At 41.1% G+C, this 72,089-nt stretch overlaps 2 protein-coding genes and 1 long non-coding RNA gene across 9 annotated transcripts in view; 2 read left to right on the forward strand and 1 right to left on the reverse strand.

The window, feature by feature from the left end:
- The first annotated feature begins 5,710 nt into the window (after nucleotides 1–5,710).
- Nucleotides 5,711–6,698, forward strand: LOC125708038 (uncharacterized). The gene is made up of 3 exons (XR_007382406.1): nucleotides 5,711–5,891; nucleotides 5,984–6,096; nucleotides 6,480–6,698. It is a non-coding gene; the product is annotated as an uncharacterized LOC125708038 (long non-coding RNA).
- Nucleotides 6,699–14,615: 7,917 nt separating this feature from the next.
- Nucleotides 14,616–26,066, forward strand: cdc5l (CDC5 cell division cycle 5-like (S. pombe)). Its single transcript, XM_048975503.1, has 16 exons — nucleotides 14,616–14,799; nucleotides 15,391–15,494; nucleotides 16,298–16,459; nucleotides 16,876–17,003; nucleotides 17,504–17,603; nucleotides 18,124–18,342; nucleotides 18,825–18,969; nucleotides 19,789–19,977; nucleotides 20,134–20,282; nucleotides 20,937–21,099; nucleotides 21,223–21,387; nucleotides 21,730–21,810; nucleotides 21,935–22,177; nucleotides 22,524–22,721; nucleotides 24,773–24,985; nucleotides 25,368–26,066. Exons 1-16 carry the CDS (start codon nucleotides 14,755–14,757, stop codon nucleotides 25,473–25,475), a joined length of 2,412 nt encoding a protein of 803 aa, XP_048831460.1. The 5' UTR covers nucleotides 14,616–14,754; the 3' UTR covers nucleotides 25,476–26,066.
- Nucleotides 26,067–50,347: 24,281 nt separating this feature from the next.
- Nucleotides 50,348–72,089, reverse strand: part of supt3h (SPT3 homolog, SAGA and STAGA complex component) — a 90,724-nt gene continuing 68,982 nt past the window's right edge. For all 7 annotated transcript variants that reach the window (XM_048975509.1, XM_048975508.1, XM_048975514.1 and 4 more), the window contains 7 exons: nucleotides 70,946–71,079; nucleotides 64,220–64,295; nucleotides 63,084–63,196; nucleotides 62,421–62,531; nucleotides 61,625–61,798; nucleotides 60,548–60,658; nucleotides 50,348–51,354 (listed from right to left, as the gene is read on the reverse strand). In XM_048975509.1, coding sequence (XP_048831466.1) covers nucleotides 51,313–51,354; nucleotides 60,548–60,658; nucleotides 61,625–61,798; nucleotides 62,421–62,531; nucleotides 63,084–63,196; nucleotides 64,220–64,295; nucleotides 70,946–71,079 — 761 coding nt within the window. In that variant the 3' untranslated portion in view covers nucleotides 50,348–51,312. The remainder of the gene's footprint in view (nucleotides 51,355–60,547; nucleotides 60,659–61,624; nucleotides 61,799–62,420; nucleotides 62,532–63,083; nucleotides 63,197–64,219; nucleotides 64,296–70,945; nucleotides 71,080–72,089) is intronic.

Raw genomic sequence — 72,089 nt, forward strand, 5'->3', positions numbered from 1 at the left:
ACGTAAAGCGTTACCGAATAAACTATACTGGATTGAAAGAAACAACAATGAAATTAACTTAACAACAATGAAATAAACACGAACATAACCAATTAAATCTTTGTTTATGTTCTCTGATCTACAGTATATATTATCTAAATATTAGTCAATCAGAATAGATTAACGAATATAGTAGATTAATAGAAAGTCTCACTTTATTTGTTTAAACAACTAAAACAAGAGTTAAAGCATGAGTTTGATGTTTCAGAATATGAACATTCTATTTAAATAATAGATCGATTTTATTAATTGTTAACTTTGACAGCACCCTTATTGATATCTCCAATCATGGATGCCAATTATCTCTGTTAGCCAATGACCTAATCATTTGTATTGTCACATTGTCTTTATCGCCATAGCTGCTTGTATGAGCTCCTGTCATTGGCACATTTCTGTTGTAAGGTCCAATATCCAATTACGGGCTAAAATTGATCCCAGGGAAAGTTGGATACTGAAGATACCAGACGCAGGTCTGTACCGCAGGGAAAGTTGGATACTGAAGATACCAGACACAGGTCTGTACCGCAGGGAGCCAGCGGGAAAACCGTCTCAGCATTTCTCAGCCACGATATGGAAAAATAGATTCATACGGGAATTGACGGCATGGCTGGGATGAAATTTCCACATTCAACTATGTGTTTAGAATTTAATACATGAGCAGACTGCCATTTAATGTACACTGTGATCTAAATAAGATCTGTCACATGGCGAAAACTGAGTTATTCCTATTTTTTTGTAGTGCTAATGGAGGCAAAACTTTGGATATAATTGATTTCATGTTTATTTTACCCGTTTGGTAAAAAATGTATCTTTATTGTCAGCCAACAGCTAATAAGGCATGTTTGTTTAGGAAATACATTCGAACCTTGATGCTGATTGGCTGTTGTGTGGCACAATAAATTCTTTGTCGGGCTTAGAAGGATTTCATTAGAAGCAGAACAAAAGAATACAATGTCCTGGCTGCTGAACTGAGAAGGATTTGTTTTTAATGGAAGCTTCTAGAAGACCCCTGCAAGGCTGCCAGTACAACCTACAACTTAGTGGCTGATTTATAGGGCTTCTGCACCAGAGAATATTTTCACGTTGCTTTTTTCCAGAGTAATTTAAATGTAAATATAACTTAAAACATCAATGTATAAAAATAACACTAGTTCTCTTTGCACTGTTTACTTTACCTAAAAAGGTGCAAAATAAACCTGAATATTAATGGAAATATAAAAATCAATAAACCAATTAATATACATTTATTAGGTCACTGCACTAATGGAAAAAAAGGTTGCAAACAATTGAGGGATTGTATAAAGCAAATTTAGGTTTAATACAATTGCTTAGAAGGAAATAAGTATTAGTTTGACTTATCTAATTAGTATCATCATTATTTTATTTCCCAGTTACTTTTCATTAAAGGAAACATAATAAATAAAACATTAGAAATGTTTCTTCCAAGGCTAATATTTTTGCTTCCTTTGCCTCACTACCTAAAATTTCCCAAATCAGCGACAGCTTTAATCTCTGCAGTTGTGCGATAACATATTGTTTCATTTATCTTTTTTTTGTTTTGATTGTGGCCGACAATCAAACACCACAAACACCAACATTCTCCCTGCCAGTGACACATACGCACACGCAAACACACAAATAGCACACAGAGGCCTAGTCCCTAGGCTCTCTTTTCACTGCAGGGAGGAAGAGACCTTGAAAATCAATCTAACTTTTTTGATATACCGAATATAGAAAGATAAAACATTTAAAAGCCATGAAAGAAAATAGTGCTGCTAAAAATAAAAAATGCCAGAAAGCGACCAGAATGACAATTTTCAGTAATAACTGAAAAAAAACACAACATAGAAACCGGCTGATAAAACAGACACTGACTATTTCTAATGTGCTACGATATTCAATGTAAATTAAATTCATACTAAGTGAAGAAAATGTTTACTTTAGTTATTTGTATCTTCATTTTAGCATGAAGTCACATTTATTGTTGCCAGTGATGAAATCAAATAAAAGATAAATACACATAGACCTATTTGAAATAATAAACCAGAGATGTTCATCTGCTATTCACACAATAACGTATTCACACAATAACGTATTCACACAATACCGTATTCACACAATAACCTATATACAACACACTATTATATATGTAAAAAAAAATAAATGTCAAAAAATAGACCAAAATGAAAACAACATTTAATCTATTTGATGCATTTCTGCCGTACATCTCGGCAAAGTATTGTTGTTCCACCTGATAAAATGTTTTGCATGAAAGATGAGACAATAAAAGTCTCAGGAGGGCAATACACCACCATGTGGCAGTGAAGAGTATTGCAGATGAAGCGGCGGATGAGGTGTCCCACGGCACAACATGGTGGAAAATGCAGACGCGGCCAAGAAAAAAAAAACATTTTAGTTTTAAAATATGCAGAAGAATTCACTTGCATATCTAATTACTCTAAGTTCAGGGCAAATTGAGAAACTAAGCCCACACAAAAATCAGGGAAAAAAACACATGGCATTTCAATGAGTAATCATGTTGTGATTATTAAAATGCATAAAATATGATGCATCTGAACTAATTTCATACCCCCAAAAACAGAAGGACTAAAGAAATACACAAAAACATGTAAGCATAAATTTGTTTACCCCTGGCAGATTAGCAGATTGGTTATTTACTGGTTATTGAGCAGAATCCCTTGATTTAAGAATGAAGCACTTTAATGTTCACTATCTTTTCCAAGAATCTTCTAGCAGTAAATGTGATATTAGAGCAGGGCGGACAGTAAGGCAATGCGTGCTCTTGGTTCTTGTATGAATGGCTATCAGAAATTACAAGATGGTTTATGTTTCGCACATCAGCAGTAGTTTGTGTCTGGAGGTGCGTAGCTCTGCAGCTTCCTGTGATCAGAAGGTCGTTGGTTCAAATCCCATGGCTGATCCTGCTGTCTGACCCTGAAACCTGTGTGTGTTTATTACATATACATATATATATATATATATATATATATATATATATATATATATATATATATATATATATATATATATATATATATATATATATATATATATATATATATATATATATACATATATATATATATACACACACACACACACACACACACACACACACACACACACACACACAGGGGGCGACATGGTGGTGCAGTGGTTAGCGCTGTCGCCTCACACCTCTGGGACCCGGGTTCGAGTCTCCGCCTGGGTTACATGTGTGTGGAGTTTGCATGTTCTCCCCATGTCGTCGCGGGGTTTCCTCCTGGTACTCCGGTACCAGATACTCCCCCCCCTACAGTCCAAAAACACACTGAGGCTAATTGGAGTTGCTAAATTGCCCGTAGGTGTGCATGTGTGAGTGCATGGTGTGTGAGTGTGCCCTGCGATGGGTTGGCCCCCCGTCCTGGGTTGTTCCCTGCTTTGTGCCCATTGCTTCTGGGATAGGCTCCGGACCCCCCGCGACCAAGTAGGATAAGCAGATGGATGGATGGATGGATGGACGGATATATGCATATATATGTGTGCAGATAGAACGTGTGTGTGTGTATATATATAAATATATGTGTGTGCATAAGGCCCCCTCAAAAAGTCACTTTGCTAACAAGTGGCCCTCCAGAATCTCCAAGTTGCCCCAATCACATTTGAGTGGTGGAAAACACCAACGTTACCTGTGCATCTCCTACAGAGCAAGATGCGATATATAAAATCTGCCCAATTGTCATACTGTGGCTCTGAAGGACTGCAGTTTCTAAGACCAGGCACTGAGGGGATCTACATCAGCTGGTAGCATGTTCACGGGGACGAGTAAAATATCACAGTTCTGTTAAATAATGACCAATCATGTATTCACCTTATCTGCCGTGTTTTCTGGGCTAAAGCATCTCGCTATTTTGCACTTGTGGTCCGTTGAATCCCTGCATGCATGTGTACATTACCGATGACACAATGCGTTTTACTACTGCGCCACAGCAGCATATCAAATGCAACATTTCAGCTTAAAATACATAGCATATGGGCTAAAATTCACCATCATTGTCCGTATTGAGTGCTCCCATCCCTTCCGTTGGTAAGTAACTGATATCCTGCTCGCCCCTCGGCCTCATTTATCATCCGCTGTCATAGCGCTTGTAGAGTTTTAATTATGCCGTGGCACTTTGTGAGCTGAGCTCCTTTATTAAACGCTGGGATCAACTCTGTTTGTTACAGCCCTTCATGGAGCCCGGAACAGGGCGCATTCGCTCCCTCAGCTGACGCAGAGCGACTTCCGCGGCCACTGAAGCGTTAATTCCAAGGATGAACTGAAGGCAACGCAGAAGAAAACAAGGATCCAACATAATATCAGCACATCAGAGTTCCAACAGGACCCTGGCAAAAGTATTAAATGAGGCACATTATTATGCAAAGTCCTAACAACTGCAGGAAGTAATACAATAAAGGCTATCATTATACTGTATGTGTAGGGAAAATTAAACGTGAAATGCAGGCTGATAATCTCTCAACAACTAGTAATTACTTGCACAAAGCTTTGTTCACAGAGATTGTCTTATCGCTTTTAAATGGGCTACAGTAACCCCTCCGGTTTCAAAAGAGCTTCTTTATTTATTTTTGGTCCAGATGGTCAACGGAGTAACAGGCAAAGGGGGTGAAGCCGTGTTTCTGGTCACGGGAGGGGGGGGGTTGTTCTTTGTATTTATGTTGAAAGTTCTCAGCCACCCCTGGGGTGCTGCCAGTAGCTTCTTGGCCCCCAGGCTCGCTTGGCGGACACGTCAGAGTCCGAAAAGGCTGCACACACCAGATAAGAAGCCCCGTTTGTGCCGAGGCACGAGAATCCGCACATGTGCTCAAGCGTGTGTTGAGGCTGCCTCTCCAGCAGCTGGTTGGGGTAGGCCTTGAGATCTACACGGTAAAGTCAGTGCAACTCAACACATCAGGTGATTGGGCTTTACTGGAAAACGCTGATGCACCAATGAGAGAAGATTAATGGCAGAATCAACACAAATTGGCTACGGTTGAAGTGAAAGGGGCAATTTTCAATAAAGTAAACCTTTTTACAGAAAGTCTTCATAAAACAATGAAATAATAATGGCAATGGGACTAACCTTGTTTGTATTTACCCAAAAGAAAGGTAAGAAATGCGGTGTATTTCAAAATATGTTTACATGGCAATGCTACACATTTTTGACATTCATGAAAAATTCATAGAGTTATGTATTAATAGAGAATCCCAGTGTCAAGAAGCCAAATTTCATCATACGATATTCATGCAGGAATCTACGACTTGAAATCGATTAGATGAAACCGAGGCAGAATAGCCAAGAAAGATCTCAAATGATGTTCTCTGACACCTCAGAAACCACACAAGCAGAAAAAAAAACACAAGGCAAAAACCATGGCTTTCCTTAAAATTAGGTCTTTATTATTGTTTGGTGATGGATGACTGCACTGGGAAACATTGCAGTGCTAGAGACTCAAATCCCCCTGAGCGCTAGAGGACATTCTTTTGTCAGGGATCTACTTAGAATAAAGAGTCCAAGAAAAACACAAAGAGCTGTAAGAAGATACAGCACACCCTGTTCTCAGATCCTATATATAGATAACAAACAGTCCACACTCAGTATAATTTTTGTTCATATAATAAATGGCCGAAGTGTTGACATGATATGTATTATCATTTTTTTTTGACAGGCAGTTTTATCCAAAGGATTTTTTATCGAGAAAGCAAGGTCAGCCAGCCCCTGCAGCGATTGGGGTTAAGGGCCTTGCTCGAGGGCCCAAAGGTGGGACCACGCTGCTGACCACGGGGATATGAGCCGGTGACCTTCCCATCTCAGGTATGGTGTAGTAAACCACTAAGCCACGCACAAAAAATTAGACGTGTAACTTTTACAAATGAAGCCATAGATGAGTCATTCTTGGCGATCAGGTGTGTGAAATCAGGACAAGGGATATGTGGTACGGGACCCTCGGGAGGAGGAGAAGAAGGGAACGATGCATCGAACATGTGCATCTCTTCCTCAAGAAAATGGAAGAGGAAAAGTAAGCAACTCTAAATTATGTTGTTGAAAAATAGGTATTCGTGTCTGGGTTATTGTCCAGCGAACACCCAATAGCATGGTCTTTCTCAGTAGGTCCACGCAGTCTTTGATAGGGTGGGTATTGATGGAAACGATTCAGCGATTCAGGAATGTAATTTCTCTGTGTTTAATTCTTGCTTTATTGCTGTTCGAAGAATTTCACCTCAGGAGAGTTGCAGTATGAAGAATTTAAGGCTTTTAATCTTACACATAAGAACTAACCAGCTGTGTAGTTCTATGTATAGACATACTGTATATGTGTATGTATGTGTCTGTGTGTGTATATAAAGGTATATTTAATGTATGGTCTAATTTACTAAATGATTCGATTCTCCTTGTTGCCAGGACTATAGAAGAATACATCTGGTTGTCCGCTTCTAGCTTTAAAAAAAAAAGAAAAGAAAAAAATACATCTTCAGCTTGGGGAAGAAAGGAGGAAAGTCTTGCCTCTGGCGGTAATTGAGTAATTCACCCAACTAATGGAAATCCTAGTTTCTTTAAAGGAACTGTCAGAAGATCCTGGCATTTTATCTGGAAAAATAACAGTAAAGGAATTGCCAAGAGAAAGGACCCTCATTATAATTGATAATGGTTGTGCTTGGCTCACAATCTCATTTATGATGTTTTGCTTCTTGATTAGAGAGTGTACTAAATGAATATGCAAGGCTTCCGAGCAAATCCAAGCACTAAGCAAGGTTTAGCCGCCTGTCGTCTTTAAATTCCCTCTCTCGCTAACGACCAACCCCCTTATGGGAAGCCCATTAAACTTACTCTCACTGCAAAGTTTGGGAAGTTTATCAGGAGCAGAGCCAACGGTGAAACAGAAATTAATTGGTCACTTTTAAGTTACAGACATGTATGCTAACCAGTCAGAAACAGGTTTGCAAATGTGGTTGAAGTGAGACTTTTCAGCGTTTAATATGTATTAGTTTGACTTATTTGGAAAAATTGTTTCATTACCTAATTACTTTATTTCATGTGTTTCATTTAAATGATTTTTAGAACAGTATAGCTTTATATGTGTATATTCCTGCTTAGAAACAAACACAAATAATCAGACACTTGGATGTGTTTACTTTCTACAAGATTTCATATTTCCAACATTTGCATAATATATGGAAACATTATGTAAATTGAATGCAGAGGTTAAGTACATTGCTTAAGGAAACACCAAAAGGCCATTTCATGGGATTTGAACCTTTTCATCGGAAGCCTATTTCCTTGCAGAACATGCTACCAGCTGATGTAGATCCCCTCAGTGCCTGGTCTTAGAAACTGCAGTCCTTCAGAGTCACAGTACGACAACTTTATGGCTATCTTCTGAATTAACATGTCATTTACATTTGATACACCAGGATGCGATGACTTACTACCAAATTAATTACTCTAATAATGATAAAGAAATTAGGAGCAAAGGAAGACTGTAAAACAACATTCCCTGTGCTTCAGGACAACTCAAATTTACAACCCCTACCTAAGTGCATATTTAACCTTTGCTCTAAAAACCGATAATAATCACAACTGAGAATAGACATCCTTATAATATAGCCCATCCAATTTTTCTTCACACGTTAATAATGCACTTAATTAAAACTAGCTTGGCAACAATTACTGTTTATGCATTACATGCTTAATGGCGCTTTTCAGCTGAGGAGATGGAGGTTTAAAGAATAAACTCTGTCAGGGAGAGGAAATGCTTGCGGGCTTGCTGACAGATGCGTCTATTGCCTAGATATGGCTCTATGAAATGCAAAACCAGCTATGCGTGCCTAGTGCTGGAGAAATTCCAAGCAAGCTATGGAATAAACAAAAGACAAACAAGTATCTTCAGCACATAAAAGTGCTTCTTTTGCCCCAAAGAACGTGTTCCTTGGCTCCCGAATAATAAAGGGCAACGTAGACAATCCGGGAGTGAGATTTGTGACCAAAGGCACAGTCTCGCCTCGCTGCCTGCCGGCAAGACAACACCTTCATTATTGTAGCTTAAGGGAAGCTTGGACACTCTCAAGGGACCGGTGAGCTCCTGATTTGCAAGGTTCTGCATGAAGCGCGATTAAAAAGCACTTTGGCAGGGAGCTGAGGGAAAAGTTATGGGCAAAGATATCTCAATGCACGGTATAGAATAAAACTGAAGTGGCTACTTGCCAAGCTAGGCATTCAGACACGCAGCACGCATGCAACACCTACTGCGATGACTAAGCTAAGTTCATCTTGAGGACAGCTATGAAAAAGAGGCAACAAATATTATAAGATCCTTCTATCAGTCCTATCCAGTACAGGGTCGGGTTGAACCTCAAATCTATCCCAGGATGCAAGAGGCACAAAGCAGTCCATTGTAGGGCGCAGTTAAGTATTATAACGGATATAATATTTATTGATGCTAATATCATATTTTTCCATTTCCTGAACAACAGCAAGTGCATATCATCTGTACCACACAAGCTTTATTACTGAGTTTTTCCTTTTATAGATGACATACAAAATGGCATATTTATCTACCCATTGTCTGAATCTGAACCTGAGGAATATAGATGTGTGATTTGACAGTCAAATGACATTTGAGTGTGTTGCTTTTTTCAGCTTTACTATACCAAACACTAATAAACAGCAGCCTTTGATCTATATAAATGGCAAACACCTAGAGTATAAAATGACATTCAATTTGAGTCAAATAGTTATATAAAAACAGAAAAAAAACAAAGTCACAATAAATAATGATTTGTGTGCTCAGACAAGTGGCTAACCTGTGTGCATTGTGGCAGGTGATAAAGTCAAGGACACAATGGAGGGTTGAGGGCGTTTTAAGAACCGAGTGGGAATACAGACACGATAACGACTTGGGTATTACATGCAATTTAATTAAAGCATTTATGAAAGAATCTTAAAGCTTGGTTGTTAACCTTGTACAGTCATGCGCCACATAACGATGTTTTGGTCAATGATGGAGTGAATATACAATGGTGGTCCCAAAACATTATAAAAGAAGTGAAAAATTCCTGTAACCTAGGGACGGCATACCTGATGTAACGTCATAGCGTATGCCTTACTCACGTGTTTGTGGAGATGCTGATGTAAACAAACCTGCTGTGTCATATAAAACTATAGCACATACGATTATGTACAGTACATAATAGCTAATAATGATAATAAAGAACTACATTACTGTTTATGTACACACCATACTGTGCTTATCGTATATTACAGTGTACTCTTTCTACTTATAAAAAAAGTTTGCCTAGGAATGTAGGCCACATCATCTAAGTTTATGTAAGTACGCTCACTTTGTGATGTCCATACACGACAAAATCTAACAAAGCCTAACGACTTATTTCTCATAACATATCCCATCATTAAACTATACTTGACTGTATCTGCACAGCACCATGGTTGGGATGCAAATCCTACCTCTGGCTCCGTGTGTAGTGGATGTACGTTCTGCCTGTCTTTAAGTGGGTTTACTCCAAGTACTCTGGTTTCTTCCTGCCTTATCAATAGTCAAATTAGTGACCCTAAATTGCTCATAGTTACTGGGTATCCTGATAGCACATCCAGGATGAAACCTGCCTCACTGTGAGCCTGAATTCAATAGGTAGCTACACAAAATGGATTAACCCTTTACTCTGAGACAGCAGAGATGGCATAATGTCTCAATTTATTGACAGGCACAGGAAAATGCAAGTCTTTATTTATATTAACCCCAATATCTAAATTAACTGAAAAAAATAAGATAGGGTACTGAAATTGTTTTAGTTCTTTTAATGGCTGCTCCGAGCTTCATTTCTGGAGAAACATCTACAGTACAGCAAGAGAGAGGTCCTGGCAAAGACCCTGCATATGCTAGACAGACTATATCATAATGGTAAAACAGCAAGACCAGGGCTATGCAACTCCTGGGCCCCGAGCCCTGCTGATTTCTCAGCCTTCCTTCACCTGAGAGCCAGGTGTGAAGCCTCTGACCAATCAGAATCAGTAATTATTAAACTAACTATCTGGGAGAACTGAAAACAAGGCCTGGAGATCCAGAGTCGAATAGCCCTGCAGAATTCTATGTTCACGACTGGGTCTATATGAAGTAGCAAACAGAACCATGTGACATGGTAAAGCATGGGCAGAATGATGACTTCCATTGGGCTAACAAATAATGTAAAGAACCAAAACAAAAGAACACAAACCATTTTAGCTTGAGCACAAGTTTCATACCATGAGAAACAATGTAGTCATAGAGTTTTGGAATTCCCTGCCAAAGAGCTAAGAACACAAAGTAAGGCACTGTCTGCGTCATGCTGTCCCTATGTATGCAATAGTATAAATAGAAAATTGTCACCTGAGTGAAGTGTGCCCCAGCCTGTGATTATTCTGTGCATTTAGTGTCAAACTCACAAACGCGTTTCAAAGTAAGAATTATAAAAATAGACTAATGTTAGGCCATCAGGTGAGTTTAACAGAACATTTTATTACATTTCCTAAAGTTAGCAAAACAGTGTTGTTTTGGTAACTTTAGATGTGTCATTTTGAGTATTGGTATTTTGGATGCAAATATGATGTGGAAAAGTACATTATATCAACACTTTATTACCAAGTGCAATTTTTTTCCAAGGCACTGCAGAGGGCATAACAATTATTATAATAGATACATTTTAATGCTCGACGCATAAGATGCCGAAAAGTCAGAAGATACTTTATCTGTACATACATTCGCCGAAGAAAAAGCCTATTCTGTCCAGAGTAATTACCTATTCCCAAGGGATTATTCTGCTTAACCTGATCAAGGCACCAGAATGTAAACCAGCTTATTGGCTCCACATCCAAATCTCACAGAGTTTAAACCTCTGCGGCAAAGACAGATAACCTCGCCCGTGAACAGGAAGACAAACAAATGCGGTCTCAACAGGGAGATAGTTATAAAGTTCTTTCTTAAACCTAATGAATTTTGTTCCACTTTCCCCTAAAAGACCAAACAGATGTCTGGCAGCGACCTCATTTGGGCCCTTTGTGTTTTGCCGGCCCTCCACCCTCCCCAGCCCCAATTTTGTTCTTTATTAAGCCCCAGATTGGAAGACGCTGGATGGTAAATAAATAATAAATTGGTCTTGTGCAGCTGCGGCCTGCGTAGGATCTGTCAGCGATCCGTGAGGCACAGCACATCTTTATTAAGTGGAATGAAGACCCCGCTAAGCTTAGCTGCCTGGGAGACGAGACTGTCAGAACTCGCGAAAGGCCTTGTCTTCTCATGTGGCATCTCTGATGTAATTATGCGATGAGTGCTACTGATCAAACAATATAAAGGCATTGACAGTAAGGGAAAGAGAGGGGCATCGTGTGTTTTACTTCATCAGGCCTGGCGTTTAAAATATTAAGCGCTGACACACCCTAAGGCACCTGTGGTGTACTGCTTAAGGGGTTGGACTGGCAACAAAGAAAGAAAATATATCCCTGAGGGAGAAATGCTGTTTCACTGTGTTACCTGCTACTGCAGATAAATACATATATATTTGCTGCAGCTCAACTGCATGCATATATCTGAATGCACGTTTCGATATGCGACTCATATATATATATATATATATATATATATATATATATATATATATATATATATATAATGCATAAAATTATAAGCTATGCAAGCTCATCTTCAATAATGTACTTGCATAATATGATTATATAGCAATATTTATAATCTTGAATAATTTCAAACTTGATATAATAAAATAAATTTTTTTCCACAGATAACAATTAGAAATTACACATTAGCAGAGATTAAGATGCACTTGTTTACAAATAATACTTCAGCAATATTTCTTTGGCAAGAATCAGGCTGCATTACAGTATTTGTCATGCGATGTGGCAAAATAGAAAACAATTGTGGCTATAAGTCTTTAAGGCTTTTAACAGAAATGCTGTATTTGAACTTTGACAGCACCGTGTTTCACTCGTGTTTTCTTACCGCTTTCAATTATGAGTAAAGGATTAAGCTCTTAAATGTGAATTTTTCAAATTCCTCACCAGCTGGTCTACAGCAGCAAAAGATCCACTGCATACAGTCAGAACTAAGAGGGTTTTAAAGGACTACCAAGGTCAAGCTTATTAATATACATTTGTCTGGGCAATTTCTTCCACTTTGTTTTCTGAACTAGCAGCTTGAGCTAAAGGAATCAGAATCACAGCAAAACCAGAACAATGTTTTGCATATCCATTTTTATTCTGCCTCTGAACGGTGCTGGATAATGGTGAATAACACTGAATTTTATAGTCAATGGCAGTGTATTGTTCAAGAACTTCCAAAATTAGTTAAAATATGAAGTACAAGGTACAGTTGAACCATGATTTATAACACAGAAAGTGTTAAAAGTAATATAAAATTTCTGTTTTATATAACAATCTTTAAAAAATTGTAATTTTATCCCTTTCTACAAAAAAAGGCTAAAAAAACTAAAATTAATATTCCTTAAAATGTTAACATAAAACATGTCAGCCTGCAAAATTTTCAGTGCTCTTTACCGTATTATTGCTTGATTGTATATTGTAACTAGTACTCTAATCCGGTCCACGTTAGCTGAACGATACTGTTAATGTGGCTGAGAATATACAACTAGGGCAGACTGGCAGCAATTGTTGAACGGGTTAGATGCAAAGGAGTTATAACACATTGTAAAACATGTCAGATCACAGATGTGAATTTCTAGATAATGCGCAATAACTCACTGTCACATTTAAAGCCCAAATGCGCTATTTTCTCAAGTTACTTGGCGTTGTGTCATTTATATAACAATGAAAAAAGAAAATCAACAATTTTCCCCTGTATCCCCTAAACTGAGAACAAAGCGCCTTTCACTTCATGGTTAATTTCCTCTGTAACTTGTTCATTAACGGCCAACATAGGCCACAGCGCACGGAGAGCCAGCTGGATATCGACATGAGCATTGTTAATGAGCAGATCTTCCTTTGCTGCAGCTCAACTGCATGCATATATCTGAATGCACGTTTCGATATGCGACTCAGCGCCATGCATATAAATATGCTATCAGCACGCCTCTCTAGCGCAGTGTCAGTGCAGTTTCACTGCATTTGTGCGTCACGCGTGTTCAAGCGTGTACACAAATGTGGCTACGTGCCATCGCTTGTCATTGACAGAACGGCTGCTGTGAGCGCCGGGGGTTTGTTAAGTGTGAGGTTTTGTTGGTTCTAGTTTACCTCCGGAGTCTTTAGGAGTTTTTTTGGCTGGGACGGACTAACATGCGGGTGGGCAGCTGCGGCCAGATGTGCACTCTGTCTGAAGCTGGCGGTCCTCCCGGGATCAGACATGGGCTAAAAGAAGGGGAAAAGAATACCTTAACTATTGCCCTTTTTTCTTTTCTTTTTAGAATACATATTCTGTTTCAGTATCTACTTTGAAACCAGGACATATGAGACCCGCACTCTTATTTTCTGTACGAGCTGAACGGAACGTACAGTCCTGACTCAGTGTCATATATTTGGCAGCGATCGCTATAAGCAGATGTACGGAACGCAAGTTGGAGAACATCCTATGGCTATACACAAAACCAGCTTTATTAATGAAATAAAAGCAGGTTAAACCATATTACATAATTACTGGGGGTGGGGTGTGGGGGGGGGGATATACACATGCCTTCTCAACAAGGCTGTTCAACGACCCGTGTCTTTCAGTGATCCTGCTTGTCAAAAGAATGATACCCGATTCTGGAGAAAAAAGAGACAGAACCTAAATTAGAAACATTCCATTGTACAGACTTAATATCAGAAATACACCCCGCCCCCACTTAAGAGCTTTCTTACAGTTGACGTGAAACCTCCCATAGACTGGGCTGCCCTGCTGTATTTAACTTTCCCCGATCAGTTTTCTGCCGCGAGTTATAAATATTCCACGAAGGACTTTCGCACCTCAACTGAATTATTCAATAAAAAAGTATGAATGACAAACTGTGTCTAAAAACAGTCGACTGATGAGTCACAGCATAATATAGTGGGTAAATCATTTAACGAAATAAACCGCACTAGATTGTTTTATCACCATCTAGTGGCATATTCTGTAGTAGCCTACACTAATGGGTTTTTAAAAACTTTATATAACGTCATGGTAAATGGTGGCAACGCCTATAAATTATTTTGGTGTCTTTTAATTATTCTTAAGGAATTTGAACATTAACCAGTTAACATAAAATTAGACGCATGCTGTTTAAATTAATTAATTAAATTAGAACAGTTTCCATAAAATACACAAAATACTCAATGAGCAGAATATTTAAGCACTGTCTTTATTTTCAAATAAATTTACTCGCTGTGTTTAATTTAGTTACAACATCGTGCTCATTTCTAAACTTATGAATATGAAAAAGGTCCTCTTCTCAGAGGTAACCTTTGTTTTCATGGCTTAGTTCCGTGAATTTGATCCATAAACTACAGGAAGCAGTGAATAGACTACAGTTATGGCGGGAAACAGGTTTAAGTTCCGTTTCAGCTGTTGATCTTCCGGTTCACATGTAGGCCCAAAATCCGCCCGGCAACGTTGTGCTGAAGCATCGGAGTGTTCATTTTTCTTATGCTAATGCACTTTATCTTTTTGCTATAGCATTGTGAAGTGTGAAATAAGCCTTTCAAGATGCCGCGGATTATGATCAAGGGGGGTGTTTGGAGGAACACTGAGGTATGTGCATCCTTTCGATCGTTTTTGTAGTACACCTGTTTTCATCACATTGGGCGAGTTTGCTAACTGCTTAGCTAGTTAGCTAGCTAGCTGAATGATGAGAAGCTATTGCCATTCTGTTGCTTGTGTATCTAACTTATCGCGTGTCTTTTAAAACAACCGATTGCTGCGTTTAATGTGTTCATTTACTCTATTTAATGTGCCGTTTGCTAAATCGCGTCCATTAGCTATCTGCCAATCTCACAGTAACGTTTTCACAGCTAGTCCTGTAGCTGCATTAGCACTCATCCGTTCTTTTGCTTTTCTTCAGCAAGATGTTAATTACTTCTGCCGAAGCGTGATTGCATTTGGGTTCTCAGTCGGAAACCTGATAATCGTATAATTTTTCCAGTTATGGCTAATATGCTCATTACCTTAACAGCTATTACTCGTCCCCGCACTTCATTAATTTGACGTCGTGCCGATAGACACGATTCGTCCGAATGGCCATGACACTAATGTTGTTTCTCAGGCTTTGCTATGGTCTATTGTTTATGCTATTAAACATATTACGTTAATCACTATTTGTCTCCATGCACAAATCTTTTCTAGGATGAAATCCTTAAGGCGGCTGTTATGAAATATGGCAAAAACCAGTGGTCACGAATTGCGTCGCTTCTACACAGAAAGTCAGCCAAACAGTGTAAAGCCAGATGGTAAGTGTGTTTTAATAGCGGACACGGGCTTTTTGTTGTCTGTCCTACAGATGTAATTCACATGAGGTTCTGTATCAATCAGGGATTACACATATCTGGGCATACAGGTAGCGTGTTGGCGAAGGAATTTATCAAGGGCTGTCTGTCAGCTTGAGTTCCGGGGGAGGAGGGCGTCCGCTGTTTGTTTTAATAAAACTCAAATATTACCCAACTAAATATTCGTACCCAAATACATTAAATATTTCTTGGACCATACTTACACTCTTTATTTGATATAGTAAAATGGATGATGGTATCTGTCTAATACTGCCTGAGTCGTCTCTTGGGGAAAGTAAAACCATTATAGAGTCAAAGTTAAAAAAAAATGAATAAAAAAAAAATTATGAAAAAAACTATGACTTATTTTGCTGGTGCTTAGTGGCTGATGAGACCACAACAGAGGTTCATTAGCCTGCACAGGCTTCCTCACATACTATGCCATGAAAATTTGATTTCCGAAATAGTCATTCAGTAGCTGAAATTTGCAATTTAAATCTTTTATTAGTCTTTATTTCCCATGGCCCCCAGTATCTCAGCTATTTTGTATCTCAAGTGTTTGCTATGTAATGAAGTCAAATAGCATTTTTAGTATTTATTCTAGATCTAATTCAGGATAAAATTGCAGTCCCAGTCTTTTGTAGATCCGTACCTGTTTGTGTAATCGATATAATACATGTACATATACTAATCTATATACTAATTATCTCTTGTTTGAGTTGTAAGGGTTGACCGTGATGTTAAATTTTTGCGTTGATATGTTTCAGGTACGAGTGGCTTGACCCGAGCATCAAGAAGACAGAATGGTCCCGCGAGGAAGAGGAGAAGCTGCTTCACTTGGCCAAGCTGATGCCCACGCAGTGGAGGACCATCGCCCCTATAATTGGGAGGACCGCTGCCCAGTGCTTGGAGCACTATGAGTTTCTTTTGTGAGTGTAGCTTAATCTGCTACTTAAAGACATAGTAGGTGCTTGCGCTTAATCTCTTCTGACACATTGCTCATCAGGCATCCTTGTTGATGTTTAACAACTGCAGGATTTTACAGTCCTGGGCCCTTTTTAAAATTATTGAATCTTCTACTCAAAGCCAGATGAAGGGAATGCATCATATTGAAATAGTTTTAAAAGTTCCTTTAAGAATTATAAGTTTTTTAACCATGTCTCTGTTCGTTTCATCGGGTATAGTTTACTGTTCAAGATTCTACTTGAAGCATAATCCAGCCATGGTTTCTTTTCAGTCTGCAGGCTCTCTAAACATTTATCTCCTTTTGGATGATTAATGGACATATTGAGAAGGTTAAGTGGTTATTTCGACGTGCGTCGATGAGACTTGTGGTCTTTTTCAGAGACAAAGCCGCCCAGAGGGACAATGAGGAAGATGGGGCGGATGACCCTCGCAAGCTTAAACCCGGCGAGATCGATCCCAACCCAGAGACCAAGCCGGCCAGGCCTGATCCTGTGGATATGGATGAAGGCAAATCCGCTGCAGTGTTACTCTGACTTGAATCTGGAAAATCACATATGATTTATGTATTATTAAAGAGGTGGAAAGTTCAGGTCTAGAAAGTACAAATCCCGACCGAGGTTTTGTTACAACCAACCAGTTGAGTAGCCTGTAGCTATGACACTTTATGCACAGCTGTTTGGTTGAAATGAAAGCTTGTTTTGTATTCGCACCTTCTGGACCTGAACTTTCCACCTCTGATTCTTCTCAAACCAGTTGGTCATTAATAGTTTGGACCTGTACTGATTCACGCGGTTGATTTAATATTATAGTCCATTTTATTTTTCCTTAGATATGGCAAATTATCCAAAATGTATTTTATTGAATGTTCCCGCATGTTCTCGTTTTGTTCGCGTTGCATGTGATGCACAAGATGGTCTGTTATGCTTGAATGGTACAGATTGTGTTGCTCGCCTGTGCTATTTTGAGTAGCTGTCCTCTGTCTGAATCAATCTGTTTTGGCTGTTCAGATGAGCTGGAGATGCTGTCAGAGGCCAGAGCTCGCTTGGCCAACACCCAGGGCAAGAAAGCCAAGCGGAAAGCCAGAGAGAAGCAGCTGGAAGAGGCTAGGTCTGTCTGTGGGTGTTAATGAGGGAGCCTTGTAATGAAAGTTATGTGACATTAGATTAATATCTGTTTTTAGTACAGTGGAAGCATTTTGCATAATAAAAAATTTGATGTTATTTTTCATAATTAATTAGTTGTATTCAATACCAGTTAAAACCCATATGGTTCTACAGACAATAGTCACTGTCGACATGCCCCCTCGAGAAAGTGAAATTGGCTTAAGTTGGCACAACCCCTCATACGCTGATAAATCCTGTATTTGCACTGGTATGTTGGAATTCTTCTCTTTGCCTACCCCAGCTTGCTCTCCATAGCTTGAGGGTCACAGCTCAGGGCCAGTCAACATGTTCTGGATAATTAATGTCTTTCCCTCGTTTTATGCAGTTCCCAGCCGTTCTGCTCAATAACTATTAAGTTCGTCGTTTGTGAGCCGCGCTGGGACCATCTATGATGATCATTCGGGTCTGCGCACCGTTAGGTTTTTGGGAGCATCTTGAGATGTTTGCCACGTTCTCCTCCACAGGCGCTTGGCCGCCCTCCAGAAGCGCCGCGAGCTGCGGGCCGCCGGGATCGACATCCAGAAGAAGAGGAAGAAGAAGAGGGGCGTGGACTACAACGCGGAGATCCCCTTTGAAAAGAAGCCGGCGCTCGGCTTTTACGACACCTCCATGGAGAATTACGACGCTCTGGAGCCCAACTTCAAGAGGCTCCGGCAGCAGCACTTGGACGGGGAGCTCAGGAGGTGAGTGAGCATGCGATGGGAAAATTAGACATCAAAGAATCAGGAAAGGCGTGCAGCGTGTGTGGCTCAGCGGGTAGACAGGCCACGTCTGTGAGTGGCAGGTCGCTGGTTCAAATCCCATAGTCAGGAGAATGATGTTGTTTTTAGGTCCTTGATCAAGATCCTTAGTCCCAATTTCTCTAGAGTCACTGACAGACCATGCTTTCTGAATTGTAAATTGCTTTGGATAAGTGTTTGCTAAGTAAGTAAATGTAGTGGAAGCTTCTTAATGTTGTTTATAAACAGTGGCAGCTATGAGACTGGCAGATTTGCATGTGGAAGATAATTAATGGCAAATGACACAATATTGCAATTCTGAGAAGGATTTTGTGTGCGGCAAGTACGTCGTGATCACCAAGACGAACCGTTTTAGTAAGCTGGTATATAAACATCATGCGGTGACCTTGGCCCTTGATGATGTCATCCTCACTTCCCCACCCTAGTGAGAGGGAAGAAAGGGATCGTAAAAAGGACAAGCAGAAGATGAAGAAAAAGAAGGAATCCGACCTCCCGTCAGCCATCCTGCAGACTAGTGGGGTGTCAGAGTTCACGAAGAAAAGGAGCAAGCTGGTCCTTCCCGCTCCACAGGTGAGCAGAATATGCAGGAGGTCTTTGTGCGTTTATCTTTAAATGCGTCTGAATGCAGTCTGCATGCCATCATATACATTTACTCATGCATATGTGTAAGATAAGCAACAACAAACGTCTGTCTGTCCGGTCCGCTCCTGTCCCGTCCTATGGACAATGTGCAGTGCAGCTCGTTAATTGCCCTACTTCCCATCAAACTGTACACTGCGTATCAGTCTCGCTTGACTGATATTTTGAGCTTTTACAACAATAAACTCCTAAATCATGATGTATTTATACAACAGAGAAGCTCACTTACCCCGGTCAGTGGTTTTCAGTTTCCCTGAATGTCCTGCCGGTACAAGAACGATTTGATGAAGGTGAAACGACCCCCTAATCCTGAGTGCTGCCTGTGAGGAATGCAGCATTGCTTACTCTCTTCACATTACATTTATTTAGCAGAGGCTTTTGTCCAGCACAGCATACAAGTGAGGGTCAGCGAATTTCCCCAGAGTAATAGGGTTAAGGGCCCAATGGTGAAATCACTCTGCCAGCCTTGGCATTTAAACTGGCAACCTTCTGTTCAAGGCCAGAGTCCTAACCCAAAGAGAGAAACCCACCGACCTAAACTTGTGTGGATTTTTGTTCCTCGGTTTGAACTTTAAACTTTCAGGTTAAGTACTGGGCATCCTGTTAACCCTGCCTCTATGCCTTGGTAGACCCTGAGTCTGATGATCTTTTATTACACGTCAGAGACAGCTGGTACAGGATTATATGGTACAGGTGTGTTGGTGAAAAGTCGACTGACTGTATTCCGCACGGGCATGTGCTTGAACTCAGATCTCCGACTCGGAGCTGGAGGAGGTGGTGAAGCTGGGCCAGGCCAGTGAGGTCGCCCGGCAGACTGCGGAAGAGTCTGGAATCACCAACTCCGCATCCAGTGCGCTGCTGTCCGAGTACAATGTCACCAACAACACCATGGCCCTCCGCACACCCAAGACCCCAGCAGCACAGGACAAGATCCTCCAAGTCAGTTCGGCCTCCTTCCCTGCTTAGACATTCCTTTTCCACAATTATATTATTAATGATTATATGAAGTATAATCTTGCTATGCAGCGATAAATTCAAACACGGCGCTTTCCTATGGAGCTATACATAAATACTGCAATGTGACACTTCCAACAGGAAGCCCAGAATTTGATGGCCCTAACAAACGTGGACACGCCCCTCAAAGGTGGCTTAAACACCCCCCTCCATGAGAGCGACTTCTCTGGGGTCACCCCCCAGAGACAGGTGGTACAGACGCCAAACACCGTCCTCGCCACACCTTTCCGGTACGTGTTTGCTATAAGTATAGTGCGAGCGTGTTAACAGCATGTGAAATACTGCTCTACGAAGGCAAGACACAGTAACTGTGTGTTTCATCAAAATCACAGTTATGACTGAATTCGGGTCTCATAGGTTCTGTTCTCAAAACGCAGTCTTAATTCAATCTCGGTTTTGAAGAAAACGGTTGGAAAATCAGTTACTGTGAAATCCACACTAAAACCAAGGCCAAGCATCTTTTTCCCCTCTGTGTCAGCATAGTTACTGTGTTTTGCCTTCATAGAGTAGAATATATTTCTGGGCTTTATCTGGTACTCGAGTACAGCTAATCCTCGTTTAGCGACTGATTTCCACTGCAGTTGCCAGGTCATTAAGTAAAACGGTCACTACGTGAAAATCACGATAGCCCAGGCGTGACCCTGACTGCCTCTAACTTTACTGCAGCTGTCTGTACTTAATTTCTTTTATTCTTCATGAAGTGGGTATTTCTACCAGCATTTTGTTAAAATGCACGTATTGCTTGAAAAGTAAATTATTCTGTTTAATGTTGTATTTGCGAATGGTCCCCAACCAAAGTAATCATTAAATGGGATTGGTTGTAATCGTTGTCATTATTGTATTGTCTGAGTTAAATCCCTTTGTTTTTTTGTGTTTTGCAAAAGAACCCCAAGTCATCCATCAGAAGGCATGACCCCACAGGGGGGGCTGACGCCTAAATCTACCATAGGAGTTACACCTCTGAGGACCCCCTTACGAGACAAACTTAACATCAACACAGAGGATGGGACGATGGACTACTCTGATCCAGCTTACTCCAAACATCTGGTGAGTATTATGGACCAGTGCCTAGTATCAACCTCCTGAGATTCTTGAGGTCTTGAGATCAAACTCTATTTGCTCGACTTGAAAATCCTCGGTAAATGTTACTCGTACTAAAATGCCCCACAGCAAAAAGAGTCCCGGGAACAGCTGAAGCTCGGCCTGATGGGGCTACCCTTGCCCAAGAACGACTTTGAGATCGTGCTGCCGGAGAACGCAGAGAAGGAATTGGAAGAACAGGATGTGGATGAAAGCTTTGTGGAGGATGCCGCCGAAATCGAGCTCCGCAAACAGGTCAGTGGTTCGTTCGTTGGGTTTTTAAACGTAACCTGCTGTATGAGCATAGAGGGATTTCATTTGGGGGGGGGGGGGGGTATTTAATTAACCGGTATAACTTATTAACGTGCAAACTCCAAAAATGCAATTACCTTTTCTTCGTTACAGGGCTCTTTAATTGTGTGTTTTTTAGCTATTAAACTTAATTTTTCTTCCTTGGCTTTGCTGATGCATGCAATTAGGGTTTTATTAAGTTGCTTCCTTGAGATGCTATTTCTATGTTAAATATCTTTTGTGTGCCTTGTTTCCTTGAATGAATCCTAATGAACGAGGAGCTCACAGTATCCGCTGCTTTAATAGGCTGTGAGAGACGCTGAGCGTGAGAAGGAGTTGAAGCAGAGACACATCGCAGTACAGAGGGATTTACCAAGACCTTCCGACGTGAGTTTGGCTATTTCGTCAATCGATGTTAATTATGCAAACCTGCATGCACATGCTGTCAGGGTGTGTTGTTTTATAGTGTCTCCGATTGTCCTAAATCCTTGCATACTCATACAAAAACAAGGTCAACGAGACGATTCTGAGGCCTCTGAACATCGAGCCTCCGCTGACGGAGCTTCAGCAGGCTGAGGAGCTCATCAAACGCGAGATGATCACCATGCTCCACTACGACAGCCTGCATCACCCCTACACAGACGCCCTCCTGAAGAAGGCCAAGGCCGCCGGCTTGGGCTCCAGCAGCGCCGAGCACATGGCGTACCTGGAGAAATACGCTTACGAGAAGGTCTCTGAGGAGGACCTCCGAAAGGTCAGCCCGACGTGAGGCGAATGTTATGCGATGTGACCTTCAGCTTATGAAAGGATGCTTTCAAACAAATTACCTCATTCATGTCTAGTAAAGGTATTTTGCAAAAGGACATAATAAGCACTTTTAATAAATTGTTTCGAGTAGCTAGTAATTAAACGATTAGTTAGTAATCAAGTTATTTTAACTTGACCAACATGATGCTTACCTTTGTGGATGCCAATGGTACAATCACTAATTTCTTGCCAAATATTATGTGTGCCCCCCCCCTGCATCAGGTATTGCTAATATGTCAACTGAGCGACAAGCTGATTGATTGACAATTTGGTGTGCTATCTTTGCCTGCCAGGCGGTCGAGCTTCTGGCTCAGGAGATGGAGGTCGTCAAGCATGGTATGGGCCATGGTGACCTGTCCATCGAGGCCTATAACCAGGTGTGGGAGGAGTGCTACAGCCAGGTCCTCTACCTAGCTGGGCAGGGCCGCTACACGAGAGCCAACCTGGCCAGCAAGAAGGATAGGATCGAGTCCCTGGAGAAGAAGCTGGAGGTAAGAGATGGAATGGAATGAATGGAAAGGGGATAACCAGCGTTTTTAAATTTGTCCTGTAGGGGGCAGCATTGATTAATTTGTGATTATTAGGATACTTATTTTCATTTCACTTAAAATTGTTGAGCAAAGGAAGGCTAGTTGAAGATGCATCAGTATTAATACAAATATAAAATTCCTGCAATTTTTTTGATGTGGGTTATTGATTACAGTAGTATAACAATACGATATCCCCTTTGTGTAATGAAATTTACATAGTGCTGTGATACAGGCATTGTTAATCATATCCAAGTTTTTATATTCCAGTGACCATGGAATATGGATGAGAATATTGCTAATAGTATTCGGTACTGAGATGTTTGGATTACCAGATGAAAATGTTAGCTAAATAATGTAGTTTTGTAATACTTATTCTGTGTGTAGTTCTACACACTGTAAAATGCGAAACCTGAAAGTGCTGCTGTATCGTTTCGTTCTTTGTGAGTCACAAAGGATACATTTGTGTGACGTTTCTTGGCTGGAGATGCCGGAAGGCCTCTAGGACTGTATTTATGCAGCCCCCCCCACCCCCCCCCCCCCCTCGGAAATGCAGCGGAGCCGGCAGGGGGGCAACGCCGATGGGTGGATTTGGGCAGTGGCATGTGCTGAGGACCCTGAGGGACTGCAAGCACCTCATTCGGCGGGGGTGCGGGGGGGGGGGGGTTAGCAGCATTTTCTGTTGTGGCAGCATAATGCCACATTTATTTAGCTGGACCCCAGCACCACACCCCCTTGCATTTGTGGAGTTGTGGGTGTTGGGGGTGTCTGCTGGGGGGACCTTCCTGTACCAGCCCACCCACAAGAAACAAACTGAGGTTATGGCCAATAACATTAACAGTTCAGGCAAGGCCTTCTGGATGGGGGGGTGGGGGGTCTTAAGAGTGTGTCATTTTGCTGGTATTACAGGAAAACAAATGGTTTGTTTTAGGGCCTGGACACCATTCCCCCCCCCCAAGCTCTCTATCATACGCTTGATTTTCTGGTCTCAAGGACACAGAAGCTTTGAGGTGCCGTTTGCATGTTGTTGGTGAAACTGACCATTCCTTACCGGAATACTCATAGGGGGCAACAATTCCAGTAAGAAAACAGGCCCATTATGGGAAATGCTTGCTTGCTCCCCCCCCCAACACTGGGGGGGAAAAAGGTGCATTATGTTTGGGCTTTCATGTATTGACGTTGGAACTGCATAGTTCTCTTTTTCCAGTTCATATTTTTGTTTTAACTGGCTGTTCTTTCATAAGTCACAGGTAGTTGTAAAGTTATAGTATTTGAAAGTCAGTCATGCGTTGGGGTAATTATTGTGGCTGTTTTCCCCTCTATCTGTGCTCCTGATCTCCTCCTCGCTTCTGAATTGCCACTCTTTGCAGAATATTACAGTGGCAGCTTTTGAAATTTTTCAGAATAGTTTGTACATCCAACTCAAACTATTTAGATGACCTGTACTAGTTTCTTCACGGTTATCGACAGAATAATGCAAAGGTATTTGGTATCTGCTCTGATTTTGTATAAGACCAGTTATGGAATCGATTTAATGAATTTTGTTGATGACTTCCAGACCGACCCCAAAAATGAATATACAGATAACAATGAAAGAACCTGGTTGTACTTAACTGTCCTTTTTTCTTGTTTGTATGTTATACTGTAAGCTCTGTTCTGCTACTTTTCTTTAGAGTTTTAAGTGCAAGTGCATGTCGGCACTGTTATTAATTACTATACTTCCTGGACGGGGAATTCAACTTTGGAAGCTGTTGTTTTGCCACAGTAAGGATTATATGAGGTTGTGCCCTTAGCTTCTGCAACGGGTTCCGCACCCCCCCCCCCCCCCCAACCCCCAATCCCCATGATCCTGAGTAGGACAAGTAGGTATGATGGATGGGTGGGTAGATGGGTGGGTAGATGAGCTACCCAGGGAATACATTGTGGTTCTGACATCTATAATTGTTTTTTTTTTTTCCTTCATTTTATTTACCAACCTAATAACCTGGAGCGTTACACATTTTCCTTGCCTATAGATAAACCGAGGTCATATGACAGCAGAAGCCAAGAGAGCAGCAAAGATGGAGAAGAAGCTGAAGATTCTGCTGGGAGGCTACCAGTCCAGGGCCATGGGTTTGGTGAAGCAGCTGAGCGACCTGGGTGACCAGGTGGAGCAGGCTGTGGTGGAGCTCCGCACCTTCCAGGAGCTGAAGAAGCAGGAGGACCTGGCCATCCCACGCAGGCAGGAGGTGAGCAACCTCTGGCTTTCGCCTTTTGGTCTTTACCACACATCTGTTGGCTGCTCGCTAATTCTAGTACTTCTGCTGTGGGCACGTATTCCCAGGGGATTCTGGGAAAGGTGCAAGTCGAGATCATCTATACTGATAAAGCGAGAGTGGGCGGATTGTGGAAATGGGCCGAATTTGTCATGCGTGGGCCAAGTTCAGCATAGACATAATAAATAGCAGGCGCAAATTGACCCGTCAGCATTCGAGACGTTTCGCGAGAAGAGAATGGCTGCTTGGCCCACCGCTCTGCTCCTTGTACGCGGAGAGCGTGTGGGCTCTGTCAGCAAAAAAGGAGGAAGAGAAGAGGACGAATGACGTTCCCTGTGTTTATTTTCTTTGTCAGGCTCTCCGGGAGGACGTGCAGAGACAGCAGGAGAGAGAGAGGGAACTCCAACAGAGGTTTGCAGACTTGCTCCTGGAGAAGGAGACCCTTCTGTCTTCCAAGTTTTAAAATAGGACTTCAGATCCGCCGGGGCCCTTGTTCTGCTCTGGCCGTTCCCAGACAGCCTCCCTTCAGCGTTGGCATTGTGGCTGTAATGAAATGCTTCAGCAAAAAAAAAAAACAGGGGGGTGGGGGGGAGCCACCATTTTTGGTCCCTGACCAGCCGTCGCTTTGGAATCGGTTCCGCACGTTTCCCCGCTGAGTATGTGTCGATTTTTGTAGAGATGGTCGTTGTTCTTCAACCAGCTATTTTACAGGGCATGATAGTCTACATGTTGAATTACACGCATACCAATACTCTTACCGTAGTCTTAGGAGGAAACATGAGTGCTTCGCTAGATGGTTTGACAAACCTTTGAGCTGAATCTGTATGATAAACCTTTTTTTAAACCCGGGGCTTGTTTTGCATAATCTCTCTATGTGCAAGTGCCCAGCTTACCGTATGGCCTCTGCCTCAGACCTGTCATTCCTGCCGTCTGCAAGTGTCAAAACGAAGTTTTTTTTTTCTCTTTTAAAACATGCTGTTTATTTGCTTTCATTTCCTGAACCTGGAATGTATTGATGACATCTGGGAAATAAATGGTATTTGATTTGCCAGTGTCCTTTTGTCTAATGTATTATGTTTAGCAGAAGTTTTTATCCAAAGTGAGACATAATTGAGGGAGTATGGGCAGGCAGATCCTGGAGAATCTAGGCTTAAAAGTCTGAGTCCAACTCATTGCAAGGCTCTCACACACACACACACACACACACACACACACACCGGGCAATTTGGTGATGCCAATTAATCTATGCATGTATTTAGCTATAAGATAGAGCAATAGTAGGGAAGTGGCATGGTGGTACAATGGTTAGCACTGTTGTTGTCTCTGGGACTTTCAAATCTCCACCAGGGTTCTGTGTGTGTGGTGCTTGGATTTTTCTTACGTTATTTTCTCCAGGTACTGCAGCACTCCAGCTCCCCACCCAAAAACATGCTGAGATGAACTGGCATCACCAAATTGCCTGTGGGTGGGATGAGAGTGAAGTGCTACAGTACCTGGGCCACAGAACCCTGGTGGAGATTCAAACCCAGGTCCTACGGGTGTGAGACAACAGTGCTAACCATTGTACCACCCAGCCTGTAGGATGAGACTGAAGTGCTGCAGTACATGGAGAAAACATGAAGGAAATTGCAAACTCTAAACAAACACAGATCCCTGATGGGGATTTGAACCAAGGTCCCAGGGGTTTAAGACAACAGTGCTAACCACTGCATCGCAGTGCCCCATCTTATAGGCTAAATACCTGTGGGATTTATAATGTCAGCCAACTGAACCCACACAGCACTGTCAGCTGGTTTTGGGGTCAGGACCCCCAGAAATAGTTACCTAATGTCAATGACACTAGTGTCATCCCACCTTTGCCCCTCAGGTAGATAGCAGGGAATGCTTGCAGTTACGAGCACTCCGTCAGTTTTTATACATTTAAACTGTCATGTTTTAATTTAGTACATGTACAGTTTCACATAAGAACATAAGAACTATACAAACGAGAGGAGGCCATTCGGCACATCAAGCTCGCTTGGGGAGAACTAAACTAATAGCTCAGAGTCGTTAAAATCTTATCTAGCTCTGATTTAAAGGAACCCAAGGATTCAGCTTGCACTACATTATCAGGAAGGGTATTCCATACTCTGACTACACGCTGTGTAAAGAAGTGCTTCCTTAAATCCAGCTTGAAGTGTTCTCCCGCTAATTTCCACCTATGGCCACGAGTTCGTGTATTTAAACTAATGCTGAAGTAACTATTTGCTTGAACAGCATCCAAACCTGTTAGAATCTTATATACCTGGATCATGTCCCCCCTCAGTCTCCTTTGCTTGAGACTGAACAGATTTAGCTCAAGTAACCGTTCCTCGTATGACATTCCTCTAAGACCAGGAATCATTTTTGTGGCCCTACGCTGCACCTTTTCTAAGGCCACAATGTCCTTTTTAAGATATGGTGACCAAACCTGCACACAATATTCTAGGTGAGGTCTCACCAAGGAATTGTATAATCTTAGCATTACCTCCCTTGACTTAAACTCCACACACCTGGAGATATACCCCAACATCCTATTGGCCTTTTTTATTGCTTCCCCACACTGGCGAGAATGGGACATGGAAGCATCAACATACACACCAAGGTCTTTCTCATGATCAGCTACCTTTATTTCAGTGACACCCATGAAATACCTGTACTTTATATTTCTGCTCCCTAGATGGAGTACCTTACATTTATCGATGTTAAATTTCATCTGCCAGGTATCGGCCCAGTCACTAATTAAATCAAGATCCCGCTGTAGCTGCTGAGCCACTAATTCAGTATCTGCTACACCACCCACCTTGGTGTCATCTGCAAATTTCACCAGTTTACTGTATATATTGGTATCCATATCATTTATGTAAATTAGGAACAATAGTGGTCCTAAAATCGAACCCTGCGGTACCCCACTATGAACGCAAGCCCACTTTGACATTGTGCCTCTTATAACTACTCGCTGTTTCCTATCTGTTAACCAGTTATCAATCCAGGTCGCTACGATACCTAAAATACCTGTCGCTTTGAGTTTAAGTAGGAGCCTCTTGTGGGGGACAACATCAAAAGCCTTTTGGAAATCTAAGTAGATGACATCATAGGCCTTCTTATCAACTTCCTGAGTAGCTTCCTCAAAAAACATTTAGCACTGTAGCATCACAACATTATAATTAGATTTAAAAAATAAAAAAGGTCAGATGGCAGAGTGGTTAACACAGCCCCCTCATACCTCTGGGACCAGGGTTCGAATTTCTGCCATGGCTCCCTGTGTGTGCAGTTTGCATGTTCTCCCCGCGTCATCGTGCGGTTTCCCCCTGGGTTCTCTGGTTTTCTCCCACAGTCCAAAAGCATGCTGAATTGAAACTAATTGGAGTTGCTAAAGTACCTGTAGGTGTGAATGGTGTGTGAGAGTGTCCTATGATGGGTTATAACCCCATCCATGGTGGTTCCCTGCTTTAGACTTGTGAGGTCTGGACCCCCTGTGACCATGAATAGGACAAGCAGTTGCAGAAAGTGGATGAACTGGGTTATTTCTTGCCTTGTAGGCATACTAGCTTTTCGGAGAGGGTCATCTTGATCGGCACTTCAGCACCAGGTCTGGTGACACCACCAGGGGAGGGGTCAAGCCACTCGGCATCGACGTGACACCGGTGTTACCCCCCACCCTGTCCCCTCTCCGGCAAAGGAGAGAGCACTCATGGTGGGGTCAGCCTGCAGCGTCCCCCCACAGCTGCCATACTTCAGAAGCACAGAGGATGCTTTGTGAGATAATGAGCAATAGGGACCCGAGCGCCAAGCCGCCAACCGGCAGACAGAGCCCTCCCTCTGAGCCGAAAGAAGGTGGCAGCGCTCCAGTCGTTCATTCGGGGCGACAGCGGTGAATCACTAGCACGTTAGCATCTGGCGGATTGATTGGCGTCCTATGTCCACACAAAGCTCCCCTATTGGGAACGGGCTAGTCAGCCGTGCTGCGAGATGGCGATCTCCCCTCATATAAACTGCAGTCTTTTATCTACTGAGGGTTAAAGTGGGAAAAAAAAAGCTAAGTCATTAGTCACGGCATGTGATTAATTTATCAACGATTCAGCAAAAAGTCATCCACAGTACAGGAGAATGAGAGAGGAAGCACCATTATCAGGGATTTGGCCAGACAGCCCCCCCCAAAAAAAAAAAAAAAAGTTAAATGACAGTTTGAAACAGCATTAAGAAAGGGAAAAAAATTATGACATTCATTTAAATGGCAGTCAGGATACACCGGTTCCGCACTGGTGAACCCCTGAGGTTTTTCGAGGGGGAAATGGCAGCGATCAAGAGGTTTGCTATCCTCTAGCTGTCGGAGCCATTAAAAGCGTCTTTTACACACTTGGCTCTAGATCTTCTGAGGGTTTATTTTTCTCGATGGGAGAGGCGAATGTAGCAGCGCGGCGTCGCTCGTCTGTCCGCCACAGAGAGGAGGGGATTATTTATGGGCTATGGGTTTGTGCATCGGCCGATTAAACCGTGATAGTTTCTGTTGGGGCCAAAACACTCTTCCTTCTGTGAACCATTTCCTGCAAGCGTTAAATATTACGAGCGGCTCCTGCCGGTTCCCTTTGCTTTGCTCCGTTTTGTCTTAATGACATGTAACTTTTGGCCTGCTTCATGCCATAGCCCATAAAACCTAGAAGTCATCAGACCGTAATCCAACAATCCGGCCAAACTGGAAGTGCGAGTTTAAGCCCCCAAATCCTCGAATAAGCAGGAAAAAAAAAACTTTTTCTAAATTTTACAAGATGGCATTACTATGCATGCCAAATCAATGCATCCAGCGATATGTCAACAAGTTTGCAAAAAAGACAATGCAAATGCAACTTATATATCGAAGACTTTAAGGCAGAAAGAACAAAAATGGCCTGTATTGTGTAAAAAGAAAAAAAAAATACTGTATCTACAAACATAAATCATTCAGTTTATCACTATTACAAGATTAATTTAGTAACTTAGGAAGCCAATATTGTCCAAACTCACTAAAACAAAGGTCACATGGTCTTATATTAAACCCAAAACGTGATAGTACCAAGAAACAATCCTCGTTCTTTTGTGTGTCCTATACTCCAATAATCTTCAATTTATCTAGAGAATTTCTTATCTACAGCACACTTGTATATACAGAAGAGGACGAATGACTGTCACTGAGGGAGAAGGGATGAAAAAACATTTTGCATATTATAAGTAAAACTCGCGGCTGCTCCAAAAGGGCTATGTTTAGTGGGTAATATTATACCTGCTGGAGATCACAAATAGAAACGCAGGTCGGCAAAGAGGATTTCATTTACCGCAACTGATGACAAAGTACCAATCACCCAAACCGAATCGCTGAACGCATCTCAGCAGAATATTAAATCAAACTGCCCAGCATTTGCCACTAAATATAAACCAGTGTCACTTTTACGTTATTTATAAGCGCCCAGCGTGACTAGTAACTGGGTTAACAAAGCATTCCCTACAGCTGCAAAAGCGAGTCTATGGACTGCTGGCTGGGTCACAAGGTTCTGGGTCACGTGGCCAGCGGCTACAGAAGCATCATTAGATGGCTGTCTTCCTGTCCATTCTTCTACCCGCTGCCCAAGCTAAACGTTAGGAGGAAAGACTAAGGTGGCAGATTGCAGATCTTGCCTTTTTTTTTCCCATCTCCTAATTTTTATTTTCTTCAACCAAAAGTTTACATATTTTTTAAAAAAACATTTATTATTATTGTTAGTATTATTTTTAGGATTATCATCATTATTATTATTAATATTAATAATAATAATAATAATAAAGAAAAATGCAACAGCAATAACAAGAGTAATGTTTTGTAAGACTTACGTACGTCATTCTCAAACGCAATACAGCCCTCCAAAAAAGCTCCATTAAACACCATATAAATGCCTTCCACAGACATGCGTTTGTTTTGCCGCTGTTTTAACGCACGATGATTTACAAGCGGTGCCAAGCAAGCAGCAGGTGAAACGGAAACGAAGGCTTTAGGTCGGACTTGACACTGGATCACATACAGTGGAACGGTACATTTCAGTGTTTAGATACCACGCTAATTTTATTTCTGCTAACACATTCCGGTTAATAGGAACGTTGGATGTCAACCAGCTAAATATTTTTAGCTGCTACCTTCCCTGCTTCAGCAAGCTTTCCGCCTTGGCAGCGTAATTTAAATCGCCATAAACAGCAGTGCAGAATAATAAATTTTTCAGTAGTTGTGAAGCAAGGATGTCAGAGATGAAAGAACACGGTTTAACGCAGCCTGAAAATCACTAAGCTCTCAGATCGCAGTACAACCACCGTACTTTGTGTACCTGATGTTGTCGTAACCTCTAAGTGCTATTCGATATTAACTGATCTTAAAAACTGCATTTGAGATATGAAAAAGCGGCCACCCACCTCCTAAATTGGCCAGTCACTTCTCAATGAGATTTTTGTAGAGGGATGGCCATTAACGTTTTTTTTTTTTTTTTTTTTTTTAAGGAACAGAAGAATTTGTGATCCAAAACGTGGGTCTTAAAGTTCATTCAAGGACGCGATGGGGCAGAAGATAGTCAATCGTGCCATTGTAGGGCCGGGTTTTTAGCAAAGGCACACTAGGAATGGACATAGCTGGAGAAACACGCAACTTCAAGTACTCAATAGCAAACGGCGAATGAAATAAATAATAATAATAAAAAAAAACACATCACAGCATATCCATGACAGCAGAATGGAAAGCCGTCGTTAAACCTTAGGAAATATGAATTACAATGATGGAGATTATTGAAGGAATCGTTTCAAGTTAAATTAAAAATTAAAATTATTGTGATGTAATTACTGAAAAGCATCTGATATTTGAAAAGGTGTTTAACGAATATGAAAAATACCAACTGAACATTAAGTGAGGAAAAAATGCTTTACAGTCAATGGTTGTCAACTTGGCCTCAGTGAGCTGCAAGCACCGGTATTACGCTGGAGTAAATAAGCAAATAATAAGAATAATAAAACAATAATAATAACAAAATAATAACAATAATAAAATAATAATAATAATAATAATAGGGGTGGCATGGTGGTGCAGTGGTTAGCACTGTTGCCTCACACCTCTGGGACCCGGGTTCGAGTCTCCGCCTTAGTTACATGTGTGTAGAGTTTGCATGTTCTCCCCATGTCGTCGTGGGGTTTCCTCCACAGTCCAAAAAACATACTGAGGCTAATTGGAGTTGCTAAATTGCCCGTAGGTGTGCATGTGTGAGTGCATGGTGTGTGAGTGTGTCCTGCGATGGGCTGGCCCCCCCATCCTGGGTTGTTCCCTGCCTCGTGCCCATTGCTTCCGGGATAGGCTCCGGACGCCCCGCGATCCAGTAGGATAAGCGGTTTGAAAAATGGATGGATGGATGCTATGAATACAGGTGCACTGGAATGCTTCACATATCCCTTCATGCACGGACAGGTAAAAGCACAGGGTCCGGTAATTGGGGTTATTGACCTTGCTTATGGGCCCAAAGCATATTTTGCATACATACCGGTAACTACGATGCAGGATTCTACCTCCTGGCCACTGGACTTGCAGATGAGTAGGAAAAAGCGGTTTGGAAAATGGATGGATGGATAATAATAATATATGCAAGTAAAAATACTTCATGGTCATGAGGAAGATAAGTACAGAGGTCAAGCATTATCCAAAGGTGACGGACATCGAGATCGTATCCATGTAAGGGTAGCGGGAAATGTTCATCAATGCCCAGTAAATGTCTGCAACTTCAAAGTTTCACTATTATACTTTTCTGGTTCTGTTTGCTGCTCTCAGAAATTACCCTCTGACTCATGTGTTTAAACATATTGCTCTGAAAGAGGTACATTCTCCATTTCTTTTCATTTTTTTTTTTTGCTGAAGGATGTAACGACTTACTGGCCTGGAAACAAAATATAATCCCCAGTTCATTTGAGTGACATCATCCATCATTAGGCTGTACAGAAAGGAAATTGTACATTTGCAGGCAGGAAATGAAAGCTTTAATCAATAGGATGGATCTATCCTTCGCTTCCTTTATCCATCAGACCCACACTAGCATGAATAAACAGTGTAAACAGGAAGTCACAACAGGATATGAGCACTTCAGAGCGTATCGACGGCGACTAATTACAAGTTTCTAAGGGACCCCTGTCTAAATTACTCCACCAGAGGCGTCAGAAGGCTGGGACCTTCGCGGTTAAAGCTCTGAATGAATGTGAACGAGCCCCAAATGATTTGTTTAACTCAGATGTTTTAAGAACCACACTCTCATTTTGAGAATCGGGGCTTAAGTCCCAGATGTCTTACGATTTTAGCACTGGTCCTGTACTCCATTATAGCAATATGCAGAATTTAGTGGTGTGTGACTGTTTGTATGTATGTATTTATGCATGTATATATGCATATGTGTGTGTGTATATGTATACACACACACACACACACACACATACATAAACAGACATATAATGTGCATTAATTGTTCTAGTTTCTACATATATAATGGATTACTGTTACGTTACACTATTCAAAACAGTCGGACCTTCATCTGGCTTGCAGTGTTACAGAACATGAGGAATCTACTTCCAGATTCCAAGGGACTTGTGATACAGATATGAGTGAAAGTTGCTCATTCATATTAACAGCACGAGGAACAGAGGATAATATTTTCACTGAAAACTCGATCCTCAAAAAGGCTGGCAAACGATGAAAAGGAACCAGGGTGGTTTGGGGTAGAGTGTTGTGTGACATTTTTGTAGAACATTCTGCAGAACATTGACAGAAACAGGATAATATGTGCAGAGCGAAAATAAATAAATAAATCGATCAATGACACTGGTGTTTCAGAACGTTGAAATAACATATTTACCATGCCAGCGAAAAAAGGGCAGGAGAGAGACCTTAATTTGGTATCATGGGTGACCAATATTCTCCAAAGTCAGTGTAAGGTTACAGGGCCTCGCGTCAAATCCAAAACATGCTGGTATATTATAAGAATACAGCAGTATGTTGTGTGGGAGAAGTATGTCTGTGAACTGTTCTCTCAGTGAGACTAAACTGAACACTTGCAGTGTTAATGTGCTGTCGCAGAATATCCCTCGCCGGCATCCCAGGGTTTGACCTTTAAAATCAAAGGGATTTTTTTTCCCCTCCTAACTGTTCTTTTTCCTCAGACTTTGTGTTTTTTACAGTTCAAGTCTGCCAGTGATCTGTTTATCCCATTGTAAATTCTTCAGTGGAGGGTTTTTTTTTTTATTTTTAAAAAAAGTGCACAATGAAGTCTCGACTGTTAGCTGATGTATTATTACAAAACCCTCAAGGGAGAGAGTATCTTGTTACAAATCAAATGTACTGCATTTGCCTCATTCCATATGCAGCTAAATAGCTCTGGATGGAAATCTTTTGTCAAATAGAATAATTCAAACTGTTTCTGGAATTGAATTTGAGCGCCTGTAATTGCAAGTGGAGTCGCTGGGATTTATGTGAAATGCTTTTAACGATTCTTATGTTTTTTTCACCCCACACAACCCCTCTGTAACTGATCACTGGTGTGGTTCCGTGTTCTCTGGGGACAGAATATGAAACAGAAAAAAAGGTTCTTTGCTATGCAGAAAATGTAACAATATACATTCATTTGAGGCGAATAAATTCCGCTAGAGAAATGTGCTTTTGTGCTTCTTCCAACGGAATGCTGACAAAGAACAAATAACTTTCCCCTTCTGTGATTTAATCTTCACAGTGCAAATCCCTCTTTAACGAGCAATATAAAGTCCTTTATGAAACGATATTACAGTAGTGATTACTATGTAAACATTAGCTTCATTTAATTTTTTTTATTCATTCAATCACAGATGTATCACAGATTAAAGAGGTGCTAAATATCTATTGCCATTTTTAATCGTGTCTAGTAATAAAAAGCTGATCGATATAATAGTGGCTATTTATATAGATTCTATCCTCCTAGGAGGCTCCTCACAATAAAACTAGGAAGATTCAGGACAGATTGGTTTATTTCCCATTTTTCACCACAACCCAGACAGCACCAAGGCCAGATTAATGGAGAGGCTACCGAAGGCTACAGCTTAGGGCCCCAGTAAAATCAGGGGCCCCAGACCTTCTTTGGGAAAAATGGAAGAGTTCAGCTGTTGATCAGTCTACTGGTAACGTGCATGGTGGGGGGGGGGGCGCTAGGAAAGTTAATCTGCCCCAGGACATTACCATACAAGGGTAGTTGGGATCACATCATCTCCCCTGCTACAAAAAAAAAAAAAAAAAACCTGGAAACCTGGATCTGTCCTCTGGGTGCCGGTCACATCCTTAGAAGGTGCTGTGATTGGTCAGTCAAGTTACTATGGCCACAGAGGAAGTCACTGTACCGCACTCGGCTAATAATACAGTGATGAAGGTAGCGTGACATACAAGGACGGCTGAGCTTCCCCTTTTCTAACCCTGAGCTACTGATCTTCAGCAAAATATCCTACCACTGTAAAGCTGCTTTTGACAAAGTCATTAACTAAGCAGATTATTATAATAATGACTTGGTCCAAAGACAACAGATGCTATTGCTGGATAGTTCCACCCGCGAGGTTGTAAAATGTAAAACTAGCACAGACTCCAGCCCTGGCATCCTGGGATTTCCCCAGTCCTGAATTGTGCTTTTGGACCAGGACTATCCTCTGGTTTAAAACATCTGAACTTCTCTATAACACTTTATGCACGTTCATTAAACACGTATGCAATAATATTTACTTGCATCATGACCAACATGCATTCAGACATATAATTCCTCAAAACTCCTGCATGGCTTGATTACACTGAAAGTCCATTCTTAGTTCAGTACCCAAGAGAAGTTAGTAATGATTTTAGATAACCATACACTACGTAAATCATTTTGTAAGTATAAACTAGATTGATAAAAGGAAATTCATATTTATTAAAAATGATAATAGTTTATCATAATAAAATCATTATTAAAATCATATTATCATCATCAGCAGCTATATTTAGAGATAAATCTATTTAAAATATCTATTAGGTTCTTTCTACAACTGCTACATTGAATTTATGCTTCTTTCAAATGGTTTATTAATTCTCTAAGCGAATGATATATATATATATATATAATTTCTTTTTTTAAACCTTTTTTAAAATGTATATAAAAATGGATTAATATATATGTTTATATTTCTGAATATTTCTGGGTTTTATATATATATATATATATATATATATATATATATATATATATGTTTAATCATATTTCTGACAGGTTTTAAAAAAGAAAGGGGAAAAAAAACTGCGAAAAGAGGGGAGTTTGTTTTTCACGCCAAAGGGCCAGTGTTTAGTTTGGATACCAATGAATAACATATTATGTGGATAGGAAATTAAAAATGCAGGCCTGTAATTTACAGAAGAGCAGAACAGATTTAAATGTCTGTTCTCTGCTTTGCTTCCAAGCGTCCAAATATGCCACAGCTGAATGAGAATGACTCGCCTTCCCTTTTTTTCCTGGGTTAGCCATAACAAGGGAGTAAACGCTACCACGACTCGAGCTGCCAGGAGGCAGTAGCCCAGAGAGCACGCGCTTTATCAAATCCAAATGCTACATGCTAAACATTTTATTTCTGCTCCAAAACAATTTTCTGTGTTTAATTTAAAATGAATATAAGAATATACAATATGTGCAGATCATGAGGGTTTTTAACTACCACGTTATTTTCTGTTGGTAAAAGTAAATATTTCATTCTGTTATACCAGGATCCACATTTTCAGTTTCTATCTGACTTTCATATTATTCTTTATAAGTTATTATAAAGAGGGAAAAAAAAAAGTTTTAAAGCCGCTCATAGTCCCGACCGTGTTTTTAAACAATACAATCAGCCTGGGAATGATGACAGAGGCTGGCTCTCGGTTCCCCATTTCTCGGGGCTCTTTTGACTGTTCCGCGGATGCAGGGCTTGCGGTTTCTGATATTCGGGTTCACTGGGAGGTGTCAGGGAAAATGCCAGCCGTCCGTGTTTCAGCCATCATGGCAACCTCACGCACGCTTGGTTTCGGATAGATGAGCAACAAACAAAGCTAAACGGAGGAAATCAGGTCTCTGTAACGGTGCCATTGAAACTTGCAGATGGTAATTACAGGATAGGCTATATTCTAAAAGTAGCTACCAGCTCAGCTACAGACATAGACGTTTCACAACCAACTAGGCAATATATTCTAAGAGTAGCTACTGACTCGCCTATAGACACAGAAGTTTCACAACCGAGGTCATATATTCTAAGAGTAGCTACCAATTCACTTACAGATATATACATTTCTTAACCAGTTAGACTCTAGGCTGGATGGGAGAATCTAACAGATTCACGTACGACACTGTCAGCCAAGATCGCAAAACAATAACACCAGCCAGCATATGAGTGAAACCACCAGACAGTAACCGATGTGAACTGGTGCAAAATTTGTACACAGGTATGAGTTTCCCAGAAAGGAAGTTGATAAATGTTTCTTTGACATCGTTTTAATTCTGCACGTCGGACGATTCACAGCGTTTAAATGAAACAATCTGAAGGTTAACCATTAAATGCTGATGAGAAATACAGAGAGGGCTGTCTTAAATGGTGCCAGCAAACTTTAACGTTGTTGCCCGGATCACTTATACGATTCTCCTCATCCTAATACATAATATATTGACTCTAACCAGCCACACAGTACATCTAATGGTGAGGAAGATGTAAAATACAGCTGTGAACTAAAAGGTATACACCCAGAATATCATTTACAAAATAAATGTAAAACACTGGAGTAAGCAGCCATTTTAATAAATGCTTGGGCACTGGAAAGCAACCTGATAAATTATTTTCTTGATTCAACCATACAGCTTGTGATGAAAACACACATCCGTGTGACTATACTAAGGCTGGATAGCTGATAAAATATAAAAAGCTATAAATCATCCTTTTTTCGGTATTTCATTATGCTGCCAATTTCCCGCAGAGAAATCTTAAACCTTTAAAACAGATATAGACCATACCGTAACCCTCGTCCATGCCTTAAGGTTCTGTTCAACTTTCCATCAGAAATGATTACATAGTTGCCTTGGTTACAGTCAGACTCCTAAAGAAGCACAAAGCAAGCCCACCAGCTACCAGCAGAGACCACTACCGATTAACAAGACCTTCCACTTTGCGTTGGGTCCTGTCTGAACTTGATTTACAATTCGGCCATATGGATTTATGGTTATGCATAAACATGTGTGTGACTGGGGTCTATAATTAGATCTTTGGCGTGCAACGCCACTGCGGCTGACTTATGTCGGCAATTACGCTTCAGTGGGTTCAAAAGGTGAGCTAAAATTTGAAATTCCCCCTTTTTCCATCCACGGAGCACCCCGAGGGGTTAAAACGCAAGATAAATAAATAAACAAACAAGAAAGACGTTGGTGATTTTCCAAAAACCATTCTGAACGGCTTCAGTCTTGGCTGTAGATGTTCCCGCTGGGAGACAACCCCCCCCCCCACCCCCACATCTGTGGTACACTGGATTCAGTTGTTGTTCGGCCGCGCAGGTAAAGTGGCCCTTTGACAGATTTCCCTTTCGCTCCCCCCTTTCCAGGGTCAGGAGAAGGGCATCCTGGCACGAGGGCTGCACCCGGCCGAGAGGCTCCAGCCCTGCAGATCTCACCTTTCACCATCCAGCCCCGCAAAGCCACTCACAACACACATCATCTGCCTGACTAGCCTTAAAAAAAATTTAAAATCATATACTGCTGCAAGTACTGCTGTCAACTTATTAGTGTCAGGCTCACAATCAATACAGGGCATCCAAATTAAAAGCCGCTGTAGCCTGGACCAACTTTGAGACGTTATTAAATCAATGCGGCATTCAGCGGTTATGAAAAATGTACTTGTGTCAAATGTCAGTTATAATAAGTAATCAGATTATTCTTAAAATGAAAAATTAAGAACTATTCCCTCCTCTTGGGGGCTTTAAAAATACCATGATTATGAACTGATTATGAAATTTTATGTTCTGGAATTAAACATGCCTTGTAAGGTACACAGGACCTACGCGCACAAGTTTTTAAAAAGAAACGTTATGCACGGAACATCAAACTACCTGCCTAAACCCTTTTCTGCATGCTACACGAACTGAAGCAAGTATTCCACTAATTAACTAACTAAGCCCTAGATTACAACCTCCCTCCAGAAGATGGGGATGTTGTTTCACCTTCTCTGGGGCCAGAGCTATAACAATCAATTTAGGTTTATTTTACAAGTGATTCACAATTTCTGACCACAGATCTCAAACAAACAGGTAGATCAGCTATCAGACAAACTATCAGATGATGTTGAATGAGTCGCATTTTAGTAAAGCTTATTTCTGACAAACATAAGGAAGCACGTGCAAAAACCTGAATTCAAATAGTAACGCCGGTTGACAAATAACTGAGGTTGATTGGAACCCCACAATGCACTGTGGAGAGATTTACTGCAGAATTACTCTCCACTCAGTGAAGGGTAACCTACATTTATATTTCAAATGGCAATATTTTAAGTCTTCTATATCTTGTCATTGTCAAATTACCCGCCCCCTTCAACAACTGCACTTTTCTCAGGTCAACTGTTAAAAAACAAAGGTCTAAACATCCACGTAGTTATTATGCTAAGTCATAATGAAGATTTATGGTAAAGAAGCACCTTCAGAATACAATTCAATATGCTATCACTATTTACTTAACTTTAAAAGCATCCGGTGAAATTGCCTTGTATCATCATTGGACGTCTTGCAATACCAATTAGGCACAGCACGGAGGTGGTATTTATGCCAGTGGTCCTTCAGACCAAGAAAAGGTCATCAGACCCTTATTCCTATCCTGCCGGGTAGAGACTGGAAGCTACAATTAATATATTCCCATCTACAGTATCCTTAACTGCAGTTCATTCACATAAATTATACGGAATACTACAATCGCTGTTGAGTTCACCTTCTGCTACATCGTTTAGAGATAATATTTCTATGAGAGGACATAAAACGTGTCTGATCGTATTAATTATGGCACATATTGGAAAGAGATTAAAGCAGTTTCCACCCCTCTGTCAGCCATAAACACAGCTCAATTGTGTTTGGCAAGGGAGATACACTTAGCGTTTATACTGTAATTGGTTTTCAGGCGGCCGAGGTGTACGGTTCCTCGATGCACGCACATGCATCCACCACACGGCCTGGCCATCAAAGCAGCTGAGGCAGGGCACACAATCTCGTGGTCAAGGCTCAAATTGCCCACTTGCCCCCTTCTCCCCCTCCCCCCCCCCCCAAAACCACAGTCTGCACAAAGTGGTTTGGAAGCACACGGCCTAGAGGTTGGACATTAACAATGCACCGTTATCTTACAGATGCCATGGGGATCGGCTTTTTGAGGCATTATTACGCCAGAACACTTTGCCGGTTGCAGCGTCGTCCTATTGGTTGGGGCAGGTGGGGATTTGCTTCGTTATGAGGAACACTGTTTAGAAAATTCTCTGGTCTGGGTGTTGGCCAATCAGAAAGTGATATTATGCTGTCAGTATAACAGTCTGGTAAGTTTTATTGTTACGTGATGACTCTACCAACTAGAGAAATTTGCTCTCTCTCTTTTATTTTTGGTTGTTCAAAAAAACTGGGTTGAGGATCAAAGTGTTCATTTCCTTATGATTATCATATAGTTTTTAAATTTAGCTTCAGCTAAATGTGTAAAAAAAAAAAGGTTTCTTTGGATCAGGGTGTATGGCCCTTTAATTTGCACACCAGTGAGGCTATGATCGAATGTTTAGTATTCAAAACTAAAAGCCTTGAATTCAAAATGGAATCCAAACAACGAGGCTAAAAATAAGCACAGACAGAAGTTTTGGTGTATCTAAGGCAACATCCTTATCGCAGTAAACTGAAAACACTCTGGGATGTATTCTCCTGTATTCTTCTCGAGCAAAACGTTCAGGCGAAAGGCCTGGAACGGTTATGAAACAAGTACAGGAACAGACTGTATGATGCGTTTCAGATCAATCAAAAACAAGTAGTTCTTGACAAGTACTCGCGTACGAAGGATTTAAGGACAACTGAAACAGTCCGAAAATTTATGGAATGAGTCAGCCCGACTGCTCTGCCATTTTAGGTAATTTTCTTATTTACTTGTTGGTTCATCTAAAGAAGCAGACAACGGCGGAACAAGATTGAGCGTCCTCCCCTATCCCATCCTACATCAAGATAGAACCTGCATTCTAGAATCTGTCAGAAGACCCACCTTGTGAAGTTTCTCCAACAAAGATAAATACGCTTCCTTCAAGGATCACCTGTTTGAAGCCAGAGTGATGCCATTCCCCCCCCCTTCCCACGTACGCCATCTGTTTCTTGTCAACGGCAAGTCACCCAGGTGCAGTGACAGCTGTGGGTGTTACATGCTTCGCGACGCACTCTTTGGCTAACTTCTGTTAGCCAAACTACACTTCCAGGAGGTGTCATATATTGAAGTGCCATTTTAAATGCCAAGCCAAGCACAAAAGAGAATAAAACCGGCAAACAGCAGCAAAAAAATAAATAAAAAAACAACAAAACAAAAAACGCCATCCTTACTATAATATTAATTTTCAAATAATGTGAACCCATATGAGCTCTTCACATCTACCCTGCATATTTCCAGCTCTGGATGTTCACAATGTGACACTTAATTCTTACAGTACTTTACCCATAATCTCAACTGCTAAGCTCATTCGGCAAGAAAAAGAAAGCAAATAATACTGTACAGTATTCACAGCATTACTTACAAATACTGTACAGTATTCGCCACATTACTTACAAATAACACTGTACAGTGTTCACAGCATTACTTCAAATACTGTACAGTATTCGCCACATTACTTACAAATAACACTGTACAGTATTCGCAGCATTACTTACAAATAACATTGTACAGTGTTCACAGCATTACTTACAAATACTGTACAGTATTCGCAACATTACTTACAAATAACACTGTACAGTATTCACAGCATTACTTACAAATAACACTGTACAGTACTCACAGTATTACTTACAAATAACACTGTACAGTATTCACAGCATTACTTACAAATACTGTACAGTATTCGCAGCATTACTTACAAATAACACTGTACAGTACTCACAGTATTACTTACAAATAACACTGTACAGTGTTCGCAGCATTACTTACAAATACTGTACAGTATTCGCAGCATTACTTACAAATAACACTGTACAGTATTCACAGCATTACTTACAAATAACACTGTACAGAATTCGCAGCATTACTTACAAACTGGATACCTGCCACCAGAAGAAGCCGAATGGACATGCCACAGATTATAGTTGTCAGGTATCACAGATAATGAAACGCAGCAGTCACAACTTGACGCATCAACTGAAAGTAAATACAATGAAAAATGCAGAACAAAAATAAAATGCTAGTATGATTAATGAGTCCTAACCATCTCGAGTCGTGACTGTAAAATCCTCCAACACATGTGGAGAATCATACTTAAAATTCCATAATTCCCTATCAGTAGAAATCCCCTTGACTTTTGGCAGAGTGCATATGTTTTAGCATTTACAGACTAAATTAAAGAAATAAACTTTGTAGTGTGGAATAATGTAATAATGGATACAAGAATATAAGAAGCATCAACCTTACTGTAAGCCTTACTTATTCAGTAATGTAGGCAAATATATACAATTTAACATTTAACAAAGCACTTTTAACACCTCACTTCAGATATGATCTATCATAGAATCTGACATTAGGACCCTCTGGGTTGCTGTCAGTTTTACTCTGGATTACCTACAGAAAGATCTTCACGGAAACATCTTGCGACCAGAGGTGCGCAAACCTTACTTCCTTACTTCCATGGACTCTGTTGACCAGACCAGCTCTACATGCTGTCATATCGTAACATAAACCATAACTGTGTTTAATATCGCAAGCCTGCATGTCTCCAATGCCTATGAGAAAAAATGAAAGTCAATGCAATGAGTCTGTGCCTTCAGTTTATTACAGCCTTCTTTACGCCATGAACTGCTGAATAATTTATAGTAGCAAATGCAATATGATTTCTTAAATAATTTTAGCCTAAATGTTTACTTCTATAAAGTTAGTTCTGGGTTTTTTAGACATAGGTGTTAAAAAATGTATATATATACGGCATATATGTGTAGAAATAACACATTCGTGACAGCTGGGTTCTTGGCTCAAACCACATATACAGCACTGTACACAAGTTATAGGGAACCAAAGGCAATGTTTAAGGCTATTTATCTTGGTAGTGACTGTATAAAGTGCAATAATTTCACATTATAACATATGCAAATTAACTGACACAAAAATCAAGAATTTTGTCTGTTTTCCAAAAAGTTACTAATATCTTGTTGCATGGCTAGACAAACTATGCTTTGGTTCCCAAACCTCTCCTTAAGGGCACCTCAGCCATTCTAAATATTTGGTAAATTTCTCCATCAGCCCTATTAATTCATTAACTTGATCGATTAAATAACTCAGTTGTGTACTGATCAGCCAAACAAGGTGCGGTAGTGGTTGAGTCAAAAAATATTTGGGTGTGTTGGACAGTTGCTGCAAATACCGTGGTGATTTTAGCAGATGTTTTGACATGGATAAGCCGACACACTTTGACAGACATAATGTCATAGTTCTACACCAACATGAAGATCATTTAAATATCATTTTTGGCCTAAGACATTTGCACAGTACTGTACTAAATCTATATATATTATATATATAATGTTTTTTTTTTAAAATGACTTTATTTACTGGGTGTTCGGTTTGTCCATTCTGTCTTGTCCTGAATGTTTTTTGTACAGTCTTTCAAACTATGCTCTGCTACACTTCCTGGAGTTTGCAGACAGAGGTTGACTTTGTCACTGTGGTGTGAAAAGTTATTTCCAGGACTCATGTTGCTATGTTCCTTTCTAGGGTGAAGTTATGGGAAATTGTGCCCACGTCGGGTAAATTAACTGGACTGGAACATCTGCAGAGCATACCACTAACTGTTAGAGTAGAATCCTCCACATTTACTGTCAACCAGTCCATTCATAAGTCTCTCCAGCCTTATTTTATCGTATCTACTCAATCACAAATCAATGTCCTGATAAAAAAACTTTATGAACTAATTCTGATTTTCATCTTCCTACACTTTCATATGGAGTAAAAACTAAAGCAGAAGCTAACAAACCACAACACGGAAAACCTCACAAAAAGGACTAATCAAAAGAAATCAATCAGACTAAGAGGACTGATTACACAGGCAGTGTTGCTTTCCCCCCCATATTCTTAACAGAAAGCCTACATTCACTTTTTGCTCAGCTTTCTCCAGTAACAAATACGGCCTTTGAGTAACGGCATTTGTCAAATGCGGCATTTATCACAGAAATTCTGGAATAGGATTTGCAGTAAATATACGGCGAATTTGGTCATTTGGAATTTACGAAAGACTCGGCATAAAGAATAGCTTTTACATGCAGACCTGCCAGTACTGTTGGATTTTTTTATACATATTCGGCACAGTGATATGATGAGTTGCCTACATCCCTGCACGGTGACTAGTGGCTAAGCCGTTTCATATGCGGACGTTACGCGAATGAAATATTCAATGTTTGCATGCGTGTTGTACTGTAGCTGCAGGACATTGAGAACATTCTTGACTGCGCTCAAGGTCCCATAAATCACGCATCCTCGTCTCTGCCAAAGATCCCTCCTCAAAGGGAACGCCGTCTACGACGCGCTCCGGGGGCGTACTTCATCACTCCGCGCCATGCTCGCGCCGTAAGAAGACAGCATCTGTCTCCACTTTTATTGCCCGCACTGTCTATATTTTAATTGCCGTCCTTCCAGACAGAAGAAAAAATCTCCTTGTGCAAAGCTCCCCATTCAGTCTTGCTATCTGAGTGACAGAAAGAGTGAAACTGTTTACGTATGAAGCAGTATCTGTGCCAGACACTGCAGCTGATACACAACAGAGAAGCAGCAGTCTAATTTGGCATATAAATTATTTTTCTATAATTAAGGCAACACAAGAGTTTGGAGGATCCTTCCTTACCAAGAATACTAAAATGGCAGGGGGTGGGGGTGGGGTGATGAACTCCCTTGTTATTCGGTAATGCCGTGTAGTCACAGTTTCCTTGAACTTTGCTTATTTGTTATAAAGCCAGTTGACGTTTATTTATTTAGCAGAGATTTTTGTCCAGCACGACGTACAGGGAAGGATCAAAGCACAGGGTTAGTGCCTGGAGCAAGTGGGGTTCAGGGTCTTGCTCAAAGGCCCAAATCACAATCCCTACCTGCAATAGCAGCATGTGATTTGGATAAAAATGTAGCTTCAGGATGCTTCAATGGCAACAATTGGCTGAACACATTTACATCTCTACATGGAGATAACGGTTGGGTCACATGGTCACTTGGTTTGTTGGGGCAGCGTTTTAATGACACAAATGCCGAGCAGGAAGATTAATCAATCTCGGACCCTCAGAGGCACCTCGTCGCCGTCAGCTCAAACGTAAAGAATTTGGCCTTAAAATGTTTTAGCCTCTCGATTCTTGGATATGAGGGGACAAGGAGGGCAAGGATTAAAATTTGAGCTACTAAGATTTCTGAAGATCATTATTGTTATTCTTAAATATAAAACAAAGGACAGATTAATAGCTTTAAAAAACACTAATGATTTTATTTAACATTTTTAAGCTAATTGTCTGCTTTTTAAATTATATTTACAATTAATAGAAACTTTCAAGGGTAGAAAATCTTAGAAGTATAATTATTTACTTATTGCAATGCCTATTTTTGTATGCCTATAAGTGCATTAAGTGTTAAAAAGGTATTCTGAAAAAAATACCGACTTAGCTAAAATCATATCACTTGATAACATTAATTGGAAGAAATTTTAACAAGAGGATTATGGGAGATATCCCGAGGAACACCCAGACTGGCAAATCTTTAGTCACCCCCCCTGTTTCGGACATTTATTTTTCCAAGCTTCTTCTCTTTCATTTTGTTTGCTCTGTCAGTATGCACTCAGTGTGTGTGGTGTCATCCTGACCCCACGAGCAGACAGGGGAACGTCAAAGTCCACTAATGACGGCAAGACAGAGGGAAAGGCAGAGACAATGTTCGCCGAAAACAAAGATCACGTGTGTCCTGCTTTTGCTGGGTCTCAGACAAAAAAAAAAGGAAGGAAAAAAGGAAAATAAACAAAGGTATCTTCATGTTGGGGTGGATTATTCTACATGCTTTTCAAAGCAGTGAGCTGCATCTGTGCAGCAAACAAACTGCGCTTAAGCAGAATTAAAAACATAATAAACAGTGAAAAGACACAGCAAATGCAGTTAAACACATTATATATTACATATTTTAGTGAAAACAAAGGTCATTGATTCATATCACTGTTGGGTGTAACCATGATTTGCTTTATAAGATAGAGTAAAAACGTTGGGAATTCTATAAAAAAATAATAATAAATGGGGATAATATGGTTGAAAGGCAACAGGTATGAAGCATTTTTGTGTCCCAATGGAATACACCTCCACAGTGAAACCTCACCATAAGCTGCCCATACAGCAGGTGGCATTTTTCATCTTTGTGGTTTATATGCTCTCCTCTCTTCAGTACCTGTAATTGGGTTTTGTTGCGTTAAAGCAATTCACGTTGCCATTTTTTTTTTCTTCTTTCTTTTCAAGTTGGAATGCTTAATATCATAGACGTGCTTTCGGAGTCACGTCGCATCTTTGATGCAGCGTGGCCAAGCGATTTGAATATTCAATGCACGGAATTACCAACCGCATTCGCCCCGGTGACGTGAAAAGAGAATTCCGTCGTAAACTAACACATGTGTGCGGCACGAGAGCAAAACTGCTGTTAACAGCGGATCCCGCCCCCCCAAGCAGCCTTCAAAAGGCTCACGTAGACTCCCAACTGCCCCCCCACCCCCCCACCCCAACCCCCACCGCGGTTCAAGTCTGGGTCAGCTCAAATCATTAGCCAACTGCGACCGGGAGTTCTGCCCTGGCTGATGACTGGCATCCCTCCATCAGGTAGAGGGCAGAATGTGAGACTGGATCCCCGCTTGGTGCCAACTTCTATTCTGCTAACTGGGCCCATGGCACAATTAAGGCAAGATCCTGGAGGGATGAATGCCCAGCGCCTTTCAAGCACCCTGTAACCCACTATTTATCACTTGGTGGGTCACAACCCAAAAGTAGGTCAAGGACCATTTTCATTGGGTCACAGAGTATGTGGTTAAAAAATATATATACATTTCATGTTTTTTCTAACCTCTGACATTTTTTTCTGTTTTTAATAGTGTATGAAAGCATTGTGCTACTGTAACTGATCTATGGTGTATTCACTATTCCTGCACAGCTTTTTTTTTGTGAAATAAATTTGGTTCGACATTTTTAAAGTCTGGGCTGTTACTTGACAAACAAGGAAAAATGTAGCTAAACCAAGAGCCACTGCTGTCCGGTACAGGGACCAGCATCGCTTTGAAAACTAATAAAACATAGTTAAGAACTGCGGGAGATTAAACGGCTCGACGGCGCAGAAGACATGCAGTAACAGTCACTGCACGTACGCTCCACTCACTGCCCAATTAACATCAGCGCCATGTGCGTGCAAAACAGGTCAAGCTTGTTACGTGAACATCATCTCTAATCTATTCCAATATCTGTCAAGACGTTAGACTGTCAGATCTGCTTCCAGACTGTGCTGCAGCTCATTTCATAAACTACCATATTGTTGTAATAGAAACATTCTTACCCCCCTGGACAAGGCTGGAAACTCGGCATGAAGCTACCAAAACTCAGATGTAGTAGATTCCAGCCTAGAGCGTACCTTAGAAGGAAGCTCCATATCTGAAAAGGTCTACTTCCACTAACCACGCACCAAGTATATGAATCTTATCTACGAGAACAAATTTCTTTAGAAACGATGTTTTAGAGCTTTAATGGTATCAGTGGTGATGGGGGCACATGGATGCAGTCACTCATAAGTGATGTCACTGCCTATCAGCTTTCTGGGTACATCTCATCCTCTGTGCTTAAGCGACATTCATAATTACTCCCTAAAGGGAATCCATGACTCCTGGGAGTAATTTATCAATGGCGACATTTGAGAAAGGGACTAACAGAGAACAGAGATACCACCTTCAGATACCACGACTTTTCAGGTTGGTTGGCCAAATATTGCACTTTGCACTCTTTCATATATATATATATATATATATATATATATATATATATATATATATATATATATATATATATATATATATATATATAAATCAACTAAGGAAAACGATAATAAAAACTGATTCTTGGACACTGTTATGAATGGGAATAGGCAGACATTATGCAAGATGTTTTAAAAGCCCCAGGAGATTGAGCAGAGACTGCTGGCGTCTTGGCTGTACAGAAAGAATGATCAAGCACATTTCCATGCAAATTAATGGGACCGAGAGATGGTTCACTGAAAATGTACAGATATACAGAAAATGTAACCTTTTTATTTTTTGCGAATCACCTTCAGCCAATGTACCACTGGTGAGTTAACATTTTTCTTCCACTGGTCAAGCTTCACAGCAAAATTTTATACATTACAATTAAATAATAAACAACAGCAAGTAAAAATACAACCTATCTACACACAATCCTACTATCCAAATTTCATCTTTTTGCAACTTTTCGGCTTTACTCCACCACCACTAGGTGGAGTATTTGTTATGGATCTTGAGTACTCAAGGACTGTTCATAAACACTTTACACGCAAATAAAATTCAACGCATTCATTGAAAACTTTTTCGTACTCTTGTGAAAAGGCTTTTCAACACATCTTTAAAGAAAAAAAAGATTACCCACCTATTAATCCATCCATCCATCTTCTAACCAATCCCAGGCAGCACAGGGCGCATGGCTGGGGACCTCCTGTATGAGATGTCAGTCCATTGCAGAGCACTTAAATGCATACACTCACACTCGCATATTACAGACAAGAGATGAAGAGATGCTCATTTGCCTAAGTGCATGTTTTTGGACTGTAGGAGGCAACTGCAGTACCTGGAGAAAAACCATGAGACATAGATACAAACTCCAAGATTCAGTGGCGACTATCAAACCTCTAACCCTGGAAATATGAGGTAGCACTGATAACTGGGCCACCATGTCACCCATACAAGCAATATTATTCATACTAGATTATAGTCGACTCTAACTCAGCTTAACAATATTATTTTACTGTTTGACACATAAGGACACTGTCCTGAATACACAAGAGGCTTTTGAATACTGCTAACGAGAAGCCACTAGTTTTCTAGGTAGAAAGCAAATATCTATGCAGTGAGGGGGATTTTTTTATTATTTTTTTTAAACTGAGCTTTAAGCCATTTTTGAAAAGTTATATTTGATATCTTGAGACTGCAGAAAACAACCCAAAGTTGGGGGTTTTATTTTTGGAACCACAGTGAAACAGGAAAATTAGGTAATCAGATGCTTTATTTACATTGAGGTCTTTCTCTTCTACATATTTAAAGCAAATTGGAAATGAATTTACTTTCTTCCAATGTATTTTAAGTCTGCAATTTTCTTATTCAAAGAAACAGTGATTCAACTTTCAGGAAGTCTTACTGGAAAAATCCTTAGAGTGAAATACAGCATAAAATGTTTTTAGTGAGTCAGACAACTGAGGATGCTGGACCTCAAGATTTTGGTTGAAAAAGTAACAAATGTTTTAATCTGGCAATAAAAAATAGTTTCATAGGACAAACTGGAACTTCAAAATTCTCTGCTCCTAACTATTTATCTCCATGTAGCGTGAGAAAATGAAATAAGGGTCTAAGAATTGTGGCGTCGTCAGTCGCTTACATAATGTCTTGCATGAATGTCACAGAATGAATGAAAAACACTGAGAATTTAATTGTCCGGTTTGTGAAATTGATCCGTCTTCTCACAATAGGGCCAAAGTAGTGCTTTTTGTCATAAATCAAGTGCAATTATTGTGCATCATAAATAGCCTAAGGGAATAAAATACTGGCTTTCCAAAAGACTAACTACTATCACTTTAATTGCACAAAATTCTGCTAGTTCTATAGTAAAAAAAAGATCAAATTATATATACATTTGGTGGTATAATCTGTAAAGAAAAAGTTCAATGTCGAAGCTGACGGATGATGAAAGGACATGGGTCAATGTGAATAATTACACGTCTCTTAATGACATTTTAAGCTAAAACTGAAAATATAACACATACTTGAGTAACCTCAAAAGGCAGTTACATATTTTACTAGAAATTTATTGAATGGGTGGCGAATTGTTCATCTCTGTCATTTTATTATCATTTTCAACACTGTACAAATGTAGGAATACACAAAGACACGATTCACAAGCCCGGACATAAGTATCAGAGAGCGGTCAAACAGGAAACCCAAGGCTAGGCATCCAAAAAATAATAATTAATGAGGTTTGGTCAATGTCACATGCAACGTTATTCTATTACACACAGAACTTCTGCAGACGTTGGTGACAGGTGCTGCCTGTCTGCATGCAATCATCCACATGCACCCAAAAGGGTGCATTTTTATGTGTGCTTGTGACAATGTTCAATAAAAAAATTACATATCGAACTCCATAACTAATACAGCTGCAAGAATATTTAAAAATAACAAAACTAAAGTTTCCTAATTCGCATCATTCAATCAGAACAATAAAATAATCATTTTGGTTCTGGGTTTCTGAACAGAGTTAACACACTAACTCCACATTAATTCAACTGCTGCCACATGAAGAAAAAAAAAAAAAAGTTTCTTCTTGTAGAACGTCAATAATTATGCAGTTGCCCTTAACAGGCTGCTGAATGGGTTTTCTGCAACAAGCACTAAAACTGCCAAAGGGTCCCTCGAACTGAAAAAGGCTTCATCTGCCAGAAACACTGAAGGGCCGCCAACTGCGGGAATTCAGAACCCAACGAAGGACGCTGTCGTGGGCCGCATTCCTGCCAGCCCACGCGGGGCTCCGACACTTCCTTCCTCAATTAACCCGAGAACAGGCCTACTGAAGAACAAGGCAGAGGCAGATAGAGAAGAAAGGACAAACAAGGAAGCTTCAGGCCACGTTAACCACGCATCCGTCCTCTGATGGCGGGATGAAAGGGGACAGGGAAGTAAACTAAACCTTCTTGGGGCAGAGCCTCTGTGTACACTCTCCGGCGCCCCCCCCACCCTGTCCACTGCAGTCAGCAGGCCAGGAAAGTCATTCCGTTCCTACGGTAGACGCTCTGTCGGGGGGGGGGGGGGGGGGAGAAGAGAGAGAGAGAGAGAGAGAGGATGAAAATCTGCTACCAATTATCACTTGAGCCCCACAGAGGCAAGAGGCAGGGCCGTTTTTTCCGGATTTGTAGACAACTCTGGCTGGAAAGTCACATTTCGTGTTCCATCTGAACATTTCTGGTGGCGAGAGCTATAATCGGCCACTCTATTGATTAGCAGCGATTTTTGGCAGTGGGTGGGGGGGGGGGGGGGTGAGGCAAATGTGGTTAACATGTGGCTTGTACTCATGCATGTTAAGCATTTACATATTTTAAAGTTGGAGCCAGATATATAAAACGGGAAAAAATGCATAATGAGGTGAGACAAGTCGTCTTTAGGATTGCTGATCATTACTCTGGTCCATCTATCAGTCTGTCCTTCCATTTCCACTAGCTGCTTATCCAGCCTGTACCTTGGTGTAGTTTGGGAGCAGTGATGCAATCGTCTGTGGTTAACCTCTAAATCTGACTGGTGTGATGCCAGTTCTGTGACTTTTTTTTCCCCCTTCATCAAATCAGATACAGAACTAAACAAATACCAACAGTACTTGAAATGGGATCCGTAAGACTAGAATCGTAATGCAACTACAGCAGAGATTATGGAAAAACATTAACAATAGAGAAATCTGACAATAATTAATTGCTTTAAAGCACAAAAAGACTAAGAGCTAACTAAACAGTTAGGAAGACTGAACCACTGCTAAATGTACAATTTTGTAAAATCACATTTGTGCTGGAATAGCAAAATTGTACCAGTTTTATTTGCATAGATTTGAAAAAGTGAATATCAATATTTTGGTAGAAATAGTGCAAGTTTCATAGTTTTCTTTAGAAAGTAAGAAAATGGTAAAAACCAGTAAAATCATCATGGAACCAGCACATCCTTCACCAAGTGTGATTCATGCACGCGTACAAAAAATATTTATACCGGTGTTTATATACTACCCATATAAATGAAAAACAAATACCCGCTCTCGAGATAATGACCACATTTAATTGCAAACATGCTGTAATCTTACATCATCAAATTTGCAGGACATCCTCTTAAAAACACGGCACCGGAGTCTAAGGAAGAATGCGGCGAGAAGCACTTTTCCAGTCAGACAAATAAAACAAACAGAAAGACGCAAAACTGAATTTCTGCCTTGGTAAGTTTATAATATGTGGATTTTGCACAGGAAGCAACAGGGATCTGTCTCGAGGAACAGCCCCCTCCTTGTTCAGGGATATATTTTAATTTAGACTACAGTCACATTAACCCCCCCCTCCCCCCCGACATTAATTATTTATACTTTGCAAGAGGAAAAAGAAGAAAAAAAAAAAAAAACAAATTACTCTCATATGTGCAATTCTTTCCGCAGAGGAAGCAGAAACTATCCTCAAATACATTTTCCTAAAATACATCGCACATCTGTAAATGAAGGCTGGGCTTTCAAGTGGCGCTACAATAGGGAATGCAGGAACACACTCGCCGGAGAGGCCCCTGAGATCAAAGGGTGCCCCAGTCGAAAAAACAGAGGGCCACGACACAGAATGACACAAGGATACGACATAAAACAGCAGCAGCTTTCAATTAGGCGGAAATATGGCGATGGACGATTTTAGCGTAAGCTATGTCTATTTTTTCATAATTTATTTAATGACGATCTAAGCATCCACCGTCCCATGCAGCCATCCACCCACCCACCCACACACATACGTTATATGGTGAGGTCAAGGGTTCAGGGGCTATCCTGGGAACCACAATGTGGATGACGGGGAATTGTTATGGGATTCTTAGACCGTTGCCGACCACCGATGTACAAACAGCAGCAGATCAAGGCTGAAAATACAGCCGGCGGATCAACACTCAACACCGAGGGCTCGTAGATGGAAAAACTGAGAGGAAAAGTCCGGACACTGACTACATCCACATCAGAAACATCAAGCTGGATTCATGCCTATTCATAGAGGAAAAAAAGTACAGATTAAAGATGCATACTGCTGAAGGGAACACGTAAAGGACTGTCACTGCACAAAACGTCACTAAACGTCACTGCACAAAACTGGCTGCAGCTGTATAAGGTTATATTCCTGCATGTTCATTAGACTTTCCCATCATCTTCGGTTTTTTCGTACAGTTATCCATTACAAGGAAGTGTGGAACCCCCCACCCCCCAAGACAAAAGAAATCGAAAGAGAATTTAACACCGCGAACAGCCACAAAGTCACAAACCAGCATGCAGTGGGAATTTCACAGCGCTACCCACAGTAACGCCCATTAGGTGGTGCGGGCAGGCCAGGAATAACCCGGAAATCAGCGACCCTGAAGAGAGGGGTAGAAGACCTTGGTGTACTTGTCATTAAACTATTGGTCAATGGCTGCGGGGGGACAATGGGGCGTGGGGGACAACAAAATGCCAGATTTCCTGACAAAAACAGCACAATAAAAAGGGTACTGTGGTAGGGTTAGGGTTAGGGTTACTACTTAGTGCCTTAGAGTCTCACTACTTCTACATGCACCTCTCAAGCTGCATGTAAAGTATATTTAGAACACATCACAATGCAAAGCCTCATCAGTCTGCGCAGTTATGGACAAACAAGATGACAAGGTGACGCTGTTTTTAAGCTGTTCGTTCGTTTGTAAGCCTCTTGGATTCTTCAGCACTGGACACGGCTGTTGCAAATGAAATGGCAGGACAATAACATACAAGTACTATACACACAGTGCACTCTATGTATTATTAATGTTAACTGTTAAATCAATATTTTTAAAGGTATTGACAATCTGAGCCAAATTAAATGATGTTGAGGGCACTTTAAAGGACCCCCGCCCCCCAAAAAAAAGGAAAGTTGTTCATGTGAGAAGCAAAGAAGTATGTTGCATCACTGACAGGAAGCAGGGAGGGAGGAAGAAACCAGTGAGGCCCAGAAGAAAGATGCTTATCACTGAAGGGGGCCGCTGTACCCCACCATGTGGCGAGCACGAGCACACGGCAAAGGGGGCACGGATACCAAGATTGAAATCCTACGATCTTACACATACAGTGCGCCCCATACAAAGCGTCTCTGTTTTAAACCTTCTGGAGGTCACGAGCCTTAAAACCTTTACTCTGAGTGGGGCTGAAAGAATTACAGCTGCATATGCGATTGGCAGGTCGCAGGTTGAAATGGCCGGGTTTCACCGTGGGCCCTTGAGCAGGGCACTTAACCCCCCAACGGGATTTTCTGACCAAGTCTTCTCAATCGGATGTCATTTTGGATGAAACATCTGCTAAATATGAAAGATGTGATGTAAAACAGAGAAATCTGGATAAGATTCCATACAAACTTGATCATGCTTGTATGTATTATGTTAAGACCTACGGTAACAACACAAAACTACAACCTTACATCCAAAGATGTGTACTGTATATAATATGAATCTTTGTTACACGATAAAAAAAAAAATCAAGTGCTTATTCGTTATGGCTGAAATCACTAAATTAACAATGAATGTGCTTTGTTGGTTTGGTATAAGGTGTAGCATCTCTATATTCCGTTTTATATGCATAAGATAATCATCTGGTCAACTGCCTTGAACTATAAAACCAGGAACAATAAATATTAGAATAAAATAAAATTAAATGCATGTTTCAGTAACTCATCTTCCTAGTATGATGCATATTGACAGTATTACTGCTTTCAATAAAATATGTAGTTTATATTAATCTCTGACTGGGGCAACAGGACAGACAAAGGCTGTGTAGTTATGTAGGAAACGGGAACTGACATCCTGGCATGATCAATCAAACACAGAAGTCAGTGGGGTGTGTCGGGGGGAGGAGTAAGGACGAGTTTGACGGGGGTGGGGGGCATTAAGAGGATAACACGCAGCAAAAATGTTGCAGCGACTCATCCGAATACCAAAGAGAGAAGACGACTGTGGAAAACTGGCATGGAAATGCACTTATGCGGCAGCGATAATGGAAATAAACACGGTTCACGTTCCTGCATATTCATGAAAGGGGGGGGGGGGTTGCAAGCTACCAGATGTGCAGATGAGAGTCAATGAGGCATGTGTGCGGGAGTCACGTTTCACTCAGAGAGCAGACTGCCAACTTCCACCGACGACCGACGGGGATAAACACGACGAAGGGGAGAGACACCAGTAGTCTGGGGTCCTTCTGGAACTGATCCAGGACCAGCTAATCGGAGCTTAGGGTCAGGAGCTCTCCATTAACTATACTGTCTTTCACATGGCTGTGAATTACATTTGGTTTAAAAAATTGCCCCCTGAGGAAGTATGAGATATCCACTGATGAAGTATCAAAATAAATAATGCATATTGTCGCAGGTAATACATTCATGACACTGTCATAAACGTGTTGCATATCCATGTCACGTCATGTCAACTTGTAATTGCTGCCAGGAATGTAGAGAATTGGGCAGGAGTTTTAGGCAGTCAAAGAAAACTTGCTGTTTATCCAGGTAGAAAGATTTGCTCAAGAAAAGAAATGAGCATTAGAACAAACTCAAATTTACAGTAACACAAAAAAAATCTTTTGTTTTCTAAAGTTTCTCATATCTAGTTGGACGGCTAGATGGTCATCCAAATCTCTCCTCAGGGGCACCTCAGCCATTCCACGTATTTGTTAAATTTCACATCAGCTCAATTAATTAACATAATAAGTAAAATAACTTAATGTTACTGAATAACCAATCAAGGTGGGCCAGTGGTCGAGTGAAAAAATACATTGATATATTGGATAGTTGCTACAAATACTAGGATGTGTTTGGAAATGCCCAAGCCGACACACTTCGACAGACATAATAGTTTTACACCAACATGAAGATCATTTAAACATCATTGACTGTCTAATTTTTTTACCCTGTCATAAGCATGACACAGAAAACCACTGAAGCTGAATGTGATGCTCAACACATTTCTCTAACCGTCCATGACATCGAGTGTGATGCCAATGTCACAACGTCACGTTATGTCACGTCAGAAATGACTAACTCTTCTGATGCTATCGATGGTCAGGTTGCCAAGCGATGAAGAAGCTTTTACAGCCAGAGAGGGGAGACCTAAGGCTCTGAAATCCACAGCGGGTGGAATTATCACGTGCCATCAATCAGACACTGGTTTAACCTATTCTCCTTGGTTACTTTGTTATTTCCCATTGGGTTAAATTGGGCAGTGACTGACAAGAGCACAGTAAATCCCTCTAGCCACACGCTAAGGCTCTCTCTCACGTCACTACTTACGCCAACGGTGACTTGAGAACTTATTTTAAACTTTAAATTTCCAGCTCCTCAGAGTGACGGGGGTGTAGCATGACTGTAATGTCTTATGGTGAGGAAATGCCTTATTGACAGTGGTGGGGAAGATGACATGTCCGTCTGCTTTCGGCATCAACATCGTATTATTAGCATAGCAAAGCTCTGCTGTTTTTTTCTGTAGAATGAGTTGATGTAACGGCGTGGAAAATTCTATGGTAAATAAGGACCACGGATACATTAATGATGCCTGGAGGTGTATAGAATGTAAGCAGGTTATTAAATGGAAAATTCAGTGCATATGACACTGAGAAAAAAAAAAACAGTATTTTCTATTATTTATAACTAAAGTTGGCTTTCTCTGGGCGATTATAGAATTTTAGAAAAGAAAAGAAAAATGTTCCTTTTGGTCTACTTTTGGTCATCTTCTGCTCTACTTTTGGTCCATTCAACATAATAATTTATTGTAGCCTGGAGGCAGTTTAATAAATGTTGAAAATAGACAAAATACAAAAAAGCGAGGCCTCCTCCAGTCGCCAGAAGTTCTCTCCCTATTCATATTCATATTAAAGTCTCGACGGTCCGTGCATCTGGAAAATCCATCCATAGATTAACACCAAGGTTCAGAAGAAAAACATCAAAACCAGGAAATTTTTTTTTTTTTTAAAGTACCGGGAAGGATGTTTTGAGTGGCAAGTTAGAAAGTAACCAATGAGCTAATTTTCTCGGTCAAGGGCACCACAGCTAATCAGTAGAAAGAGTCGGGGGAAATCTATAAGGCAAGATCAACCATATACGGCTCCTTTTTTGCTTTCTCCTCTCTCCGAGTAGCACAAGGCATTAAGATATGAAGAACGGAAGGCAATAAACACTCAAAATACCACTCTGGCTCTTGGCGTCACTGGCAATAAAAGCCATGTTAACTGAGGCAACGGAAACCACAAATACGGTTAGACACACAGCATTTGTGGCCAATATGAAACACTCATATCTATTAACACCACTTATTACACTCTTGGTTTTCTAAAGACATGGAATATTACCAGTCATGTCTTAGTGCTTTATAATAATGCTGTAATATTGCTTTATAATAATTAAAATATTGCACATTTATATTTGCTTTACCACCACATTTCACAGTTCCACACACACACACACACACACACACACACAGAATGGGCTTTTTAATCGCACAAAAAAATCAGAACGTGTAATTGTGGTGAAATGTGTTACATCTGTACTCTGTCTTCTGTTTAGTCTGGCAAAACAGAAAATAATAAACTGTATATAAGCTAATTTAACTAATCCAGTTGCCGCCACGAGGATTCCTTGCTATACTGTTATTAAACAAATTGTTCTGTGTCTATTCATAATTGACTCTTGCAGTCTTCCCTATTAATTATCCCTGAGATTTCTTATAAAAATTTACTCAGCTGAGAGGAGAAATTAAAATTGTATTTTCAGCACAATTTACAGTCATACCAAATTACTAAGTATAGTTATTAAAGATAAATACGTGATATTTAATACTTACATTTGTGTAAAGTTATACTCATTTCATTGCTACTGCTGTGCCTGGAAACTATCAGGCAGCACAGGGCATTAGCCTGGGGTACACCCTGGACGGGACGCCAGTCCATCACAAGGCTGGGGTACACCCTGGACGGGACGCCAGTCCATCACAAGGCTGGGGTACACCCTGGACGGGACGCCAGTCCATCACAAGGCTGGGGTACACCCTGGACGGGACGCCAGTCCATCACAAGGCTGGGGTACACCCTGGACGGGACGCCAGTCCATCACAAGGCTGGGGTACACCCTGGACGGGACGCCAGTCAATCACAAGGCTGGGGTACACCCTGGACGGGACGCCAGTCCATCACAAGGCTGGGGTACACCCTGGACGGGACGCCAGTCCATCACAAGGCTGGGGTACACCCTGGACGGGACGCCAGTCCATCACAAGGCTGGGGTACACCCTGGACAGGATGCCAGTCCATGACAGGGCACAAGGCTGGGGTACACCCTGGACGGGACGCCAGTCCATCACAAGGCTGGGGCACACCCTGGATAGCACCCGGGACGGCATACTAGTCAATTGCAGAGGTTAAAGCTGGGTACACCCCGAACGGGATGCCTGTCCATCACAGGACACAAACAAACACTCACACACATTCACATGCCATGGGAAACTCAGGGCTGCCACTTAACCTTGTACTCCTCGCATTAGTCTTTGGACTGCAGGAGGAATCAGAGGATCTGGATAGACTCACTCAACACAGAGAGGAGAAGCCTCTTAAATACAGAGTACAGGTAAGACCCAGACCTCCAACTCTGTGCCAGTGTGCCACCCTGCTACAAAAATATCTACGCTTAAATTAACCAGCGCATAAGTCTCCTAACAAATCAATTACACCAGTTAAAAAAAACACACACACTTCATATGAGCCACTGGATGTATCAGCTGCTGCCCAGATTTCCCTGCTCGTTTCCTGCCTGCACCGGCAGCGGCCAGCTCCCCGCAGCAGACCTCCTGCTATCATCACCGCTTTCTCCACCCTTCACTGTGTTGCTGCTGCCCAGTGCCCCCTCCTCGTCTTCCCTGCTGATAAACCGCTATGCTTTAAGACTCAGTTAAAACTATATCAACCTTTACACCTTAAGAATACCGTTAACTCTGTGTCCTAGTTTTTTTTGTGCATCCTACCTGCCAAATTATTTATTTTTGGTCGCATGTCCCCGCGACCCAGTAGGATAAGCGGTTTGGAAAATGGATGGATGGATGGATGGTCGCACGTCACAAGATTTCTGGCGCCTCTGTTTTCCCCACAACTCATTCCCTAAGACCTCTAATGGCTCCATCTTATTAGCATTAGCATCCCCATCCAGTTCTACTCTTCAACCATTCATGCCCACATTTTTGTCACTACCTTCTTCCTACCATCAATGACACTAGTTCCACCTCTTTGCTCCAGCTCTCAAGTAGTGGAATTCCATAATTACTTATCACCCGGACAATTTCATTTAGGGTACTTTTGTAAACTACTCATTAATGACAACAGTCTGATGAGCTAATTAACCATCTTTGTAGTTATCTAGCCTGTGCTGAATTGCTAAGCCCAAACCCAAGTTCACTCCAGTATAGTCTTTTCCACAACCAGAAACCCCCTTTATTTTCTTGTGCTCCCCTTGTACTGAGGCCAACATGGCTTATGTTTTCATAGCGTCCCTCCCAGTTTTGTTAGTGATATCCCCAAAGAAAGCCTTCTTTCCTTCATCCTAAACCTGTGTGACGCTTCACTTAGCCATCTCACCTGAACAAATAAGATCTTATTCTAGATTGTTATAGACATTCACCTATCCACACCACTGTTGAATGTCATACCTATTCCGCATAATCCGCCTTTAATACGGCTGGGAAAATCAAATAAGGAGGGCGGAATTTGTTTAAGATTAGCTAAACCGTCGCAGCATCAGATATAACTAATATGAGACAATGGAGAATAGCAGATTATTTCCCCTGTCATATGGAGTTTTGCTCTGGGACAATTTGGAAAATCGTTTTAAACAGGTGAGATGAGGAATGTCCCAAAGCTAACTGGCTGACAATCAATCAAATATGTTTCATAAAAATTACACAACGTGCTAATCAAATTAAACTTGGATGCAATTTGTAATTGTGAACATTAAAAGAAAAAAAAAGTTAATATTATATAAATAAATCCTGTGCTTTTCCAAGACAAACAGAAAAGAGCTCTTACCGTCTAATAGCATTATGCACGTTTTATGCAGAAAATTACACTAACCGCAAATTGCTCTCAACAATTCAAATATGTTAGAGTTCGACCACTTTAAAATGGGGTTCAGTAAGATTATAAATATAACCGTTTTTTTTTTTTTTTACAGCTCTGTTATTACGTACTGAGAAGGGGGAGAGTGGGCCAATCTTATGGCTGTAGCGCCGGATAGCTTCTCTGATGTGGGCAGGCTGGATGGCACCACTTTGAGCCTCCATACCGCAGGCTGCCGCGCTCTGCAACAGACAAACACCAGAGATGGTTCCTAAATCAAAAACACAGCCCTCTGCTCTGCGCGAGGGGGTCCCTCACTCGCGCGCATACACACAAACACAGCCAGACTCATGCACGGGAGCGTGTGTGAGAAACGGCAACTGGACCGTGAGCGTGCACATGTTAGCGGGCGGGCTAAACGTGCAAAAAAAGTCTGCAATGATGAAAAAAGGATCAAGTGCGCTGTCTGCACAGAATTATGCATGAGATTAAATTTGCATACATTGAAGGGAGAAGAAAGAAGCGAAATATACAAGATTCCTGTGATATCCAGCGTTGCCGTTATTTCCTCATTATTAGCCAACTCACATCCGGAAAACATCGGGTAATGTTCAGATAATTATATCTTTCTAAACATATTGCAGGGGAAAAAAAACTCTTGTGATAAAAAAGTAATAATTTTGGAGCCTGGGCACTACTTACATATAGGGTATCACAAGGAAGTGGAACCAAAGTATCTAACCCATATGTGACTACACAAGTTAGCCCTGTCAAAATCGGGTCAGTGCAGATAAACATCTGGGCAACTAGAGCAGTCGCCTCCTCTGAGAGCTGTTGCGATGACGTCTACGGCGCCGTAATTCGATTAAGTTATTCCACTTTGATAATTTGAACAAAAAAGTTAATTCTCTGCTAGTTTATTACATTACTATCGTACATCTAAGACTCTAATCGATTAACAAATAAAACCGACTGTGTGCAGTTTCTAAACCGTGGAAGCACTTTCGTTATCTGAGAAAACAAGAACATGTAAACCGATATTGTACGTTATTTAAGGATAAATGAGCATCAGTATGCAAGTCAGGGATTTTAGGTAAGACATTAACATAAAAAACAGTTTAAAAAGTTTAAAACAACATGTGGTCATCAAAAAGTAGCAAAAGAGAAGTTCTTATTGAAGGACGAGATTGTATTAATAGATTCCAAACCTTTTTACGCTTCCTTTGCTTGACTTTGCTGCTCCCATCTTGGACCAGTCCCCCATTGCCTTGGGGCATGGAGTAGAGCTTTCCCTGGTGACCACCAGTGAGCGGCGCGTTGGGGGTGGATGGGGGGGTATTTTCTGGGGAATCTGGGTTGCTCTTCACAGTGACAGACTGTCCCTGGTGAAGAAACTACCCAGTCAGTCAATTGATCACTCCAATGATTTCTGATTTCGTTCCCCCATCTTTATAACCTCATGGACCACACCGACGAAAAACCAGACAAGGTCTGGGAGCAGATTCGCAAAAAAGAGCGGCGGCTCTCAATTATCTTATTTACAAAACAATGGACTTGGTCATAATAGTAAAAAGAAATTTTAAACCCCAGAGAAACTGCCTTTAGTACAAACCACCAGGACACAATCTCCAACTGTTCTAGAACCCGCAGGGTCAATCGGCCACGGCAACCTACAGATCGTACCCGTCTAGGGGACACTAAGACCGATCCTACACAGTCTGGATGAGAAACAGCCCTGGGGTTCTGGCCACAGAACTCACAAGGACCTCAACCCACAGCGGCCTTGACTCGATTTGACCCAGGGAAAAAAGAAGCGGTTTTACGGTTTCAGTGACAGTGAAGAACCCCGAAAGAAGAGTTCCACGCAACACACCACCACCTACCGCAAACTTGGCTGGGCTGTAAACAGTGGGGATTTAATATTTTCCAGGGGACGCACATGTTGAATAATGCATGATGCCATCCAGACAAGCGACTCAGAAGACCGGGGAGGGGTGGCAATACCTCGCATGCGGGATTGTGGTACTGGATGAAGGTGGCCGAAATGGCGTGGCTGAATGGGTCTCCGGTTTTAGGGGTCATGTCTTGTTTAACCAGCAGTGCCAGGTCTACTAACTGAAACAGGAGATGAGAAATAGGAGGACAAAACGTGTAAATTCATTATACAGGCTCCCAGTGTTTATCCCAGTAATGCTTTTGACATAATAGTGGTTTCAAGTGGGCAACAGACTTCTGGGAAATTCAAAATTCTCAAAATATAACAAACTGATTCAGTAACATAAGGCATGCTTGCCAAGAGAAAAAAAGAAATGAGATATATTTGTGAAGTGTCATGATCAGTTCCTCAAAAATATGCTATATATCGGTAATTCCTTCCACAATATTGTGATTTTATTTGATGGTTTACTTTTCTAATAAAAATTAGATTACTAAGATGCTTTTGTGCCTTCCCTGTCAAAATATTATCTTTTAATATCAAAATATTATCAAATTAGCCTCTCCCCAATCCTTCAGATTTTCATAACTTCTTTTCCATGTCATTAGGAATCACCGGTAAGTACAGCTAATCTCAAATTAACCTTTTAAGTTCACAGAGGAAATTAAAGCACCGTGACTGTAGGGGGTCCCCCCCAGGGTGCAGCAGGGGCAGCCGTAATGTGGTTTTACCTGAGCCACAGTCTCGTATGCCAAATATGACAGGATTTCCATGGAAACCACGTTGGGCTTCACCTCCATGGTACTGCAGTCCAGCCACTCGCGGAATTTGGAAGCTTTTTTGGCTGAAAACCCACAAAGTAGAATTCATTCATGAGAAATGGCCAGAGAACAGAACTATCAGTATTGTGTACAATATTTAGAAAATTACTCTCTATGGTTGCTACAGGGTATAATCAAATTTCAGAAGGACCAAAAGCAGACCTGGGATTTATAATATGGTTTTACAGTGATATGCAATAATAACGAACTGTCCTTAAAACAAGCACCACCTTTCGAAAAAACAATTCAACAGACAACACCTATCGAAAGCCAATGTTAAAACACCAACCAAACCAAAAATAAGCACAGGTAGCTACTTGTGAATAGTATCCATGCAAAAAAATTTTAAAAGCCATAAAATTTCCTCATCTCGAAAGGTTGATCACACATGACGCATAATTCAAAAGTATTAGAGTATCTGCTGACGTACAGTAACCTCTCCCACATAGCTACGGTTAACGACAAACTGTAATACCAGCTTCCGTCGGTGGATCAGAGCAGACAACGTGATTTTTTTTAACGTACTTGCACTTCCTTTTAATTGTGTTTTTAATTTCTGACCTTCAGCACGGATGCCATGCTTTCAGCCTCCCACAGGAGGAATACGGGGGGGCCCCGCGATCAGACTCGTAAATTTACATCCTGTCACCGGGACGGCACCTCCCCCAGACGGGCTGGCAAGGTTTGTCAGCGTGTCATTACGGCAGGAATGTGGCTATGCGGCCCGGCGTGGCTGTGTCGTGGGGGCCCAGCCAGGCCCCAGACGAGGCCCTCTCAGGAACGCATCCGGCGCTATAGCTCAGCTGAGATATTCACGCTGGGCGTCGTGCTGATGCATGATAATCCATTAAACAGCCCAGATGTTACCATACTTTCGCCTCCAGGGTCCTTATTCTATACAGCACTGGAATCCTGTTTAAACTGACAGCTATACATTTTATATATTTTAATGAATTAAAGTCTACATATAATTGCAAAAACTATAACAGTATTCTGACGCAAAGTGTAACCCGATTCAGACTTTTCCTGTCTGGCAAAATACTTACAGAAGCTGAGCTGCCGGCTTTCGCAGAATTCGCCGTACTGAGCGGGGTCCATCATCCTGGTCTGCTTTTCAATTCTCTGCATGTCAGCGAGGGGGGGGGGGAGTTTGGCAACCAAAATTACATGATCATAATCACATTTAGAACCTCAAGAGACAGGTAGTGTTTTGCGAAGCATCATTATATTAAAACAGGTTTCCTGTAAAACACATATAAGCATGCACGATTGTCATTTAATAAAAGGATATTACGCAATATAAGCATGTGATAAGCATTTATCCATAAATATATCATTTATTATGTCACAATGGATGGACACATTGGCACTGGGACATTATACAACAAAATACAAATGAACATCAAAATTTGAAATGACTTTACAGTTATTAGTAGCAAAGTAGCAAATGATAGAGCTCAATTTTACCACAAAGGAATGACAAGGAAACCTAACATTTGCTGCCTGATGCTGCTAAATGGAGTCCAGTGGAAGCATCTGCGTCTGGCCCATCGGACCGCACCCCTTTGCCAGCAGGAGCGGCAGTGACACCTCAAAGCTAAGAAGGTCTTATTTTAAGATAAAAAGACTGTGGGATCTGGGCTATCAATGTCACAGCACCCCTGGTGGTATCACCCTCACTCCTGGGCTTTCGTCCCATCTGGGCCATATGCTGGCAAATTTGTCAGTTGGCCAGTTCGCATTTGCACCGGAAACACTCCAGGGCGCTTAAATCTCATCAGTGCCTCCCCCCTCCATCCCAGAGGACAAACCGGACCATTCAAGTCACACTCAAGTCCCCAGGATTCCACCTCTGACAAGTGTGGCCCGGGAGGAACCAACAGGCAGATACGGATCAGCACTGGCTCTTATTTTACGCCACTGGATTTCAGTCCAACTACAAGACAAAATAAAATAAATTACGAAAACTCCTTAAAACTTAGTACGGCAACATCCATCTTAGCTATATAAAAATAAACTATTGAATTTAAAAAGGTTAATATACACTACCAATTTTGGCCACTTCTCATACCTACATGTTTGCGAGGAGCGTAATATAAGTAGTATTAGCACTTTACTAGGGTCCAGACCACCAGTTAGGTGTAGATGCAGCAACACAAGAATCATCACAGTCAATCTGCTGACGTGCATTGGAAGTACAGATGGGTGGTTGAGGGGCAGGAGGTCATGTGTCATGTGAACAGCACTAATAAAAGCCTCTTTTTACCTAAATCTTTTACTCTTATAAAAACATTAAGATGGTACTGAAGTCCGGCAATTTAACCAGTTAAACAGGGTGAAAAACAGAGGCACACACCCATCGTAGAGAGAAGCTATCGATGGAACTTTTCATCTGCGATCTGGGTGACAGGAGAATGACGTCAAAAATCGTCTACCGGCTAACTCTTTTTCAAATAACAATAAAACAAAAAAATCAACTCCAGCCATAACATTTTATCTTGAGCAATTCTGATGATAAATGCGAGCTTTTGGGTTATGATGTTAACAAAACAAACGATTATACCGAAGACTCATGTTGCGGTCCATACAGGGTTTTTCTGAGAGGTTTTCATCTTTCCTTTCGTAATATCATACGGATAGCCACAAAAAATAAAGTATTAAGATTTATGAGTAATTTCCTTAGGAAGCATGACCTGCTACTGTCCTATTCCAAAACTCACAGTCATGGAGTTTTATTTTTAAATTCTTCTGAGAAATACAAGCTTCGCTGCAACAGCAAAATCACCACCTACAGCATAGTAACTCAAACCATCACTGTCACTTTTACGTATTTTTTTTTTTCTTCAAGTTAGTGTTTCGCACCACAGTTCTGCACTAGATAAGCAGTATGAATGGATGGATGTTAGCGTTTTATCTGCATTTCTGTTTATTGGTTCCCACCTGGGAAAGATAAACTACTAGTTTATTATTATTATTATTATTATTATTATTCTTAAGTAGTGCAATAATTCGTAAGAATGTGACCTTAAACCCTTTAAAAAGTACTTAATTTATATGTTAAACTGAGCTAAATATAATAGAGCATTTAAAAATATTACTTCTCCCAAGACCAGGATTATATTACTGCAGAAATTTAATAGGAACGATACTAGGAAAACAGCTAAGCAGGGCTACCACTGATGGTAATCCTGTTACCTTCCTGCAGCTGTTTTTTTTCTCAATGCATGTATAGCATAGTGATGATATTTAAATTGAAGACAGCTATAAATCTGGGATATTTCATGTCCTTTACTCCAATGAAGCAGAGGTCTTTTTCCATTGAACTTTTCTACAAAGTCTGCCCGAAAACTGAACAAACAATAAAATAAAATCTATAATTTGATGGGTGCCCAGGCTGTGCATCACAGAGATTCAAAAATAAGAGCTCTTCCCAACGATTAAATACCTCAGCAAAGAATGTCCCAGTTTAAAGAAGTTCTTCATGACCAAGAAAGGAAGCCTGTGAGGTTTTTTTTTACTCCTCATTCTAGGATCAAATAAATCTTTTAAGCACTGAAATGCAATTGAGGAACTTTTGGCTCTCGGGAGAATACAAAACTAAGGCAAAAAAAGCTACAAACTGGCACCTCCCACAACATTTTCTTTATTTGCATTTAATCGGCATCGTGGCTAGTGTTAAGGGTGCCTCTCTCTCGCTCATTTACACGGTATGACGATGGCGGTGGTGGCCTGCTCTCCTTCTGGATGCAGGTTCCTTACCCTCGTTAGTATTCAGCCTGGGATGTGCCCTACAATTCTTGTCTGTGATTAATGCCAAAAATAAAGGGGGGGGGGGGGGGGCTCGCATTGGGCTGGAGCCGTGTGCTGTTTTGCGGGTGTCTGCAAAATATATATCCCCCAGAGTCCCAGAATAGCATCCATTCAAGACTCGCTGTCAACATGGCGTTACAACAAACACAATGCCGATCCCACACAGGATGACAAAGAGCCTTCTAAACATTTCCATCTGAACACGCCGGAGAAAGTCACAGAAAATAACAGACTGTCTGAGATCTTACTGCGTCCAAGAAAAGATTGATGGTTTGCCTGAGGAAACAGAGTCCAAACTGCTGACAAAAGCCCATCCTTGTCTAATCCGCAGCAATAAAAATGATTCTTCAGGCCTGAAATGTAAGGCCGCCATAAGCTGGAAAACAATTCCCATTCATCCGATATCGTAAACAGAAGATGGGAGTCTAATTACTCTGCTGTCGCTGCCACTACAATTCATTACTGTATTACATACCTAAAAATATAACAACAATATAACAAGTAGCCAGTGCTACAGTGATTACTCCCAAGAGAACAGTTTCCACTGAGACAAGCAAGTTCTTCTGGTAAACGTCTATTTTTCCAATTATTAATATTATTCTTAATAATACATCAAATGGATAAAGTTACTTAGGAACGTCTGTTGAAGCAGTGAGACATCAGCTATGTGTATTTCAGGAACACATGAATGTACTGGGGGGTGCAGTGGTTAGCACTGTTGCCTCACACCTCTGGGACCCGGGTTCGAGTCTCCGCCTGGGTCACATGTGTGTGGAGTTTGCATGTTCTCCCCATGTTGTCGTGGGGTTTTCCCCAGGTACTCCGGTTTCCCCTCCCAGTCCAAAAAACATGCTGAGGCTAATTGGAGTTACTAAATTGCCCATAGGAGCACATGTGTGAGTGAATGGTGTGTGAGTGTGCCCTGCGATGGGCTGGCCCCCCATCCTGGGTTGTTCCCTGCCTCATACCCATTGCTTCCGGGATAGGCTCCGGACCCCCCGCGACCCAGTAGGATAAGCGGTTTGGAAAATGGATGAATTCTTTTTTTTGAAGACTTTTGCTGATTCAATATCGATTCACAACCAAAACTGATCTTTTTAATTTAGGCCCCGCAACTTTGAAAATATTTTTGAGGAATTTTATTCGTATCAGTCCTCTTATATAGGTGGCGCTATTTTCTCTCTCACCTATGGCAGGGTTGCAATGCTATTGTGCAATCACCTTACACTGCCATTTTGGTGCATTGTCAGTCACAGTAATTGAGTACTCCAAGCATGTGAATGCAAGTCAAGTCAAGTCAAATCAGGTCAGGTCAGGTCAGGTCAGGTCGGATTTTATTCTCATCATATTCACTACATTGCATACAGTAATGTGAAATGACATTATATAAAATGATATGAATGCAAAATAAATAAGAACGAAATAAAAGCAGATGGTATACAGAGAAACACTGTCCATTATGAGGATATTGCTAATCTGGTTTTTCAAAAGTTGTAGGTAACACTGAAGCAAAGCAACTCCTACATAAGTCTCGAAGTTGAATTGCTTTATTTTAGGTTGCCTACAATTGCAGAGGAATCTAAAGAGGGAAAAGGTATGGATGAAATTTCTGTGTATTAATGGGTTAGTACAAGTATATTATTATATAATGATTATCTTTATCATCGTTATCATGTAATGGTAACTTAAACGATTACATTGTTCGGTGCTGCAATGTTAAAGCTACAGCATTGTGCCTAGTGTTGCTGTCATTACACCAAATCTGGCTTGATCGCACATAAGTGAATGTGTTTTAAAGGTAAATGAAATCAAGTTGAAACTGAAGCAAGTTGGGCACTTGAGAATCAAAATCCAATCAAATTGTGTGGTCCAAGCCAATTCCCAGACCTAATAATGACCGCTATAAAACGATGACTCTTTCATAAAGTCTTTATAAAAGGAAAAACTAAGGAAAACCTAAAAATCTGCTTACTTCATCGACCAATTACTATTAATGACATTAAGAATTAGTCCATTAAAAGTGGAACAAAAATAACATAAAACATACATAAAAGTACATTTGAAGTGTAATTCAATAATCTCATTTATGGTCTGACTATAGGGAGGGAAACAACTATGGACATTAAAGCCTAGCAATAATATCAAAGAAGCTGGTATTAAGGCTAACAGAGAGAGAGAGAGAGAGAGAGAGAGAGAGAGAGAGAGAGAGAGAGAGAGAGAGAGAGAGAGAGAGAGAGACAGAGAGAGAGAGAGACAGACAGAGCGAGAGAGGAGAAATAGAGAGAGAATTTAGGGGAATTTGGGTGTGTAAGCAAACATTTGACCAACTGGCAGTGTTAGCGAAGACAAAGCGGGGGGCCAAGAAGGATGAAGTGCTTCACCCCCCGAAGATTCCACTGATAGCTAAAACATACCCATTAAAATACTCACAAAGAACAAATCCGGGGGAAAACCCAAGCATCTCTGGGCTACATCCAGAATGTATGAGACTTTGTTTTAATAGAAATCGGACGTATGATGTCTCATGGCAATATGTAAAATTATTTTCACTTCTTAGGACCCTTCCAAGATTCTGAACGAAAACAGTAATTACATCTTCTGACTGGAAAGTTAAAAGCGGTTTTTTTTTTGGGACAAAAAGGATTCTGCTGAACTTTTTATATTCATTCCGTTCAGGATTTTATTAAAACAAAAAATGTTTTTGTTTTACAAGTAAATATCTGTGCTGAGAAAACTTTCACTCTGATTCAGATGTTCTGTGGTTATTGACACAGGCTATATGGGATTTGGTTGCAATGTGGTTGCTTTGCATACTGCTGCCATTGATTCCACACGACTACGGCAGGCTGGATAATAGTTAGCAGCCTGCATATTTCATTACTGCGACCTTTGTTTGTTGGACCTGTTATAGTGGTAACAGAGAAAGGATCATGCAGAAAGGTGGTGCTGTGGCTCCTGGATGATCGAGCCCGTTGAAGCTAAATGCCAGGCAGAGACTGCAGCCTAGGTCACGGCTCAGATCTGCACTGGCTGATTTACCAGTACTGGCTGGTGAAATAAATACTGCATGGACTCTGTTATGCGCTTCTGTGTCAGCAGTTTATTTTGGAGGGCTGGGCTGTTGGCCCTGATGCATGGCAGAGGTTCCACTCATAAGCAGTGGGAGTTGAGGCCTATGTGGAGCTCTAGGCAATACTTACTAATAGTGACCCCCCCCCCCCCCCCCCCCCCCAAGGCAAATGCCCACGATAATAGTTGTCAACCAAGGAATGCCCCCTCAGAAAACAGCACCCTGGGCAACTGTCCACCTTGCCCTTGTCAGGATCTGCCACTGGTTTTAAGAGGACAGGGCAGAAAAGGCAGCGGCAATTGAGTACAGAAGCAGATACTGGACAAATCAGAACTGATCAATCGGAGATTAAATACATGTGGGGATGACTGTGTACTGTGTACTAGCTCGGAGTAGACATATACAGTAGCAGTGTGATTTTTTTTGGGATGTAGGGCTTCAGTACATGTGTATATTTATACACATAAACTTTATTAACCCCCACGGGGAAATTCTTATTTTTGCTTTGTGCCGTCTTGCTCTCCATGCAGGTGAATGTAAGATTGCGGGGCACAGCAAGGCAGCTGGGGGGGCTAAAAGCCTTGCTTAAAGGCCCACACACAGCCCCTGCCGAGGCGGGGCTCGAACCGGTAACCTTCTGGTCATTAGGGAGGGTTTGAGTCATAGTGATACAATTAAATTAATTCTATTGCTTTAAGCTACCCTGACAGTTGCATGAGGTAGACCTGTGGTCAAAAAAAACAATTTCAACACCTGATTTAACAGTGTCTTAGATACAAATGAAATAAGTCGGGGGGACATTGTGAATCACACAGCCACAAAACCACTAAATTAAGCCTTTGCTCTTATAAATCTCTTAAATGCTGCGTCCAGTCACAGGCCTTGCACCCACCTCAAGCCGTTCCTGCTTCACGTCATCCAGATCATCCTCGTCCATCAGGGCCAAGAACTCCCCTGTCTGGTCAATGGAGCTCAGGAAATCCTGGACGAGCTTCTGCCTTTTGTTATTGCTGCTGCTGAATTTGTCTATATGTGGGTGCAGACAGGAAGAGGGGGGAACAAAAAAAAGGGCTGATTTTTGTCTGCGCACATCTGTAAGGCAGCTGTGAGTGTTTACACCTACCCCTGATGGGGCAGCTTGGGGGGACCCCCCACATACACCGACGTTATGCAAACATACTTAAGGGTTAACCCACTTCTCGGTTGTCAATCCATGTCATTTTTCTGAGAAATTCAAAATTTTATTAACCAGCTGATGAATTAATATATTAATACAGGTTTTGCTTAAACAAGAAATAATCGACGAGAAATTCAGCTGGTTCCTTCCAATTTACAAATAGCAGGTGGCTAGTTAACTAGAAATGACTATTCTCAGAGTAACTTTTTCTATTCTTAAATTATGTATAGTTATATCAGCGCACAAGACAATCGATTAAAATTATGCAGGTTAATCACGGTTCAAGCCATCATTCAATCGTTGTGTGGCAAAACCAGACAGATAACTTGGGTTTTCTGTACACAAACATTGTAAACAAACGTCATGGCTTCAGACTGAAAATGGGATGTCTCATTCTTTAATCTAAAACTTTGAGCATCAGTACAGCTGGGACTTCGTTTCGATAAATACATTAGTGACTCGGTACTCAGCAGGGTAAAATGTGACAAACTTCCTTAAACTGCAGATTAGAACTTGCTGATTTAAAGGCCAAAGGTTTTATTTTGTTGCAAGGTTTAAGTTTATTATGCTCAAAAATGACCGCATGAAAACGCTTTTGCACGAATGAGAGAAAAGATTCATGTATTATTCATTGCTTTAGATTTTACTGTATATGATAGTAATCAAGCCATGGAACTTCACAGCACAAGCATGAAAAGCGATTCTCCATACTGTCTCCCTGCTTCTACTCCCACAAAACAGCAGCATCCCCTGCCTTAAACCAAAATCCCTCAAAAACGTTTCTCTATATGTTAGTGACGCACTGTTTGACTTATTACTGCACAAAGAACCATTTCTCAAGGTCGTTTTATTTATCTAG

The sequence above is a fragment of the Brienomyrus brachyistius genome, chromosome 14 (assembly GCF_023856365.1).
Source record: "Brienomyrus brachyistius isolate T26 chromosome 14, BBRACH_0.4, whole genome shotgun sequence".
Classification (NCBI taxonomy): Eukaryota; Metazoa; Chordata; class Actinopteri; order Osteoglossiformes; family Mormyridae; genus Brienomyrus; species Brienomyrus brachyistius.

Coding starts and splice junctions, on each gene's coding strand:
- cdc5l (XM_048975503.1), top strand. CDS start 14,755: ATGCCGCGGATTATGATCAAGGGGGGTGTTTGGAGGAACACTGAG. Junction 17,004..17,503: donor TCCTGTGGATATGGATGAAG/GCAAATCCGCTG, acceptor TTGGCTGTTCAG/ATGAGCTGGAGATGCTGTCA. Junction 18,343..18,824: donor TTGGACGGGGAGCTCAGGAG/GTGAGTGAGCAT, acceptor TCCCCACCCTAG/TGAGAGGGAAGAAAGGGATC.